Source organism: Lepus europaeus, chromosome 11 (genome assembly GCF_033115175.1).
Source record: "Lepus europaeus isolate LE1 chromosome 11, mLepTim1.pri, whole genome shotgun sequence".
In the NCBI taxonomy this organism is placed as follows: domain Eukaryota; kingdom Metazoa; phylum Chordata; class Mammalia; order Lagomorpha; family Leporidae; genus Lepus; species Lepus europaeus.
The window spans coordinates 53,311,320-53,381,074 of NC_084837.1; the positions used below are offsets into that span (position 1 = coordinate 53,311,320).

A 69,755-nucleotide genomic window follows, 5' to 3' on the forward strand; every position below is an offset into this window, starting at 1 on the left:
ACTCTCAGGAGACCATCTGTGCAGAGAAAATGGACATAAAGATTATGTCAAGAGGTCGGTGCTGTGGTGCAGTGGGTTAAAGCTGCTGCCCGCAGTGCTGGCATCCCATATGGGCACTGGTTCTAGTCCTGGCTGCTCCACTTCTGATCTAGCTCTCTGCTATGGCCTGGGAAAGCAGTAGAAGATGGCCTAAGTGCTTGGGCCCCTGCCCACATGGGAGACCTGGAAGAAGCTCCTGGCTCCTGGCTTCAGATCGGCGCAGCTCCGGCCGTTGCAGCCATTTGGGGAGTGAACCAGCGGATGAAAGACCGGTCTCTCTCTCTGTCTCTACCTCTCTCTGTAACTCTGTCTTTCAAATAAATAAAAATAAATCTTTAAAAAAATTATGTCACGATAGTGGTGAGGGCTGCCACCGACTAAGGGAATGTAGACGATGAGTGAGCACCTGGGAGGGACTTCCTCGGCAGGAGGCTCATGTTCTCTGAAGTCCCAGCCCAGGCTGGTCAGGAACACCATCAACAAAGAACCCCAGCACAGAGGCTCCGCTCTGGGCGAGCAAGCCTCAAAGGAACCACTCTGGTCATGGCAGAGGGAGTTGAGTTGCCTGAAAAGGTCTCCCCTTTAAGCCAGCCCTCTGTCCTCATTTACCATGAGAAGTGCACCTGGCCCTACCCAAACCTCATTTAAGCTCTGAGCAAGAGCGTTCTTACATGGGCCCAGTGCTTGTAAGAGCTCCGTCACAGATCTGCGAGCATCCAGTGAGAAAACATGTATGCGAGAGCACTCTGAGGGTGTAGAGTTCTTACATAAGACTCAGAACCAGGACAGATACTTTCCCGTGTGTAAAACCCTTCCCCTGGGGGCCGGCACTGTGGTGCAGCGGGTTAAAGTCCTGGCCTGAAGCGCCGGCATCCCATATGGGCGCCGGTTCTAATCCTGGCTGCTCCTCTTCCGATCCAGCTCTCTGCTGTGGCCTGGGAAGGCAGTAGAGGATGGCCCAAGTCCTTGGGCCCCTGCACCCATGTGGGAGACCCAGAGGAGGCTCCTGGCTCCTGCCTTCGAATTGGCGCAGCCTTGAAGTTGTGGCCATCTGGGGAGTGAACCAGCAGATGGAAGACCTCTCTCTCTGTCTTTACCTCTCTCTGTAACTGTCTTTCAAATAAATAAAATAAATCTTTAAAAATAAATAAATAAATAAAAACCCTTCCCCTGGTCACAAAGTCCTAACCTGATGAGAATGCCAGGATTCGAGCTGCTTTAATGCATTATGCTGTGGAAGACCGGTGGGCGGGAGAAAGGCTGGAGCAGTGGCATTAATGTTGAGTTGAAATTTTGGCTTCTGTGTCCTAGGATTTGCATGACTTCTCTTTCTTAATCCTGCTATCTAAAAATTCAAGCAAGCTCTTGGTAGTTTTTCTAGGCTTTTCCCCCAAGCATCCGCAGCGTCAGTCCTTCTAACTCACCTGGTTCCGATTCAGCGTTCAGGTCACTGGTTGCAGTGGTATGTGGATCCAGGTGACGAGTCTGCCTCTGTCCCCTTTTCTTAGTGCACAAGGGATTTGCCGCAGTGGAGCAAGGGATGGCATTGGGAGAGCCGGTTAGCAGTGTGGGAGGGAGAGTGGGGACAGTGTTATTGTTCAAACTTGTATCTTCTCATCTGGCACACTTGGGTTCACTCTGAGAATAGCCTCAAGCAAAGGTTTCAAACATCAAAGGCTGACTTCTAGACACAAAGGAATTGCAAGACACTCACAAATATGGCCACAGAGAGGAGTTTATAGGGGGCAGCCAAGGATCTGGCTCCTAAAACAATCGCCTGATAAACTCCTGGGGAAGGATCCCAGAATGGCGAGGCCACGCTCTGTGGGTACTTCAGGAAGGAAAACCACTCACGGAAGTGTGAACCATGAGACCCTCATGGAGACAGGAAAGTGTATGTAGTCAACCTCTTTATGGATAAAGTGAGACACATGAACGCATTTGCTATCAATGCTTTCAAGGTCTGTAACTTGCTTGAGATTCTCATTGGGCCATCTTGTTATTCCAACGTCGGGGGCTCCATTTATATCCGGACGTTATCTTCAAACTCCAGCTCACATCAAGTGTTGCTTGAATAATAGAGAATCACACATCGATATGCTGGATAGGGTTGTCTCAGAGCAAGTCTTGCACATCCTCCTGCTCTGTTGTTCTTTGGGTTATGAGGAAAGCATTAAAGAAAGAATTCTGGGCATGTGAGTTCGCATGGCTTGAGGGATGATCCTGCGGAAATGTGAGATGGTTATCATGTGCCCATATACCCAGAGCACTCTCCAACGAGTTCGTGAGTTCATGTTATCAACTGAGAATCAAATTAAAGGACTGAGGTGGTAGGGAGAACACAGGAAGGAGCAGGTAAAGAGATTCATAACTTTTCATGGCATCCTATTCTATGGTATATTACAGAGCATCAGCGAGTAATTTTGAGAATTTTATGAAGCCATGCATATGAAAGTAATACCTAAACAATAAGCCCCAGTATTGTAAAACAGCTGGTTAAACTGCTGCCTGAGAAACTTGGATCCCATATCAGAGTGCTGGTTCCAGTCCCAGTTGCTCCACTTCTGATCCAGCTCCCTGCTAGCGTGCCAGGGAAAGCAGAAGACGGTCAACTTACTTGGACCTCCGTCACTTGGGAGACCCAAATGGAGTTCCAGGCTTCTGGCTTTGGTTTGGTCCAGCCCCAGCTGTTGTGGTCATTTCAAGAATGAACTAGTGGATGCAAGTTTCTCTTTCTCTCTCCTCCTCTCCCCTGTTGCTCTGCATTACAAATAAATAAATAAATTTTTAAAACAGCAACAGCAGAAACAAAAGCAGTACAGTGTTATGGTTATCTATTATTGATAATATTTATATTTGGGGTTATTCTACCCCAGGTGTTTCCAAAGTCAATGAGTGAATCTATTTTTCTCAAGTAAGTACTATTCCACTTTTTTTTTTTTTTAAAGATTTATTTATTTATTTGAAATTCAGAGTTACACGGAGAGGAGAGGCAGGGAAAGAGAGAGAGAGAGGTTTTCCATCTGTTGGTTCACTACCCAATTGACCACAACGCCCAGTGCTGCGCTGATCCGAAGCCAGGAGTCAGGAGTTTCTTCCAGGTCTCCCACATGGGTGCAAAGGCCCCAGGACTTGGGCCATCTTCTACTGCTTTCCCAGGCCACAGCAGAGAGATCAGAAGTGGAGCAGCCGGATCTTCAACCGGCACCCATATGGGATGCTGGTGCTTCAGGCCAGGGCATTAAACCGCTGCGCCACAGTGTGGGCCCCAGCTATTCCACTTTTAATGTGTAAAAATTTTTATTGTGAACCCCAAACATATGTCCATGAATCGCACTAAGACAAAAGTCCTAATGCCTCTCAGATGGAAAGCAACCTATATTAAACTGCAGGGAACAGAATTCCTTCATATTTGCAGATATTAGCAACTACAAATGCAGCCAGCAGGGTGAATCTAACATTTTTTTCTAAAACCGCTTAATGAGTATGCTTCCTAGATCCCTAACACATTTAATAGCTTAGATTGTGGCTTCTGGCTTCTGATTCAAGTTCTTAATGACCTATTACCCTTCGAGTATAAATTTTAATTCACTTGTCAATCATGTTCTTTATTTAAATTTTTTCTTGGTGTTTCAGTCCTTTCTGTAACTGATTGTTACTTCCCTTTGTTAACCACTATTTAACTCTTAAACAGTTCTACAATTATTTCTCATAACCAATAGTAACACCAGGTCTCCTCTTGCAGATGACATAATGTCTCTGGGTGCATTAACCAGGGATCCATGGAGTTCCAAGGACTCCATGGAAGGAATTCTTAGAGTTCATGAACTAGCGTTGTGAAAAAACTCACATCTTTGTCTTCACTAAGCCACAATTGAAATTCAGCAATTCCTTCATTTACAAAGGCTAAAAAAAAAAGGAATCATGGATATTTTCTGATCAGTTTATAGTTGTTGCAAATATCTAAAATATCACTTTACATTGACCACTACTTCAAAGTTGTGGTAGCAATTACATTCACATTTAGATTTTAGTATTTGATGTATTATTACTCTACTACAAATAAATCATTTGATACTTGATTTCTTCTGTAATTGAATGTATTTTTTATTGTCTGAAAGCCATTTTTATTGTGCTTTTGTTCTCAGTTACACATTCTGGTATTGCCAGAATGTCAAGGGGGGGGGTGGTAGCATTGCAATGCAGCTGGTTAAGCTACCACCTATGACACGGGCATCCCATATGAGCGCAGGTTCAGCAGTTAATGTTCCTGAGAAGGCAGCAGAAAACGGCCCAAGCACTTGGGGCCCTGCCATCCATGTGGGAGACCCAGATGGAACGCCCGGCTCCTGACTTCGGCCTGACCCAATCCTGGCCATTGCAACCATTTGCAACCATACTCCCCTCCACCCCCTCTGTAACTTGGCCTTTCAAATAACTCTTTAAAAAAGTCAAAGGGATATATGACACAGAAAACTTGACTCCCCTCCGTTAGGGGATGACAGAGTAACATACTGGAGAAAATCGGGATCTCTGACAACTTGTGTGCCATTTTTGTAGAAATTATCAAGGGAGAGGGACATAAAATTCTTTGTTCTTAATTAAACTACTGCATTATTCTCACAGCTTAGTGATACCTTAAGTAAACCTGTTTTGATTGCCTTGACAGTTATTACATTAATACCACAAATGGGATGTAAATATTACAAAGAAAAAAACAGCAATACACCAGTTGCTTTTATTAAGCTTTGGTTGAAATAATGAAGCCCCAGAAATACACTTGTATTTTCATAATTCTCCAACCTTTAAATCAAGTTCTAATCATTTCTCTTCTCTCATTCTTTCTCTCCCCCACTGATAAAGATCTTTCCCAGAAGGCATCATTGACCAACCATTCAGTCAAGCTTGATTGTCCCTTTTTTATGGAAATATATTTCCTGGTTTTCATTCCAAGCTCTTGCCTCTTTTGAAATAAGAAACAAAATGGAGACATAAGTAATGTGCATAAATTTAAAGTGAGAGAGTAAATATACTTTCATGCATAAGTGTGACCTCCCCACCAGGAGAAAAGCTCCCTATGAGAGGGCCCACAAGGAGAGAGTATGTGGAAGAAGGCAAGAGAAGGACCCAGAGCAGCAAAATGAGCAAGAGACCAAAAGATGAAGGGCCATTTCCACATGCAAAGCCCCCTTGCTGGGGAAGGGTGTGGGCCCCTTATTGAATACACAAACAGGGTGGAGCTTGGGTGGGGTTTAGTGTGCATGAGATTTTCTAGGAGTTTTATGGCACCTCCACCTGGAGTTTAACTTCTGGTTTAGTTTTAGTTCATTAGAGCATCTCCTTCCTGGTTCCAGATGAGACACAGCTGTGTCATGGGAAAGTGAACGAATTGGATTGGCACGTAGGGAATGGAATTAAAATGGAGACAGAGATTGTGAGAACATTTCCCAGCTCATGTATTTGTAAATAACTTCCCGCCTAGTCCCCCCGTATTACCTTGGCACAGGAAAGCGATGGGTCTGATCCCAAGTTAGAGGGAAAATGTTTACTATTAAGCATCCAATGACAAGAAATACTTTCAGCAATATCTGAGCAACTTAGGGAACTCAAAGGAGAAATTATCAAGCTAAGCATACAAGGAGTTCATTGTTAAATTAAATTTTTTCCCTTCCTTAGGCTTTGTCATGGCAAAGCACTGGGCCAGCATTCCCATTAGGAGTTGTATTTAGAAATTTGTTAGTAATAAGTACAAAGTTTCAAAAGGACAAACAGGGTAAAAATATTAGCAACATTATAACTCCAGCTAACAAAATGGGTTTGAGCCATGAACCTAGGCCTGAGGATAATCAAATAATCATGGAGAACTTGATGGTTCTTTCTGGAACTTTGTTGCCTGTTATCTTCTTGTGTGTGATTGGAATTTGGAATTCCAGTGAAATTTGTTACTCGATAAACTAAGGGGTCACTAGTACCATGGACAGATTAGTGTTTTTGACGGCACACCCCAATAGCCAGTAATGTTTCCATTGTTGGCAAGAGGCTGGGAAATGTAGATAATGGCACTGTCACTCCAGGGAAAAGAGGAAGAGAGTAAGGCGAACACACCGGCCTGACTAGTCATCTCGGAAGAGCTGTCTACATCAATGACCTCTGCTTTGCTTCCTAGAAACTTTTAGTTCTAATTTGTCGGCAGAAGTGCAGGTCTAATCAGGAGTTGGTGCCTTCTATAAATGACATACATTTTCTCAGGGTCAACTCCTTAAAGCTTGGCAGAGCAACGTTAGTTGGCAGGACCGGATACTGTCCTTTCTAACAACGCTGGAGAGAGTTCTTCTGTAAAGGTCTCTTCCAATAGACAAAATCTTCAGGTAGCAGGTAGTGGTGTTTAACCTATTCACCTCTCAGGAGCACACTGTGGAAAGATTAATCTACCACAGTGTAATTCTAACCTATAGTTATAATTATAGCTTTGCAATAATGATGTATCTTATCTTTGTTAATTGAAGGTCAAAGGAACAGGGAGCAAAATGTATGGGACATCCAGTGATGATTGCAAATGATCCAAGTCCTTGTAATCAAAAAGGGGTAGATCTTAAATTAAAAAGTATTGAAGATAAGGTATTTGACTACCATTGCAATGGTTCTGAAAAATTTGCTACTTGAGCCTTAAGAGTGCAGTTTGTGCATTCTCCTCATCTAGATGTCTAGGGATGACGAGCATGATGAAAACATTGTGAGAACAGCCAAATAGCACCCATGATTGGTGTGGTGACATGGGTTCCTCTGGCACTGTTGCACTCAAAGGTAGCTTCCCAGGTGGGAATGGCTCTTTCAAACAGAATCTTTGCCACTGCTGAAGCTGTGGCTACTCTACAAGGAAATGCTTCAAACCAATGAAAGAATATACAGAAAATGACTAAAGGCTATTTATACCCATGTCAGGGAGGTAATTGGACATAGTCCATCATTCAAACCTTGAATCTATCAGGTTTGTCAAAATTGTCAGGATCTGTTGGCTTTGGCATTCCAGGATTGCATTTAGGGTAGCTGGGGCAGGCTAGGTAAGCACTTTCAGGCCACCTTTAACATTTTCCTACCAATAAATACTGTTTCATAAAGGTAATCATGTTTTCTGTAGCCCATGACTTAAGTCATGTTTGGCAGTTAATAATAGAAATTTTGTAGAGTCTAGTGGGATGGGCTATCATTTTGTTCAAATAATAGCTTTCAAAAATCACAAAATCATTAGTTCTACCTTCCTGTGTTTTGGCTTCTACTGCCTAGTTTTGAGTCTTTAGTAATTGCTTTAAGTTCATCAACTGGAAATTTTCCAGCTGAGACATGACAGAGATTGTATCAGCGGGGTTTGAAAGGCAGCAATTTTTGCACTATAATCAGCAATGTGATTTCTTCTAGTTCCCAAAGAGCCTAATTTTTAACGGCCTGGAATCCAGAGTAGCAGGTTGCTCTGTTTCATAAAATGAATTTTTTACATATGACCCATTATTTATTTTGTTTCATTGGAAGTAAGGAAATTTCTCTGCTTCCATAATATTCCAAAAGCACGAGCGGCTCCAAATTCATATTGACTCTGTAAATGTTAGCAACTTCCCACTGGCAAGAAAGCAACCTTAAGCAAAGGCAAGCAGCTCCCTCTGCTGGGCAGAAGTAGCTGAAGGCCGTGGGGCTGCCTCCACCATTTCAGAGGGAGTGGTAATAACTTATCACAGCCGTCTGTGAACCAGGACACCTCAACATTGTCCAAGGCTTTTGAATAGCCAAAAGGTGATCCTTTAAAGTCAGTTGGGAAGGTGGTGCTTCGTTCAAGGGAAGAGGAAGGAGGGTGGCAGGATTAAGATTGTTACAAAAGAGAGTAACATGAAGCAGCGTTTAGTGGGATTTTGTTTGCCATGAGGTGGCTGGAAGAAAAAAGATGTTGAGTATAGGGCACAAAAATGGTCGAGGAGATCCCATCTCATGACTTTTTTTTTTTGACAGGCAGAGTTAGACAGTGAGAGAGAGGTCTTCCTTTTCCGTTGGTTCACTCCCCCAAATGGCCATTACAGCTGGCGCGCTGCGCTGATCCGAAGCCAGAAGCCAGGTGCTTCCTCCTGGTCTCCCATGCAGGTGCAGGGCCCAAGCACTTGGGCCATCCTCCACTGCCTTCCAGGGCCACAGCAGAGAGCTGGACTGGAAGAGATGGGACAGAACCAGCGCCCCAACCGGGACTAGAACCCATGGTGCTGGCACCGCAGGCAGAGGATTAGCCAAGTGAGTCGTAGCGCCGGCTCTCATGACTATTTTTAAAAGATTTATTTTTTTCTTTGAAAGGCAGAGTTAGTGAGAGAGAGAGAGAGAGAGAGAGAGAGAGATCCTCCATCCCCTGGTTCACTGGCCAAAGCCAGGAGTTGGGAGCCAGGAGCTTCATCTGGGTCCCCCACATGGTTGCAGGGCCCGAGCACTTGGGCCATCTTTTGCTGCTTTCCAGATGCATTATCAGCAGGGTGTAGCTCAGAAGTGAAGCAGCCGGACCTGAACCAGGGCCCATATGGAATACTGGTATCTCAGGTGGCTGCTTAACTCTACGTCACAATGTCGGCACCCATGACTATTTCTTTGGTGGATTTGACCAATAGGGTTATAGCAGGCACAACCTTCAAACAAGGCAGTTAACCACAGTCCAGTGGATCTAGTTGCTGACTATAATACCCGATGGGGCAGTACTGATTGCTATGTATTTGTGTTAAGATTACCAACATATTTCTGTCTTTTTTCATACACAAAAAGAGCTGAAAACCATGGTATCCACAAGCCTGGGAATTTAATAGTCCCCTTTTTAATCTATCAAAAGCCACCATCTTCAGTGTCTTCCAAAAAATAGAATGTTTTGTGGCTAAAGCAAAGCATGGAGAAGTTGGGTCAGAGGGAAAAGTTAGGGAACCACTTGTCACCATAACTAGCAGGTCCAAGAGACCCATGGAATTGGTGGAAACTCTAAGATTCCTTGTGTCCTTTCTGGGCCTAAATGTAGTCCATTTTCTAAAATTATGTGGCCTACATATTTCATTTGGGTTTTTGCCAACTGTACTTATTCCTTGGGAACCTTATAATATTTAGTAGCTAGGAGTTTTTACAAGTTTATAATTTCTCTTTCACATGTTACCTATGTTCAAGGGAGAGCAGCAGAGGAGGACATCCACATATTGCAGTAAACTGGAGCTATAAGGGAAAATTATGTCTTCCAGTTCAGTCTTTAGGACTTAAAAAAAAGAGGACTTTCAATATAGCCCTGAGGCACTACTATCCAGGTAAATTTTGTTGGCCTTCCCAAAAGGAGCCAAAAAGTTATTGGCTTGGTCAACTGGGATACTAAAGAACATTCTAAGCCGGCGCCGTGGCTTAACAGGCTAATCCTCCGCCTTGCGGCGCCAGCACATCAGGTTCTAGTCCCGGTTGGGGTGCCGGATTCTATCCCGGTTGCCCCTCTTCCAGGCCAGCTCTCTGCTATGGCCCAGGAAGGCAGTGGAGGATGGCCCAAGTCCTTGGGCCCTGCACCCCATGGGAGACCAGGAGAAGCACCTGGCTTCTGGCTTCGGATCAGCGAGATGCGCGGGCCGCAGAGGCCATTGGAGGGTGAACCAACGGCGAAAAGGAAGACCTTTCTCTCTCTCTCTCTCACTATCCACTCTGCCTGTCAAAAAAAAAAAAAAAAGAACATTCTATGTGAATCAACAATAGTGAAGAATTTGCTGCCAGTTGAGTTAAGGTAAGAAAAGTGTATTTATTGGTTTGGGACACCTGGGTGCCAACTATAATAATATTATTATATTATCTATCTTATTATCTATATTATCTATTATTATATTATCCATCGATCTTGGGCAAATCACTGCCCCCAGCCATTAGGGATTTGTTATTGTTGTGGTTGTTCAGTTGGTTTGGTTTGTCTTGTTTTTTGTTTTGCAGTATTGGGGTGTTAAAGGGACTGACACATGGGATGATAAAATTAGACCTGGTGTTTTGCAGTCTTTAACAATGAGTTTAATGTCCAATAGTGCTTCTTTGTTTAAAGGTACTGGTTAATTCTGAGTAATGGTTTTGATTGTTTGATCTGAATCTTAATAGTGTGTACACAATGAAACCTACCTATATCTTTTGACAGTTTTTCCTATAAAGACAAGTTTATTTTATCAAACAAAGGGGAGTTAAATTTTGTTTAACACTGCAGCAGAAAATGACTTAGCAATTGAGAGAATTAGCAGAACCAGAGGACTCTATAGTTGGTCTAATTTTATCTGTTTTTTTTTTTTTTTTCAAATTCTAAAATTATTTTCCCTTTTTTGGACGAAAGAGGTTCCTGCACCATATTTTTCCAAACATTGCACCTTCTTCATTGCCAAGAAGGTGAAGTGGAACAAAATTACTAAGTAGAAAGAAATGTCCTGCAAAGGCATGAGATGTAAAAGTATCAGGTAAAGACATGAAAACATTTTTGAGGTTTCTTAAGAGATCCCCACTATTGCTCCAAAGCAGGTGACATTTAAAATCACTAGGGCTAAGGCTGACAGCATTGCTCCAGTATCTACAAGAACTGTTAGAACCTTACTCTCACAATCCAAAAATAAATTTCCCTTCATTGGATAAATGGAAGAACTCATAAAAGGCCCTGTTAATTCTCAGAGCCCCATCAGAAGGGCTGTTTGTATACCAGTATCATGCTGTTCAACTTACTATAGCTGTAAAGTAGGTTTTTTATTTATTTAGTTGAAAGTCAGAGTTACACAGAGAGAGAAGGAGAGGAAGAGAGAGAGAGGTCTTCCATCTGCTGGTTCACACTCTCCAATTAGCCACAACAGCCGGAGCTGTGCCGGGTCGGCATCTCATGTGGGCGACGGTTAGAGTCCCGGCTGCTCTACTTCTGATCCAGCTCTCTGCTACGGCCTGGGAAAGCAGTAGAAGATGGCCCAAGTCCTTAGGCCTCTGCACCCATGTGGGAGACCTGGAAGAAGCTCCTGGCTTTGGATCAACACAGCTCCGGTTGTTGCAGCCAATTGAGGAGTAAACCAGTGCATGGAAGACCTCTCTCTCTCTGTGTAACTCTGAATTTCAAGTAAATAAATAAATCTTAAAAAAAAAAAAAAAAAAGAAAGAAAGAAAATTAAGCTGGGGGGTTTGAATGTTCCTCATGTTATTTGCCTACAGGTTTAAAAATGTCTTGAAGAGGAACCATGATGTTTAGGTGTGTGGCTGGCTGGAGCCCTTGAAGGCAGACTCTCTTTTCATTCTTTACAATGTGGGGGTCCTATTCCATTTCTTAAATCAAGTGCACAGATGAAGCATATATAAAACAGGAGTACTCATCAGGAGGATGCTATCCTTTAAAAACGAATTATCAAGGAAAATCAGAGAAATCAAACAAAAAAGAGAGGAAGATTCATCGAAGTGGAAGGGCAACTCATGGGAGAGGGGAGGCAATAGGCTCCTAAGAGGATCTGTACTGCCTGAAATTGCAGGAGCCACCTCCTCCCAGGAGGTTTCGCTTTGAATTCTACTTTTTAGACACCACGTTATCTCCACCTAAAAAAAAAAAAAGAAAGAAAGAAACTTAACGAAACAAGACTTCTGGGGGGAAAATATTTCACTTGGGTGCAGCAAAGGGTTATAACTAAGAATGCGCAAGTTATAAAAATCATAGGCACACGTTGGGGAAATCAGGACAAAGGAGAGTTTTTAAAGACAGAGAAAGAAAGAAACCCAAGTAAACAGCTTAGAGATAAAGCTCATTGGTCTCAGGAACTCACTGAAGAAGTCAGAATTACTATTTTATTGGTGGAAACAGCCATTTGTTGCTATCCTGGCTTGTCTGAAATACTGTGGGCAGAGAAAATTCCTGAGATAAGCTTATTGCAACTAGACATGCAGGCATTTTAGAAATGCACATGTGAGAGGTGAGAGCTTCTTTATGGTTCTTCTCAACTCTAATTTAGTAAGGGTTTTGACGTAAGGGACTCTACTTTGTGTTGTTACCTTCTGCTGGCTAGATGGACATCAGGCACAAGGCAAGGTAGTGAGCGCAAGATGTGTAGCTCCCCTGTCCCTTTGCTCAGCACTTCCACTTATTCAGCAACTTGGAAGCTCATCAAATCTTGTCCAGGAGATTCATAGACCTTAATTTCCAGTTTCCTCTTCCTTTTACAGAGGTCAATGGGTAGGGCTCAAAAGTCCAACTCTGGGGCAGGTGTTGTAGCATAGTAGATAGAAGCCACAATCTGTGACACCAGCATCCATATGGGCACCAGTTTGAGTCCACTGCTGGTCCATTTTCAATCCAACTCCCTGCTAATGAGCCTAGGAAAGCATGGAAGATGGCCCAAGTGCTTGGCTCCCTGCACCTACTTGGGAGACCCGGAAGAAGCTCCTGGCTCCTGGCTTAAGTCTGGCTCAGCCCTGACCATTGTGACCATTTGGGGAGTGAACCAGTGGATGGAAGAGCTCTCTCTCTCCCTCTCTCCCTCTCTCCCTCTCTCCCTCTCCCTCTCCCTCCCTCTCCCTCCACCTCTCCAACTCTGTCTTTCAAATAAATAAATCTAAAAGAGAAAGAAAGAAAACATCCAGCCCTCTGATCACTTGGTCTTTCCGATGACCAACCTCATTTTTGTTCTCAGCCTCATCTTGAGGCTGTTTGAGACCATACCCTAAATATCCTCAATGGCATAAACTCAAAGTGATTAACAGGGGATTGTGATGAAAGAAATCCTATTATTTAGTAAATTCCAAGGTTTTCCAATTCTTCCCTTAAGTCTGATTATTTAAAATTACTTTTGATAATAAAGCAGAATGTGGCTCCAACTTAAGTTAGATGAAATTCCAAAATTGTGCTACCCCCAAATGGAAGTTTCTTTAAAGAATGCTGCTGCAATATTAGAAATATCAATGTCAAAATGCCAAACTGTTCCTCATTAAGCTGTCAATCCAAGAAAATCTTTACTTTCAGAAAAATTTCACATTCTTTTAGTTTGGATTTAGTCCAGGGACAGGGACCAAATACCTTTCATATTATACTTCAGTTACCAACTCCGTGGTTTTCTGGATGGCGCAAGGAGAAAATTCTCTTGTCATTCTTCTTTCCCACTGGAAATATACACATACAGACACCCTACTGGAAGAAAATCTTTCCCTGAGTCAACTTTGGCTCTGTCACGGGGGGCCTGTGAATGAATAGATAGATAAACAGGAGAAAAGAAAGAAATTTTGATATATAATTTGTGGAAGTATTCAGATGAAGAAGTTAAGCATCTGTAGACAGTTTATGTAACAATTTAGTAGGGGCAAGGGAGAAGGGAGAAAGGGCTTCTACCAGAAAAAAGAACTTCCGGGGAAGATAAATGGAAAATTTGGATAAAGTTTATTTACACAATTTACATGCAATATCTCCTGTCTGGAGATAACTTTGCAGGCAGGTTCAATGTAGCTGTATCGACAGGCTGTTCTGCTTTAGTTAGAAGAGGGAATGGGAACTTCTTGTGAGATTTCTTTCTGTATCTGCTGTTCAAAAATTTAGACACTTTCTCTCTCTCTCTCTCTCTCTCTCTCACACACACACACACACACTTCCTCCTTTAGCATCATCATAGGTCATATGAAGGTATCATATGTCTCTGTTCTTTAATTTGTTTTTAAGTGTTCAAAGGGAAAAGATAGAGACATGAGAATTGTCTTTGAGGGAATCATCCCCTCTGGCATAAATGAAACAAAGGTTCTGTGGTGTGGTCATGGATCTGATGGGCGCTAGTCTTTGTCCAGAGTTTATGAGGACATTGCAATGCATGTGTTTATAGACTACAGGGGAATTCAAAGAGAGAAAAGGAACAATTTCAACAGCACAATCTTCTCAAATGCCTGTAGCTTCAGTCCTTTATTTCAATGGAAACATGAAAGATTTTTCATTCAGGAAGAGTGAGTGAGTCTTAATCATCTAGTACATTAGTAATATCCTGAATTACTACAGAAATTCAAAAGTTAGGGAAAAGAAAGAGAAAATTCCTAATACCATTTCTGGCTCTTGTCAGATCCACACAGAGCTCTCATTTGACCAGTATGTATTTCTAAATTTTTAATGTCTCTCCCAATATCTGACTTTTGGGAACACAAAAAGCAGACCCATTCAAAACATTCCTCTTGATGATGGAGAGAAAGCCCTGAGTGGGTAAGCAGTTCAGCTGGATTTTTGTCTCAGCTCTTCCGCTAACTTCATGGGCCTTAGCAAATCCCTTAACCTTGAACTTCTATATGTAACTGCATCAGCAAAATCACAGAGGTGCAGGGGTACTAAAATGAGATAACGTAGATGAAAGCACTTTGAAATGCTTGAGATGCTATATAAAGACATACAATGACTAAATTTCAGAGGATAGGGTCTTAGCTAAGCTGACCCGTGTTAGAAAAGAAGTTTATTATAGAAAAGCCTTGCCTTATTATAGATTTATGTCTCCATTTCTCTTTGATACAATGTATCTAATAGAATGGGTTACACAGAGAAAAGGAATAAGAAATGTACAGAGGAAATAGAGCCTGGGGAGAGCTCATGGCTATTCATGGAGTAAGTTAAGAGCCAACCAGTGGCTGTAACCCCTGCAGGATGCTATCTATCTGTCAAAATGCACAGGCACTTCTGGGTTGCCCTCACAGGCAATGACAACACGCCTAGTGCTTGCTGCGGCACGGTATCTGCAGTTGGGGGCCTTGGAACTTCCTGTCTCCTTGCAGTCTGTGACCTTCACTACCCCCTCGTGACAGTTCATGTTGCCATTCTTGCACTGGATCCTGGCGGTGCTGCAGATACTACGGATGTTCCAGATGTCCTCATGGATGAAGGTGTTGAAGCGCTTGCAGTGATGTGAAGTCATCTTCCGTCTCTGCATCATCAGGTTGCAGTAGCTATCATTGCCACCTGTTTCCTGAGGGTGCACGTGTTGCCGCAGGAATCGTTGGTACATGCGATCTTGGCCAAAGGAAGGCTGTGCCAGCCCCAGCAGGGTCAAAAGCAGTAGAAGCAACAGTGTATGGGTTTTCTGTAGAGTCATCATGACCTTAGGAGTGCCTAGAGAGACAGCAAGGGGCAAGAGGAAGGATGGTTAAGACCTGGGAACTGGAAAAAAGTGTGGGGAGTGGCAAGCTGACATTGTCTTGATCCCCACGACTTCTCCTTGCTCCTTACACGTACCATCTTCCCACTCTTCTCTGCTCACAATTTTTGCCACCCTTGTTTTCCAGAGTGAACGAACAGTCTGCAAACATGGACTTTTCTGACAACAAGAACATTTTCTTTGGCAGAGAAAACTTGTAGCCAGCACATGACTCAGGGCAGGAACTGACTGATTGCCTTGCTTTCCGGGCCTGTGCAGTGAGTGTAAAATGAGAGAAAAGATAGGTCTATGCAAAACTGGTTTGTCTGTCTATTGAGGTAATTCACTAGTTGTGTGATCTTCAGGGAGCGTACAGATCCCTAAATGTTCCGATTCCCCACAGTTTGGATAGACTCAGGATATGCCAAAGAAAGTGCAGAAACTAATGTAACACCTTGTAACTAGGCATCCAGGGAAGCAAAGTCCAGGGGAGAGAGGGAGAGAGGGAGAGAGGGACATTTAGAGCTGGCTTTTTCTCTCATGTGGCTATTCTACTGAGGTAAAATGAAGTCCTTTTAAAAATCTTGTTAACCATATATATATAGATAACCATAACTATAACTATAACTATATATATATGACTCAGCATATCCAGACATGGTATATAGATGATAGTATACAATAAATATTGTTTGAAATAAAATAAGTGAGCTGATGAACAAATGAAATTAGATGAGTACAGAGAGTGAAGGTATTTTAATCACCTCAAAAGAGGACTTGGATTGTTTCTTTTTTATTCTTGCTGTTTCGACTTTCATTCTAAAACACTAGGGTCTGGCTATCTTTGACGTTCTTGTCTTGTCAATAGGTTGTGGTATTAGTTATGTCACATCTAGCTGCAGGATCATCTTGATAGTGGATATTAAACCTATAGCTTATGGTATAAAAAAGTAAGATTTCCGGAGCAACAGTGAAGGAAGCATTCATTGCCACTAGTTTCAGAATACTCATGGTTTTTGTTGGTCAGCCTACTGCCTCTCTCATATCATTCTCCAAATACTCGAGATGTTATGGATATTTATGCTCATAAACGCTTCTCCGGAACAATAGAGTTTCATCTGGGATGAAAGGGGTTGCTTGACAGCACTGAGTGGCCAGATACTGCCACAGGCTGTCACTGATGGGATTGACATGAACTGTGGATCCAGTTGACTCTTAGGGCAAGGCAGGGTTGATTCATTGGTACAAAGAAAATGCCATCCTTTATTCAAAAGAAAGAAAGCAACCCAAAGTATCAGGGACAGTTTTTTGAGAGTTAGACAAACCCATTTCTACCAAAGACTGGCTCTAGCTGAAGTTCTGGTTTGATGTCTACAGATACATCCTTTGAATTAAAAAATACTGCTTTATGACAGTGTAGAATACTGTGTGAGAGACTGAAATGACCTATACAGGGCCTGTATTTCATTCCACCATAATGGCCAGTATCAAACATAACCGCCCAGTCTTTTAAATGTCACCCCCTATATTCATAGTCACCTTTTGACTGTTGCATAGGGAAATATGAGACTGTATGTCCTACTCCTGTGCCTGCAGTGGTAGACACAAGACACAATGTTGGGGAAAAAGGAAGCAAAGTGCTTGTGGAAAGAAAGGTGACAGGAAGAGGTGATACTTGATTTACTGCCCACTCCAAGGCCAATGGACATAACTTTTAAAGGTATAGTCAGTCCTTGGGTAATCAGCAAAGCAATGTCCTTTGGGTTGTTTCCTTAGTGTCACCTCTAATCTTACACAGATTTCATATTGCTACTTTGTGATCAAGAATATCATTTAGTTAGCAAACTAATGGGCCATAGATAAGACCTAAATTGTTCATGTGAAGGTAAACCTACTGTCTCCGCTACACTAACCAAGTTAGCATGACATGAATATACTATGCAGACATGTAACAAAACATCACATAGTACCCCATAAATATATACAACTTTTGTCAAAATTTTAAGGAAGATTTATTTATTCACTTATTTGAAAAGCAAAGTTATAAGAGAGAAAGAGAGACAGAGAGGAGAGAGAGATCTTCTATCAGCTGGTTCATTCCCCAAGTGGCTGCAATGGCTGGGGCTGGACCAGGCAAAAGCCAAGAGCCAGAGCCAGGAGCTTCATCCGGGTCTATCCAAGCATTTGGGCCATGATCTGCTGCCAGCCAAGGTGGATTGGCAGGGAGCTGGATGGAAGTAGAGCAGCCAAGACTCAAACCAGTGCCCATCTGGGATGCCAGCATTGCAGCAGGTGGCTTAACCTGCTGTGCCACAGCAGGTTTTTTAACACATGGAAAAAATTTAAGGACAGCAATCAATTGAAGATATCAAATGGTTCACATCAAGGCTCTAGCCACAAAAGAAAATGAAAAGATCTCCAAATCATCCTAACACATATTTTTTATTGGCCTTTTCCACGAAGTCTTCTGTATGATCCTTTCAATAAAAACTTCGACATTTTGTTCCCAAAGGACATAATAACTGTGTAGACCTTGGAGAAATAACTAAGCTGTCTGTATATTTCATCATAAGTAAAATGAGCATAATGTGTACTGTTAGGGATGTTATGAAGAATAAAGGAGAAAATCAATGCAAGGCGCTATCACAATGCCTAGTGCTTGATAAATGCTTACTAAACTTTGACAATTATTGTTTTTAATACTTGATTTTTTTTCTTGGTTTCCTCTACTTCATATTATTGGTCCTGTTTTATTTTATAGAGCTAATTTTATCCTCAAGAAATTAGAATTGTTTCAGGTTTTAAATTATTTATTTATTTGCTTGAGAATCAGAGAGAGAGAGGGAGAGAAGGAGAATTCTCATCCACTTGTTCACTCCCCAATGCCTGCAACAGCCAAGACTGGGCCAAGCCCAAAGCTGAAAGCCAGTTCAATCCAGGTCTCTTATGTGAGTGAAAAGAACCAAGTTGGGGCCAGCACTGTGGCACAGTGTATTAAAGCCCTGGCCTGCAATACCAGCATCCCATATGAGCGCCAGTTCGAGTCCCAGCTGTTCCACTTCCAACCCAGCTCTCTGCTATGGCCTGGGAAAGCAGTGGAAGATGGCCCAAGTCCTTGTGCCCCTGCACCCTCGTGGGAGACCCAGAAGAAGTTCCTGGCTGCTGGCTTCAGATCAGCTCAGCTCTGGCTGTTGCAGCCATATGAAGAGTGAACCAGTGGATGGAAGGCCTCTCTCTCTGGCTCTACCTCTCTCTGTAACTCTTTCAAATAAATTAAATAAATCTTAAAAAAAAAAAAAAAAGAACCAAATTACTTGAGCCATCGCTGCTGCCTCCCAGGGTGCAGAAAGCTGAACCAGAAGCCAGAGCCAGGAAACAGACCCAGGAACTCCAATGTTGGGCATGCATATGTCAGAATGGCTAGGCTAAATGCCTGCCCCAAGAATTATACTTTTAAACTATGAAATATCTCAACCACTGGAATTTATGCTGTATCCCAAGAGGAATGTTTCCTTCTCTCAAAATTATATGGAAGTTTGTTCTTGGCATGCCATCCTTCTTCAAAGCACTTGACATTTTGAAGTTTTTTCTCTCCTGTCATTGCAAAGCCAACAGTCACAGCTGACCAGGATTTCAATTCTTCAAATGATTCACTTGAACTAAAATGACTTCACTCATGACCTGACAGCTTTTTTTTTTTTTTTTTTTTTTTTTTTACAGGCAGAGTGGACAGTGAGAGAGAGAAAGGTCTTCCTTTTGCTGTTGGTTCACCCTCCAATGGCCACCGTGGCCGGCGCACCACGCTGATCAGAAGCCATGAGCCAGGTGCTTTTCCTGGTCTCCCATGAGGGTGCAGGGCCCAAAGACTTGGGCCATCCCCCACTGCACTCCAGGGCCACAGCAGAGAGCTGGACTGGAAGAGGAGCATCCAGGACAGAATCTGGCGCCCCGATCGTGACTAGAATCTAGGGTGCTGGCGGCGCAGGTGGAGGATTCTGGCCCTGACAGCTTATTCTAAACAGCATTTGATTATGATGGGATGAAAGACCCAGAGAAAAAAGTGTTAGGATTCTAGCATTGGTTACCTAGTTCCCACCTCTGTTGACAGGTCAGGAAGCACCTCCATCCCATTGCCATTTGATTTCCCATGAAAGAACCATTTTTCCAACCTCAAAGCAGAATATGCAATTATAGTGCTCCAAGCAGATGCTTGGAAACATGAGTTTTCACAGCTATGATGTGATCAACATGATAATGGTCCATGCCTTTGACTTTCCCCGAAGGCCTCAGATGGGACAATGATCTTGAATGACTCTGCTCTCCTCAGAGGGAGAGAACTGGTCAGAGAACTTGAGAAAATATAGTTCAAATAGTGCACCAAATACTGGGACTTTCTCATTCCTTGAGGGATTTTTGAGATTTTTATTATAAGGTAAATTTCTAATAAGAGGTTTAGAGCATTCTAATTCTAATTGACTGATGGTAAACTATTATTGAAACTGCTTTATTCTACCTTGTATAGGTCTGGGCCTCATAACTGGCAAGGCCTTAAAGCCCACCTGATTATTATCAAGCCCCTTCTATCATTCTATTTGCCTCTCAATGGAAAACTTGCTTGTGGTTTAGATAGCACCTTTCTTTGGTCCTCTAATAATGACTCTGTCCTTTGTTTTAGACCCCATCTATCCCACTTGGGGCCTCATTCCTTTGTAATCATACCCTCTACTCTTATATTAATGGCTTTACTCTCCTCCCCACCCCCATCCCGTGTGATTATTCAGAATTTTTTTCTACAGACAAACCCCTCTACTTGCAAGAGATGAGCTGCCTTTCTCCCGGTTTTGGCTGGGATCAGCTTTGCAGCCTTCTCTCCTCAGCTGTGATCTCAGAAACAGCTTTGGGCCACAATGTTATCTCAACCAACCGACACCAAAATGTTGAAACCTTTACCTAATATATACTAAATTGATCTTCTGTATACAAAGAGAATTGAAAATGAATCTTTACATGAATGGAAGGGGAAAGGGAGTGGGAGGGGGGAGGGTTGCGGGCGGGAGGGAAGTTATGGGAGGGGGGAAGCCATTGTAGCCCACAAGCTATACTTTGGAAATTTATATTCATTAAATAAAAGTTTAAAAAAAAAAAAAAAAAACAACTCCAACAGTTAAAAGAGGCAGTCACTAGGTCCACCGAGACCTCAGCTGATGCCACTCCAAGGCCAAATCACCTCGCTAGCAGGCGTAGTACTGAACAGAGGGGCTTTAGATCTTATAACAGCTAAAAAAATGGGGAACTTGTATCTTTCTGGGAGAACAATGTTGCTATTATGTTAATCAATCAGGCCAGGTAAAACCAAATGTTGAATTACCTGGTTAAGGCCACTCCTAGGAGCATCGGCTGCTATTCTCACCCTGGCTTTTATACTACCTAATTTGTTTAAGTGTTTACAAGAGCTGATAATGGAATGAACCAAAGCCTTCACCTGGTACAAGAGCTGATAATGGAATGAACCAAAGCCTTCACCAACCAGGTGGTCAACCAAATGCTACTATAGGGATATACTCGGCTCCTCACCCAGGAGATCATGACTTGAGATGTCAACCCACCAGCGAAAAGTGACTCATCACCCCACATTGGCAGGAAGTAGCTTTAGAAGATAGATCATCGTCTCTCCACCCCCTCCTGGGCTTTTGGGGCCAATGAAATCCCATACAACACTTGCTTTATTTTTTTTTATTTTTTGACAGGCGGAGTGGCAGAGTGGATAGTGAGAGAGAGAGAGACAGAGAGAAAGGTCTTCCTTTTCGCCGTTGGTTCACCCTCCAATGGCCACTGCGGCCGGCGCATCACACTGATCCGAAGCCAGGAGCCAGGTGCTTCTCCTGGTCTCCCATGCGGGTGCAGGGCCCAAGGACTTGGGCCATCCTCCACTGCCTTCCTGGGCCATAGCAGAGCTGGCCTGGAAGAGGGGCAACTGGGATAGAATCCGGCGCCCCAACCAGGACTAGAACCCGGTGTGCCAGAGCCGCAAGGCAGAGGATTAGCCTGTTAAGCCATGGCGCCGGCCCAACACTTGCTTTATAAAAAACAAAAGGGCAGAATGTTAGTGAAGTGGTGCCATCTTATCTGAGGCACCATCTTAAGCCCTGGGCACCATCTTAGGCTCTGGTCCAGTTGCCATCTTGTACAGTAAGCTTCGGTCCTAAGCCCAGCCTGGCTTACTAGACGTAAGGTGACCAAACGGCCCAACCACAAGCATCAACTCCACCCCCTCCTTAATGAGATGTGCTGCTCCCAGCTCCCTACCCCTGCAAGTCTATAACAAGACCTGCTTTCCCACACAGACCCTCTCTTTTCACTCTCTCGCCTTCTCTCTCCAGCCCGTCAGACACCCGACAATAAACTTTTCCTTTAACTCTGGTGTTTGGTGTGTTTTGTGGTGGCCTTTCAAAGTCAAGGTGTCACCTTTTTCTTCAGAGAAAGGTAATGTCTTCTTCCCTATCTTCTGATAAAGAAATGACTGGTAATGTAAAAGGCATTTCTATTTCATCCAATCCTCGAAGGGAGCAGCTGAGTGGAGAAGAATCAACAGGTCAAAACTCAGTGATTTTTAATGATTGCAGAGACATTTTTATTTATTAAACATATGCTGTAAAACAGAAAATAAAAGATGCAGGTATCTCATTTTCTGGGTCCCTGGTAATGAATGTCGCTAACACTTTTGGCAGCACACGCTCAGCACAAACTGGCGTGTGCCGGGAAAACCAAAGGAAAGGAAACCACAGTCAGCTCTGGTCAGTGGGCTGCTGGTTTTTAATGAAAAACGGACTCATCAAGATGCACAGGAGAGCCGTTTTCACAGGCAATAATAATCTTTCTGGACCCTGATGTGGCTCGGTACCGGCAAGGAGGCCTGGAGGACCCTCCCACGTGTTTGCAAGTGGTGACCTGGAAAGCAGACTTGCTTATTCTGAAGTTTGCCCCATAAGGCTCTCCATTCTTATCCTCACAGATGGCCTTGATGCTGCTCTTGGTGCCGTGAACAAATGTGTTGGTGTCTTTGCAGGGTGAGGTCAGGCCTCGTCTCCTCATCATGGTTTCACAGTATCTGTCATTCCGGCCAGTCGGATTGGCATCATAGTGTTGGGTCAGGAAGCGAATGTACCTGTAGTCATCCTGAGCAAGGGTCGGAGGGGTCACACCCAGACCCAGCACGAAGATCAACACCAAGGGACCCAGGCCCATGACCATCTCTTCCAACAGAGGCTCCTGCCAAGGGCAAAGGGATGCACTGGGTTCACAGAGCAGCACTACAAAGTCAGTGACCCTGACAGAGACCTAGGAGTACCCTCAGTCCCTAATCATATCTTTTCTTTGGTGTTTCTCATTAACCTCACACCTCTTGTGAGGTAGAAATCTATGTAATATTTTCCTGAACATAACTTCTAGCCCCACTCATTCTTCCCTGTCCTTTAGGAGTATATCTCTCTACTATCAACGTAGCATTGTAAAATTAATTCACCCTCTTTAATTGATTTCATAACAGATACTACATAAGCCCCGACTGGATCCAGGCCCAGTGCTGGATCTCAGAGCACAAACACCATTGAGCAACACCAAATGCCTTCCTAAAGGGGGAATGTGGAATCCATGCAGAAGGGATGGGATGAGATAGAAATACTGGAGGTGAGAAGTACAAGGACTCTTAGGGAACAGTTAGTCAAAGGGTTGTTGAAGATAGGAATCCAAGTACTTAATTAATCAGTCAGCTAGCTATGAGGAGAGAAGTAGAGATCTGTGTCACTGTGAGTGCAGGAAGGCAAACTCGCTTCGCCAAGAAGTAGGTGGCCAAGGGAGAACTACTATGAGCTATTTAGAAAAAACAGGATGAAGCACTGGAGAAGGCATCTAATCCCTGGAAGTGGGTCTGGGCTAACTCTTACAGAGAAGAAAAGAGGAACTGAAAATTATTCTTAGGAGCTTCTCACATTGGGAGCACTGTGGATTATTCTAGAGAACAGTTTCTAGTTTCTTCTGCATATGTGCCTAAACTGTTGCAAAAGAGACAAGTGAGTTACCATGTGATAAGAATCCTCAGACTTTTCACAATGCCAAAGGCCTTATTATAAGTATCTCCCAATAGCTTTACCAAAGAAGAAGAAAGAGTGAAAGGAGGGTTCCTGTCATCTTCTTTCAAGAGCTGCCAGTCTCAAACTGTAGAAATCTTACATCCCAGAGGGTTGTGTCACAGAAACTCAAACACACCTACAGAGTAAACTTGATGCCTCTTCATTCTGACTCGGTGATAGAGCACTAGAAATAGAACTTAACAGATACAGGTTATAACAAAATAAAGAAAATGTGTTTATGAAATTTGAAGATTGGAGACCTGAAAAGGGTTTGGTGTTTGCAGCAGGCAGTAGCCTATTCCCTCGATCTTTGGGGAAAATTTGATGATTCAGAGCCTTTAGAAGTTACCACAGGAGTGGGGTTTGGGCTAGAAGCCAGAATACCCAGTTGTTGCTCATGTACCGTATTAGAGTGCCTGGGTTCGAGTCTCCCCTGAGAATTGCACCCAGGGAGGTAGACGGTAGCTGAAGTCGTTGGATTCCTGCCACTAACTGGAAGTCTAGCTTGAGTTCCCAGCTTCTGGCTTTGACCTGGCTCAGCTTCAGCTGTTCCAAGCACTTGTGGAGTGAACCAACAGATGGGAGATCTGCCTCATACACACATCCGTAGAATAAGAGCTGGTAGTACCCAAAAGAGTCATTAGGTGGCAGTGGTGGACAGGAATATAGAGGGACAATTGGCCTTTTCCAGAGTACGGGTTATAGGGATATCACTTCACAGTTTGAGCTTGCCTTAAATGCTGAGACCAAGGACACCACACAAGATGTAAATGTCAAGGCAAAACCCCACCAAGCACAGGCTATAAGCACAAGGATATCACAAAATAAAGCTTTGCCTGTTGTCAGGTTTCATGGGTACCATTACCCATGCGACCCTGGGCAAACAACTGACCGGTTTATTTGTCAGTGTTTCCTAGTGGTGTGCACTCTACAGGGGGGCAGGGCCCACATTATTCACTTTAAATCACAATGTTTACCTCATAATAAATGCTCAATAATACTACTTTAGGATTAACAATCACTTTCCTCTTCAGGACTAAATTCATTCATCTCTAAAGTAAGAGAGTTGCAAGCTGTAAAAGTCTAAAATTCCATAGTTCTTCTTAAGCACAAAAGAACTTTTGTTAACTAGAAATCACAGAGACAAATTTGTAGAAGTTTAGTTTGTGGCACAAGACATCAGCTGGAAGAAACAGATGGCAGGGTGACCTGTGGCCAGATCTCCCCAAAATGCATCATCCTTAAGGCCTGATGTGTCAGCAGAGCCCACTTACCTATACTCAGTGCAGTAGACCTACACTACTTAGGGGTTTTGCTGCCAAAAAAAAGCCACCCTTAGATCTCAGTCTGGAAAACTAAAGGAGTAGTGTTTTTGTTTTGTTTTGTTTTGTTTTTCTGATTGGCTGAATTTGCATTCATTCTGTAACAACTCAGCTAAGGTTTGCTTAGGCTTATTGTAGTCTCAACTACCTAAAACATTTGGAAACCAAATTCCAGCACACACATACCACAACCACCACCCTCTAACATCTGCTCCCTCACTTACAACTTCCTCCCTCATATTTTATAAAGCTTCTACAGAGCCACGTAAAACGGAGTTGAGAGAAAACAACAAGTAGATCGCTTGTGATGCTGAAGTTCATCTGTCAGGCGTGAGGATGCAGAGCCTCACTCGTAGAGAGTGTCCTGCTGCACCCCGACGCCCACCTGTCAGTCTACTTTTTCTCTCTGGAATTTTTCCCAGCTGTTCTGCAGATCAACTTTATAATCCTTTACTCTTTACAAGAATTGACGTTCCCTTCCTGTCCCCAAAGGCAATGTGTTGTATTCAAGAGGTCCATCAAACATACCCACCAGGGAGTTAACTAGACAGTTTACCATCATTTCCATAAATAGAGTATGATCGTTTTACATATTCTAGGTCCATAATGCCCAAAGCAGAAGTGCAACCCAGTGTGCCTCCCTCCCTTTGACTCCTTTCCTTCTTCAGTCCTTGGATATGCCAGTGCACCCTTTTTGGTCCTGGGACTTCTCTTTCAAAGAGCAACTTAAACCTTTTTCAGAAAGAAAATTGGCAGAGAAGCCTAGAAGGGAACAGTGCTGAAAGCTACTCTGTTTCTTGCCTTGGAACACTACATATGACGCTTAGCACAGGGGCAGGCAGAGGGAAAAGCCTGCCCATCAGCAGATGGCTTCTCCAGACACTTGGGAATTTCATCACACTTCAGGAATCTCTCCTTAAACCTCCACTTGTTCCCAGTCTCACTAATTTCCTTTTATCTACATCTAGGCTATTCCAAAAGAAATGTTTTCATTTTATACTGTAGAATCTGATTCATTTTCTTTTTAATTCGGGAGCTTGATCCCAGGAGCTTTAAAGGGGGATAAATGATTTAACTAAAGTAGATAGATAGGTAGAAACATATACACAAATAGAACTACAGATTACCCAGGAGAAAGAATCTTACAAAAATCTGGCAGATTCCCTCGAACTGGAGATGGAATCCAGCTGTTTGTTCCCGGAGATGGTTCAGTTGTGTGAACCTGGAAGCCTCTCCTGGTTCTGACTATATAGTATTCATCTGAAGGGGTGGAGCCAACAGGTCTACAGGTTCCCCACTCCTGGCAGAGACATACAAACCAAGGGCACCGCCCTTGGATAACAAGAAGAGTCATTCACCTTTTCCCTGGCATAACTGGCTCAAATATTAACCCACCTAACAGGATCAGAAATTTGTTCCAGGAAGCAGTTTTATGAACATGGCTTTTTTTCCAAAAAACAAAAAAAAAACACACAAAAATAACCTGCTTTTTTCCAATGTCTGTGGTTCTTATTCTTGCCCATGAAAAGACTGAGTTTTCATTGTTACATGCAGTACTTTGGATTCATAGGACATCATCTGATCTTACGGGCCGATTCCAAGGGCTGCCTTGGAGGAAGGCTGCAGAGTGAGAGATGATCTTCCAGTAGGATACTTTTCTGCCGTACTTTCTATTTACTCACAGAACTTGGTTTTATGAAAGGATGCTAAGCAATTATTCCACAGATTTCACAGGAACAGGAACACACTTCTAGAGAAGGTTATGTGACAACTACCATACCCTGCTTTCCACCACGGTATTTCCGGCAGTCCCCCAGAAATATCTGTGCCACATTTCCTGGGTTTCTCCTTTCTTTCACCCCTACCTGTCCACAAGAGACTAAGCCTGAATGCTCAATCTGCTGTTCCTGATAGATAGTCACCAAACTGATTATCTCTACCATCAAGGCAACATTAAAGTTACAGTCACTCACCAGGTAGATTCATTGCTTACATGCAAACAGTGGGCCAAAGTCAGCAGGATCACTTTACAGATCCCATAGTCTCCAATGTCAGGCAGTGGCAGGTGTCAAGTGTCCCCAGACCACTAGCACCCATCTGCACTAATGTTGGATCAAGAATAGTGTTATCTTTTTAAAAAATCCTCACCCCTGTTGTCATCCATCCTCCTCTGACAATTCAAATGCATTTGAGAAGGTGAGAACTAGGGGCAGGCTACCTGCTAGTAAAACAATTATGCATGAAATCATCACGATACTTATAATAATCAAGGCTACTTTTCACCTACATCATTATATTCAGCCACCACCAGGACTGTGTGAAGTAAGTATTACGTAAGTCTGTTTTGCTAAAAAGGAAACCCCAAGATCAAACAGTAGATGAATAGTTGAGTCAACTTTAAAGCCTTCATTTATGAGAAAAAAAATTCCAGATTCAGCTCAAGTAACACCTCCCTTGAGTCCTGACCAAATCCTGAGGAATTGTCCGTTTCCTTCCTTGTAGATTCACTGTACTAGTCCATACCATCAATTAGGTAAGCACGCAGCAGGAGTCCCAAGTCCATGGCTTTAGTTACATTGGTTTAAACTGACTTCAGATACGTCAAGGTGTATCTGGAAAGCTCCTTGAGTCATCTGAGGGAGGCTTATTTGCAAAAGAGCCTGTGATATTCCTGGGAAAGGAATCCCTCTAATAAAAACAGGTGATGTGGGGCAGGAGAAAGATACAAAGGCCGTGGAGCAGCATGGCGAGGCAGGAGCACAACATGAGCCATTCACCCAGGCCCTAAGCCTAAGGAAGAGAACACTGCAATAAAAATAAAGGTCATCTTGTGAAAGCCGAGACCCAGAAAGCATGTAGCAAGTCAGTTTAAAGAAGTTCACAATTGTGTGTTTATCTTGTATCTAGGGAAATGTGTAAGAAGACTTCAGAAGTTCATGGGGAAAATGGAATTAAAAGCAAGTTTATTTTGCTGCAAATATTTTTGAAATCCACCAAATTTTTTTGTGCCAAAACAAACTAATCTTTTAATTCCACTTTCCACAAACTTTCTGAAGTATTCTCCATATTACAGTATCCCATTCATTTCAGTTGTCAGTTGATAGATTTTGTTCCATCTTTCTCTGCAGGCAATCATGTAGAAGTAAAGTTGTGCTTCCTTCTTTCCAAAAATACTGAAGTTCACTATGAGGTTGATGGGGGTAGTATGGGAGGTGGGGACAGGACAAAGTGTCCTCCTCCACATAAGGATCCTGTGGGCACAAATGTGAGGCAAGTCTGGACATCAGAGCTGGAGCCTCATGTCAGACCATTCACTGTACCCGAGAGGAAGAGAACACTGCGTGTTGGCAGCTTCGGATGTCCTGCTGCCTTCTCAGGCAGGGATAGACTTCACACCAGGCATAGACTTCACACCAGGCATAGACTTCACACCAGGGATAGACTTCACACCAGGGATAGACTTCACACCAGGCATAGACTTCACACCAGGCATAGACTTCACACCAGGCAGCTGAAGTGAGAAAGCACTAGAAAGGCAGCCTCCCTTGAAGGCAAAAGCCTCATTGCACAGGCACATTCACAGCCCCTGGAATCCTCAGGGATGCTCGGAAGAGAAAGTGCGTTGACCAGGAGCTCTTCTAACATGGGTGGGATGGCTCTGGTTTACTTCAGGTTGGGGTAACCAAGGAAAGAGGCCATTAACCACCAGTCCTTTGACAGCTCTTGATCTTGGTGTCTATTAGATGGGAACCTTTGAGAGAAGAATGATCTTGTACTCACCTCTAAATTCTCAGTATCTAAAACAGGGACTGACACTTAGGTCCCAAATTCTTCTTGTTATCCCTCATTACTATCTGATCTCAGCACCGAGATCCCAACCTTGAAAACTCTCTTGGCTTCTCTTAAAGGATTACAGATATGACTGGGTTTGGCAGCTGGTACCAAAGAAGGCAGGCCTGGTTCCCAGGCCGAGCAGGAAGGCTTCTGAGGTTTCCAGGAATGCTCTGCATGTAGCTTATTGATAACTCCTGAAATCCACTGGTGTGCCTTCACTTTTGAGGTACTGATCTCAGTTCCATTTCAAACAAACAAAAATCCCTAGGAGGGGAAACTCTTTGGGCAGCTGCCAGTCATTCACACATTCTTTGGCTTGTGCTTTAGAGTCTGCTATCTTAAGAACAGTTTTGGGTAACTGAAAGGCCTAAGGATTTAGGAGGAAGAAAAGTAGCCAGCCTGGGGAACCTGAAAAAGGACAAATTTCAGCTGCTTTTCAGCTCTGTTGGGGGCACATCCCTGTCTGAGCGTCACTATTTTTCCTTGTCCTCTTCACTTCTCCCTGCACCCTCAACCAAATCCTGAGCTAAGAGGAACAGAGGTCTGCAGTAGTAAAGACAAGACTAAGCCAACTTCCATAAACTGCTTTGCTCAGTACCTCGTGCCTCAGGGGTACTGAAGTCTGCAAAGGAAGGGGCAGGCATGCCTCTGAGCACCACTGCCAAACAGCAACTTTCAAAGTGTTTCAGGAACAAAGAAAAGCAATGAGACCCATAGGATAGGGTCACTACTGACAGCTAACAGTGTCCAAATGCTCAGGCTCTCTTTGCGGGCAAACATGCCATTTTTGAGCGCTACCTATTTAAATCAGTCACACATCACTTTCCAAACACACACGAGAGAACCAAGTTCCAAAATGTTTACTGCTCATTTGCTAGGGAGAAGAGTTGCCAGGCTCATTGCAACACTCCTACTGCCTCCCTAGTCCCCAGTGAAAGCAACAGCCAATTCCCTCAGCCCATGATGACTTGAGCAACACTGTCTTTCCCTGATAGATAGCCCAGGCTGAGATAAGATACTGCACCCTAACACATGTACACACACGCACACACACACAGAGAGAGAGAAAGAGAGAGAGAGAGAGAGAGAGAGTCCTCTGATGGCCAGAAGCATCAATTCAGGCACTAGAGCAAACCTCTGACAGTGAAGTTACCCATGAGTGCTGGGAAGCAGCCTTCAGCCTCTGAACAGGGAGTCCCTTCTCTCTCTTTGGGCCTTCAGCTGACAACTTCTGGGGGATCAAACCCTGTCCACAGAGTAAACAATGCAAAAGCCAGTTTCTTGTTCTTCTTTTCAAACTTGGCACAAGGAAGTTATGTTGAAATAGAAAATAGGGCTTTGGGGAAAAAAAAAAAAGATTTCCTATTTCATTAAAATGCATCTACATACTTACGGTGCTTCAAAACACAAGGACCTATAATGTGTGACTAGTGAACATTATATCTTTGTCCACAATTTTAGTACATGTAAAACAACTGCCAAGTTAAAAAAAACAAAACAAAACAAAACAAAACTCCTGTTTTTCAACTGCTCTGACAACCTGAACTTGAAAGTCGTTTCCCTTTTCCTATGTCTCTCCCTCAAGCCAGGAGTGTTCCTGCACATGGACATAGAAGGCAGGGGACTCTCCTTCCAAGGGGTCTAGGGAAAATATGGTCCCCCTTCAGACAGAGTATACATGCAACATTTCTGTCTGAGGACTAATTATAAAATTCGATGAAGGAAGGTGCGGACCAGATCACCTTTAAATTCCTTTATAATGTGAATATTTTTAGGTCTATAAGCATGAAACTTATCCAGTGACAAAAGTAATGGTTAAAGGAGGAAAAGCTCCCATGAAAAGAAGGGTCACACCTCCAGGAAGCGAGGACACTATTGACTGAGTGAGAATGTGAACAAAGTCCTCCTGACACAACTCTATTTCCAAAGACAAAAATTAAACATTCACCTTTCAGCAAACTCTGTGTCTTGTGTACATTCCCTTCCCCAAGTGTTTTAAGGCATTCTGTTTACAGAGACTGCAATTTGCTGAAATACAGATTAAGTGAAAACTCCTAAAGAACAGTTTCAAAGGTCTGCAATGGTCCACTTTTTGGTCCATCTACGTTAACTTCAGTCCCATTGGCAAATGCTTCCACCAACAATTCAGCAAGCCTACTTGCTTTTATCTTCTTTTACGTAAGAGTTGCATAACAAATCTCTGAGACCATCCCATTCCTGGGACTACAAGGTTTCCAATGCACCACACAACTTTTTATTCTTTTTTTGGTAATTTCTAGAAAAGCAAAACTTTTTTCAGGTGCCTCTGAAAGTCAGTGGTGAAAGGAAACCCACACTGAATATTTCTGTAAGTTCCAAAAGCTCCCCTTTCTATCCTTAAGAGAGTTGCTTGAATTAAAGTATCTGTGACCAAATTACACTTCTGCACTGACGAGTTAGTGGCTGGGCAGGTAAGTGGTCTTTGGATACCAGAGGTTGCCTACCAGCTAGTTCTCATCTGAATAGCTGAGGCTGCTTCTGTAAGGCGGGCCGCGCAGATAATCACCTCGCTTGGGTTTCTAGTGAATACCGCTATGGCTTGACCACAGGTTTCGTGCTGTCACGGAGGGGGGATATGGCTCACCGAGATCTCGCCAGCCCCCAGAATGGTGCTGACATTGGTTTTACAGTCCCTCCTAAATAAAGATGCCTTGTTTTATCCAAGCGCTGTTGCGTTTCATGGTCTGTTTCAGACAAATAAACAGGGGATTCCAATTAGGCTCGGAGAGGAGAAAGTTGGCCAGTGTCTCCAGGAATTTCGCAACACTGGCTGAGAGGATGGGTTAAGGGCGGGGAGCCACGAGAAAACGAAAACACCAGTCCCCAGATGTCAGCGACGCTTGCCAACTACAAAAACAAAAACCTGGACAAAAGGCCTGCTTCGCAATTCTGGCGATCGACCTGGTACCCAAGGTTTCCTTAGCTTTGAGCAAGTGCAGGCCACCCTTGGCTTGGCCAGTTCCGTGGGCTCCCTCTGGGTATCTACACCGGCATCTCCGCCTGGCCGCACAACGGGAACCCCGAGGCGGGAACGCAGAATCGCGAACGCGAGCAAGGACGGGACTTCTCCTCCCTCCCCGCCCCTGGGCTCCTCCACACGGGCCCCTCAGCCGCCTCCCCTAGGGCCACACACCGCCCCTGCGAGGAAGGGGCTCCCCCGGCGCCCCCCGGCCAGGCCACCACGAAGGAGCAGCAGCAGCGGGAACCCAGGCCTCGGGACAGGGCGACAGAATCGCGCCGGACGGGGCAAAGGAAAGTGTGTTTCTCACCTGCTGCTTGCTCCCTTGCACGCCGGTGGGGCGCCGCGGTCCTGCTGTGTGTGTGCGTGGCGTCGGGGCGCTGGTGGACACCGACCGGGCTGGGGTGCGGGGAGGGCGGAGGATGGGCGGGCGAGCCTCGGTCTTCGGGACCGCGCCCAGCTTCCCCCGGGAGGCCCCTCCCGCCTGGATCCGCGTCGCGAGCCCCCGCCCCGCAGCAGCGGGCGGATCCCCGCCCAGGCCTGGGACGAGCCGGGGGCTGCGCGCTCCTGCCCCAGCCTCCGGGGGACACAGGGGCGGGAAAGTGGTCCCTGCTTCCCTTAGCGCTGGCGGGCGGCACCCGAAACCCAGCCGGTTCCGTCCCAGCGCTGGTCGCTGCTACTTTCTGCGGGACAATCGGAACATGAGAACTGTAGCGAACTTAACTTTTTCCAAGCAATGGCCAAAGAGAGGGAAAAATTTTTTAAAGTTAGAAAAAAAACCTCAAGGGCTCGTCCGGGATTTGAACCCGGGACCTCTCGCACCCAAAGCGAGAATCATACCCCTAGACCAACGAGCCACGGCGAGGGCGCCCGGTCCTTCTCGACTGACTTGCAATTTTTGGCACGGTTATTGGCCGCCAGGCTACTCCAGATTTAACTTTTCTTTTTCCATTCTTCGCGTTTTACCAAGTGCCCCGGCTGCTTCTCCCCGACCCTCGCGCCACACCCCTCCAGAGGCAGGGTGCGCTGAGGCGGGGCAGCCTCTCCGCTCTCAGGCCGGCGGCTGAGCTCCGCGGACCCCGCTGCGGCGCGTGGAGACACGTGTGGAGCTCCGCGGAGCGGCCGTGGGGTCCCCACCCCAGGAGGGACGCGCGGGACGTGTCCGTGCCCGCCTGCTACGACTGGCGAGGCTGCCGGGAGCCGGAGCCCGCTCGGGGGGCGCGAACAGCATGGAGGTGAGCAGGTTGGGGCCTGTCCGGATACCGTGGGCCCCTCGCAGGTGCCCCGAACAGGATTCCGGCTTTCTCTCCGCATCGTTGCATAAACTGTGTCTTCCCTCCAGAACCCAGGCCCTCGCAGTTTCATCCCAATTCGCGGCAAACCTCGCTCTCTATGTGTAGTTGCCTACAAAAGCTAAAAGCGCCGCTTCCTGGATGGATGTGTGTGGGCGTGCGGGGCCGGGCAGTCACTGGGGCCCAGGGACACGGGGTGGGCGAGGGGGTGTTCTGCACATCAGGGTCCCGCAGGCCACAGGCCGCACCCACTCACGGCTCAGTTCCAGCTGAGAGACTTTGCTCTCTGACTTCTAAGCTTGAGGCAGCAGCCTTGGATCAACTAGAGGCCAAAAAGGAACCCACGGGTTCCATAAAGAAGCTCGGATCCTCCCGACTTGGCCGGAAGAACCCACTGCACACTCTGCCCAGGAGTGTACACGAAGCGGAGGTACTCCGGGCTGTATGCAATATTCATCTAAGGCGGGTGAGTGGTTTCAGATCGGAATGTGAGCAGAGAACCGTCGCGGGAGCACGGAGCTGCGAACCCCAAAACAGCAGCTCCTCCTTCGAGCCGGAATCGAACCAGCGACCTAAGGATGACTCCGCAGGGAAGCGCTACAGTCCTCCGCTCTACCAGCTGAGCTATCGAAGGGAGCGCAAAGATGCGGGTCCGGAAGCCCCTGTTCAGGATCTCGATCATCGGACGCGGACGCCAGCGTCCCCCAGCTTCCGGACAGCGGCCCGCGCTGTGAGCCCCGTGTGCGCGGCTGCCTCCCCGCGGCGCCTCCTGGCTGGACCAGCGCGCGGGCCCCACACCGGCAGCCCCGTGGCCGGTGCTCGCGGCACATCCTGGGGCCCTCCAGGGGCTGGCGGCCCTGCACCGTCCCGTCCGCGTGTCCGGCCCCGGGCGCGGCGGGCTCGGCTGCGGCCGCGCGCTCCTCTCGCTTCCTCGCCGGGGGCGCGCGGCTGCCTCACGGCGCCCCTGGATCCCCGAGGCCGCCTCAGACCGGCGCGGCGGAGAGGACGTGGAGGACGCTGCCCGCGTGGTACACTCGGCGTTTCTGTGAGCAGTCACATGGGGGGAAACAGTGTTAGGTGGTTCACGGAGGAAGCCCCAGTTTCTTCGAGTCAGTAATCAAATGTGGTGACGCAAGCCTCGCCCCCCACGTGCGGGCCCCGCGCTTTCTCCGCTGACACGGAAGACACCGGTTCTGGCAGCCATCGGGCTCCGGCCGCGGGCGCGCACGGCCAGGGAGCAGCTTCCCTCAGCCTGTCATGGACCCCGCCACGTTGCAGGGGACAGGGCGGCGCTTGCGCACTCGCCCCGGAACCTAAAAAGAAGCAGGTTTCTGCTCACCAGTCGTTTTTTCGCGAGGACGAGATGGCAGCGAGAAGCTCTGATTAGCCTCCTTCAGGAGCTTAATTAAGGGTGTGGAGAACTGGAAATTTTCTAAAATGACTTCCCAAGTTGGCAGGCCCCAGCGAGATTTGAACTCGCGACCCCTGGTTTACAAGACCAGTGCTCTAACCCCTGAGCTATAGGGCCTCGTGGAGGGTCTGTTTCTTTCTTTCTTAGAAAAAGGATCAGACTGGGCCTTCACTACGTGTCAGACGGTGAAAAGTGAACAGAACTCGAATTTCATTCCATTCCCCTGGACTACAATTCCGGTTGCAGGCTATTTCTGACCTTCCTGGGAATGGTGCAACACGGAGCCCAAGGCTCTGGGAAGATAGGAGAAATGTGAGTCCCCGTTCCCTCTCCCACTTCAGCTAGAAAACTGAGAACGGAAACCCGCGTGGAGGGACGAGCCTCCGCGGAAACTGCAGCCTCCGCTCCTGCTTTCTACCTGGCTCAGGACTGCCACGGTCCTGCAGCAGCCTGCCTCTTCCGGATTTTTAGAATCGGAGACTTCTCTCAGCTCCCCAGTCTCAACCCAGGAGCAGGTATCCGTTAATTCACTACAGTATTCAATTCATTCCTTGATTCAGCCGACATCGAATTCCAGTCCTGCCTTGGGCTCTGCACTTGGAGCTAAGGATCCAGATACGCGCTTTCTCCTGAAGTCACTGCCATAATCTTGTGGAACAAAAGAACTTAAGTGTTCATGAAAGAACTAAAACAATGAAAAATATCTGTGCCAGGTGTGAAGGGGCAATGGCCATGCCTACACCCCCAAATTTACATAGTGAATCAACTAGAGAGGTGTCTAGGAGGAGATGGGGCCCTATGAAGGGAGGTTAAGACTTAGACTAATTTTGGTGTGAGAAACACTCGTGGAAGAAAAAATCTGAGCAAAGTCCAAGGGAAAGACTGAGGCGTTGCAGGGTCTGCTGGCTGGAGCAGATGTCCACCCTTCTGGAAGTGAGAAGGTGAGAAGGCAGGTTAGCAGGAGACAGGAATGAAGTCAGGCCCTTTTCAAAAGAGAAGATGGAAACTCGCCAAGCATGGATTGTGGAATAAATGGAAAGGAGGAGCAACTAGAATTGGGCACACCAGAGACGCTCAGCTCGAAGCGGCAGAAGAGGAAGTCGAGGACGGGAAAGGAAAGAATGAGAGAGAGAAACGGAGAATGGAAATTTTGCTGAACTAAGATATAAGGGGCAATAATGAGGAAAGAGGATTCTCAAATGTATCTTGAAGAAGAAAAATCATATTTGCAGAAGAAAAAAGGAAATTTACCTCTTTGGAGTATGTGGAGAAGGCAGAGGGATGAAGAAGTGCTGAATTTGAGGTGAGGATGGAGCGAGCAGTTCATGGGATTATACAATAGCCAAAATGAATACTCTTGTATCTAGGGTTCCAAGGATTGACAGATCATGGTTAGACCAAATTATATAAGTCATCCATTTAGTAAGAGGCTCCAAGAGTTAGGAGCTCTTTGAAGGAAGAAGAGTACAAGGAGAAAACTGCAGAGGGCTGCACATAAGCTTCCTGAATAACTCATTTGTAAGCATTTGTCACATTCATGATCATCTAGCATCTTTTAAACATTCTCCTTACATTCAGTAATTTCACATGCTGTAAGTCTGTCCTGGAAAACTTGCATTACCAGATTGCAGCTGGGAGTGAGCGTGTAACATACTTTCCACCAATCAGATGCACCCGAGGAAGATTTCAATTTAGGAGTGTGATAACTCCACAGACAAAATCCTTGTTTTTCCAAATATGGAATAGGTGTTAGGTTTTGGGATATAGATTTTCTTAAATCCATACACTATTGTTTTTGTTTCATTCTGGAAAATAATGTTCATGGCCAAACATTTCTCAGACTCCAAGATATGTAAATCCAAGCTGCAAATCAAAGAGAATGCTGACTTAGGTTCCCGGCTCTCAGAAAGCGTCCTTATCTTTTCTAGTTTCCCTTACGAAACTCATCAAATTTCTGCTGAGCTCCACAACAGTTACGAGAAGTAGGAGACAGACGTAGGCTTCCTTCTTGTTCTCCCTTTCCTTATGAGAAAGCTTTAGGTGTCTCAATATTGGGAGGTACCTTACTAGATTTTCCGTCTTTAGTGGTTGCTAGGTTTTGACATCTGGACCTCATTTTCTTTCTCCTCAAATGGGCCACCAAAACTACAGCCCAACTTTGCGAGAACTGACAAATGTCTTTAGAACTACAAAGGTCAATGCCTAGATACTTCTCTTAACTCTCTGGATTCCACTTTTCCCTTGGATTTTTGCCTTTTTAATTGCTTGCTACCAAATCAGCATTTTCATGCTTCTAAGGACATTTCATAAAATCTTAATAATATTGTTTTTCCTCACCATTATTAGAAGGGAATTGGAGTTGTAGGGTCTGTAACATTAATTATATCCGTCCATAAGAAGTGAGAAGCAGGCAAAAGCATTAATCTAGAGCATGAGGGAGACAGTGAGACTGGAGAGGAGCCAAGCTCATTCTTTATAGCTATGTATTCTCATAGAAACTAACTCACCCCTGTGAGACTCAGCCCACTCCAGGTTGCCAGTCTTAATCCATTCATGCAGGTAGAGCCCCATGAACTAATTATCTTCCATTAGACCCCACCTCTTAAAGGTGCTGCCACTTCAACACCACTGCACTGGAGATCAAGCTTCCAATATCTGAAGCTTTGGGAACCAAGCCATGTCCCAGCCATGGCAGTTATAGACTGCTCTATTTCTAGAATCATACACATTAGGGCAGTATCCTCACCTTGTAATCTCAGCTCCTTGAGAGATAGGTTGTAGGACTTTCTGGGGCTCCTAATCATCTAGTAAAGTGACCAGTACATATCAGGGCGTTAATAAACATTTGCAATGGATAGCAAACAAACACAAAGGAATTCACAGAGGAAAAAAAGGAAATTAATACTAACAGAAATCTCAAACTGTGAAAATGTTTAGTTTACTCTCTGAATTCTTGGTAAAACAAGCACTAACAATTTAAAGGCCCTTCCAGCTCTCATATAGCTTAAGAACAAATTCCAGGAAACTAATCTGAGTTCAGATGCAAACTATCATATATTTATATGATGGCTAAGTGTTGTACCTGACACCAACATAGAGATGAATGCACCCACCCAACATACGTACACAGAATATCCTTATGGAAATGGAAGTTAGTTACCTATAAATAAACATGCAATTAGTTATTGAGAATGTGAGAATGGGAACCTGTAATATTCTCAACAAAACACTAGGTAGAATCCATTTAACATGGATATCCATTCAACCATACTAGACCAAGTTCAATATTTAATATTTCTTATCATTTTTCCTCACAGAGGGCTGGTCAAAATTAATGAGTTCACCATTACTAGAAGGAAATTGGAGTTGTAGGACCTGTAATGTCAATCATATTCCTCCTCAAGACTAAGAAGCTTACAAAGCATTACTCTAGAGAAGGCATAAGAGAGAGTGTTCCAAGGACAATGCCCACACATTGCCTGGCTGTGTGTGACTGTGTATACATTGGGTAAATAGCAGAGATAACTCTGTTCTAGTTTCAATTATACCACTTAGTGACTACATACATACACAACATGAGAACTGGCACCTGAATTCAGATTTGTTTCCTGGAATTCATACTCACATGATTATCAGAGCTACAGGGAAGTTGAAGATCACCCATGCATTCCAGGAAGAGGGAACTAAAGGATTTCTTAGTGTTCCGTATCTCCATGAGAAGTAATTTCCTATCTGCTCTCTTTGTTCATACAATTATTGCTCCTCCTGTCAAGAATTTAATGACACCCTTAAGCTGTGCTGGGTGTTTTAGACACAGAGGTGTAAACCACATAACTGCCTGGGAAGAGTCGAGGGCCTAGCTGAGGATGCCAGATGTGTGTATGCAAATCTGAGAATTAAATACTTTCTCTTCTTTTCCTTCTCACTCAGCATTTTCTTTACATCTTTGCAAATTTTTAAAGAAAACAGACATTGAAGCACATGGGGAGCCACGACTCAGAAGCCGGCCTCGGATGTTTTAAAAGAATCACACACTTGTTTTCTGACCTATTTCACACAGGTTAAAGATAAATAGGGTGCTAAATAGGACAACCTGGTGAATTACTGGAAAAAAATATCCGTAGAAGTGCTGATGTTGAATGAGGTTTAGTCTGAGACGTGAACAACTTTTCCCTGTGTCCTGTTAGCATTTTGAGAGCAGGTGAAGAGTGAAGAGGAGAGACTGCTCCATGGTAAACACAGTGCCATGGCAGTTCAAAATACCGAGCGTATACCTTCCACTAGAGGAAACAACAGGGGTTTTCTAAAGTAGAAGGAAACCAGATGCGACTTCCAAGATGAATAGGTAGGAACAGATGGAAAAGCATTCTCAATGCAGATATTAGAATAAGCAGATTAAGAATTCAACATTCTGAGTATCTCAGAAATTACTGGGAACAGGTGTTTGGCCTAATGCTTAAAATGACCGTGTCCCACATCAGTGCCTGGGTTTGATACCTGGCTTCCGGCTCCTGTTTCCAGCTTCCTGCTAATTCAGACCTTGGTAGGGAGCAGTGATGGCTCAACTAGTTGGATTCCTGTCACCCTTGTAGGAAGCCTGGGTTAGTTCTGGCTCTTGATTTCCCTCTTCAGCCATTGCAAACAGTTGGAGAAAGAACCAGTGACGGTGAGATAATTTCTCAAGGAATTGAGTCCCTGCCATCTACATGGGAGAATTCTCATCTGCTCGTTTCAGACAGCCATTGAGGGCATCAATCTGGGAGTAAACCAGAGAATAGAAGGTCTCTCATAAATATTTTAAAATAACCAACTTCATGTCTCAAATAATAGAAAAACACTGATGGGCTATCCTACAGTCCTGGCAACTATGAGGGTCTCTGTAGAGCTGCTGTACCTCTTGAGAGTTCATCTCAGACACCTCCACTAACCTGGAAGTACCAGTAACTTGGTGGGAGGGAGCAATATATCCTTTGGGTTCAGAACTAGTAAATACTGGCCCTCACTCGAGTTTTAAGTGTAGTTTTGTCTCACTGAACTGGTATTTAAGGCTTAGTTCTGAGCAAGGGAAAACACACTGACTTACTTCCCCCAGTTAACTTGTTACATCCACTCGTCAGTTAAAATAGAATATTACAAAAACTAGTGACAGTCACATGTGAATTTTATTGAAAATGAGAGGCAAATGAGAGGCAAGGCAGCCGATCGGGACCGACACTCCTTACCAGAGTGCGGCCCCCAACAGCAAGTTACACAGTTTTTTAGAGTATTCCCCATCTATTAGGGCTCAAAATTTCAAACTGGACCCCTGGTATGCAGTGAACAATAAAAAAAAAATAATATGGTTATAAGATAACAGTTAACAATAACAAACCCAATAACAGGTCCAAGATAATGGTTGTAAGATAACAGTGAAGGACACATTTCTGCCAACCTAGTTCCTGGGAATTTGGGCCCACATAGTTTCGCAAGATACACCCTTAACCCTTAGCAAGCAAAGCTAATATGCATAGAACCAAGAGATCTGCAATTAGCTTTTAGCCATACTCACTCCATTTTGATTCTGATTCTACAAGCTCCCTGCCTCAGTGTTTTTACACTAAGGGATAGCCTTGTACTAAATTTTGGAATTCTCTTTCCTCTTACCTATCAACAAAGGATCACTTACTCCAAACCTGGAGTGTAGACCACTAGCTAAACAAACACAGGATCTTTAACGTGAGTTGAAGAGGGAGGGAGCTCTAGTAGTCAGGAGCCAGGATGCTGACTGGGGCTCTGGAAGAGACAGTAGGCTGACAATGGGCCCTGGAGTCCGCATGGTGCTCTGTCAGTCTTGTGTGGTCTGCTATGTGTCCTGCTGTGGTCACCAAGATTGTTAACTGAAAAATCAGTTTGCTTGTGAAATGAAAGTCGAAGTTTACACAGCAAGACAAACTGAGGATTTAAACTCAGAAACAGTCAGTTGCTTGAGTTGGCTGTTCTACAAGCCTGAATTACAGGTTTTATACTTTTCTTACTGGGTGAGTATATGTGTTTAGTCAGGCTTACACAATACATATTTATACATGGTGGTTATCAATCACATTGAGAATCAAACACCTGGTAATAGCTAACAGACTTGATTATTGAAGAGGTACATTATCTACATGCAGGGAGAGGCGTTATTAATCACTCTTCCTACAATGGCCTGTGTTGGAAAGCTCACTCCTTCTAAAGGTACAATAGATATTTCCTTGCTCGTGGCTGACGCTTCCTTGGTCATGGTGGTTGCAATTTGTTGTAAGGTTCTGTCACCCGGGAACCAGCTGCAGAACATCTCCACAGCATGGACAGCATCCTCCTGACTCTGTAGTATTTAAGTTTACAAAGGAAAAGGTTATTTTTTTGCTCAGGGCTTTGGAGGCTCACGGTCCAAGATGAGGTGAACCCACTGGTCTGACATCTGATGAAGACAGTGAATTGTGGAATGCATATGGAGGATCACACGGTGAGCCAGGAGCCAAGGGACAGGGAGCATGCTCCTTCATGTGGTCTCTCCTTATAAAGCCACCATGATCCAATCACAGCACTCCACCCTGGCAGTCTAATCCAATCCAGTCTCTTTCCAAATGCCCCATGCTCAGACCTCACATCTGCACCAAGCCTCCACCCTGTCAACACCATCAATCATGACTTCAGGATGCAAAAGTCTACGTAAGTTGGCGAGCCAAATCCTGTTCACACTATGGCATAGTCACTATTTTCTTGAGTGTCTCTCGCTTACCTGACTTAGGAGGAAAGTAAATGCATGAAGCTCTGAGAAGAGGCTTTGTTGATTGGTCAAGAATTCCAGAGGCCAGTGCCCTTTGTGGGCCATCATGGTCTTGAGTCAGCTGTCATGCTTACTGCCTGGAATAATCAAGTTTTTCAAAAGACTCAGCCAAGTCAAATTTTAGAAAACATTCCACAATCACACACCTGACAAAGATCTGTGAAAAAAAGAATAAAAAATATCAATGTATTGATTTGTAATAAAAATCATCAATGTGGACAATATACTTAGGTGTCCTAATTAACACATTCTGTTCACATGAACAAATATGCAAAAGGAAGATGTGACAGATGCTATTCTTTGTTTCCGTATTCAGACTCTGAGCCCATTTTCCATATTGGAAAAATTCCTTACCTTATCGGTCATGGTGAAAAACAAAACTCTTTCAACATAATAGAAGCAAACATTTTCAGATATTCACTTACCTCCATCCTGTTCAATTGCACCTGGCCAGTTTCTGAATTAGAAACTAGTGTTTAAAGTAAGGAGAAACCTTAAATATAACCTTCTAGTGGGAGAAACAGTTGTGGAAAGAGCCAGTTCCACGAACAACTAATTACAATCATCAAGTTGCTACGAGTAATAAAGGATCAGAGCAAGGAGAGTTGGTGGCATGATATTACCGGATAATGTCAATTACTATAGACTACCTGCCTTCATTTATACTGAAAGATTTTGATACTTGCAACCAAAGAATCTTAATGCAGACGTCAAATTTTAAACTTTTAAAATAGGGCTATGGCCTGGGAAAGCAGTAGAAGATGGCCCAAGTCCTTGGGCCTCTGCATCCGCGTGGGAGACCCTGAAGAAGCTCCTGGCTCCTTGCTTCGGATTGGTGAAGCTCTGGTCGCTGTGGCCAACTGGGGAGTGAACCATCGGATGGAAGACCTCTCTCTCTCTCTCTCTCTCTCTCTCTTTAACTCTATCAAGTAAAATAAATAAATCTTTTTTAAAAAAATAGGGCTTCAAAAAGCACTAACACATTTGATCCTCACAATAACTTCAAAGAAGATACAGATGGTCCTCTACTAATAATGCAGTTACAGCCAGATAAGCCCATTGCTAAACTGCCAGTGCACTTAATGCATCTTAGCAATGGAGTGCACTATATAGTATCAGTTATTTCCCCTCATGATCACGTGGCTGCTGTGAGGCTGAAGCTCATTGCTGCTGCTCAGCACTGCAAGAGAGTAATGACGTGTATCCTTATTCTGGAAAAGATCAAAATCCAAAAGTTCATCTGTGATTTCTATTGAATGCATGCTGTTCTCATACCACTGTGAAGTTGAAAAATCATAAATTGGGGAATGTCTAGCTCTCTGTTACACAAGTGATAAAATTAAGAATCAGAAAATTAAAGCTGCCATAGGAGTCTTGTATTCTATATAACAGGGTGAGAATGGCAATTTCAGGTGACAATGGAAAAATAACATATTCTGTAATTTTTAAGGTTAATAACTAAAACTGATATAGAAAGCTAAAGCAAAATAGTAAAAGAGACATGTAACGATGAAAGTGCTTGTTTAACGCAAATAAAGTCAGAAAAGCAGGAAAAAAGAAGAGATAAAGAAGGATCTATGTTACCAAAATTTTTAAAATCTTGATTATGGTAATGGTGGTATAATTGGTCAATTTACTAAAAAAATCATTTAGTTATACACTTACAAGGATGAATTTTAGTTATTTAAAATATATCTCAGTAAAGTTTCTTAAAATAGAATTAATGGGATAAATAGGGTGTATCAAGATGGTAAACTTAATCCATTCCTACCAGAAATTGCGTTTAATGTAAATATGCCAAATGTTCTAAAGCAAAGATTGCCAGACTGAATGAAAATGAGACCCAAACATATGCTGTTTATGGAAAACATATCTTTATTTTTAAAATTAACTTGTAAACATTGTCCATATTTATGGTGTACCATATGTTCAGAAAACAAGCTTTAAATGCAAAAACACAGACAGGCTGAAAGTAAAAAATAGAAAAAGACATACCATGAAAACATATTTTTAAAAAAGCTGACATAGTTTTAACAGTATCTGAGAATATACTCTTTGCTTTTTACTTTGAGAGGCAGGCAGGCAGGGAGGGCTAGCTTCTGCTGATCCACTCCCTACACGTCCAGACTAAAGCCAGGAAGTCAGCCCAGGTCTCCCACATGCGTGGCAGGGCCCAAGGTACTTGAGAAATCAATCACCCGCTGCCTCTAAGGGTTTGCATTAGCAGGAAGCTGGAATCGGAAGCCAAGCTGGGAACTGAACCTAGGCACTCTGATACCAGTCACTTAGTCTCACCCCTGACAATAGATTGTTTAAGGTGAGAAGTACGATACGAGATATTGAGGAATATTTATTTGTTGGTGATAAAAGAGCCAATTCAACATGAAAATACGCTGGATTAGAACTCAGTTCTAAGAAGAAATGAGCTATCAGCTGTGCATGGGTGCAGGCACAGCTGCACCAGGCAGCGAGCATCTGCCCGTCTGGGGCATTGCCTTGGCCTCCTCCCTTGCCACACCAGGTGTGGGCAACCTGGACAGGCTGGGAGCTGTGGATGGCCATACAGCGCCGTCGGGCAGCCCGCCCACTGTCCTCATGCCTATGAAGACCAGGAGACAGGGCCCGAGGAAAGTGAGGAGAGAGGCGAAGGCCCTTGGCCTGCATCCACGTTCCCAAGGAGACTCCAAGGCAATGAGTGAGGTACAGTCTGGGAGGCTGCTACGACGCTTCACTTGTGGACGCCCACAGTGCTCTTGCTTATCTGTCTTCCAGGTGAGGGTGTCTCCATGCAGCAGAGACTTGGGGACAAGTGCCAGGGCCTGCTCAGCCAGCCATCTGTCTCAGCTCTCTGCTCAATCCAGAAAGGCAGAGGCTTTGCACGTTGCAGCCCCTGGTGGAGCCCAGAGCCGGCCTGGGGCTGGCACCTGGCAGATGATGCCTCCTCCCCGGGGCCAGCAAAAATGTCCGCTGGGCTTGTCCAAGCATCTGCTTTCCAGATGCCTACTTTAGAGGTGCAATGAGATGTGCCTCTCACAAGGTCCTTCTGGCAAGCCCTGAGTCCGGCTTGGAAACCACCTCCTCCAGCAGGGCCTCCCTGCTGACCCTTTCCACCCTCTCCCCTGCATCTCCTGCCTTGGAATGGTGCTGCACTTGGGAGTGAGCTCCCTGGCTCCCCAGACCTCCCCACAGGCAGCCTGGGGGACTGTGGGCCCAGGCCCTCTAGGGAGAAAGCTCGAGCTTGCAGCCTGGGTCATGGACCCTGGGATACCTTCCTCTCAGAGCTTCAGTCTCCTCATCAGCTTGATGAAGGTGACCAGGAAGCAGGACACATGATAGATCTGTGGCTGCTTGGGGCTTGACCGACCTGGCATGGATACAGAAGCTGCTGGACTTGCAGACAGAGACCGGGGCTTCTCCAGCGACATGCTGCCCACACTGCAGGCCTTCTTCTACTCGTTGCAGGGCAAGGAACCATCAGTGTGTCCGCTGGTCCTGCTGTACCTTGGAATACCATCACTGTCAGTGGCCGTTGTGCAGGTGCTGGTGCTACTGCAAGGTGTCCACGAGTCCAAGGATGTGACTGAGGACTACTTGCTCCTGGAGACACTGATCTAGAAGACACTGTCACCCCCGCAGGCATGTAAGGGCTCTACTCCAGAAAAGGGCCCCATACCCTGCCTGTACCCTGGAGAAGTTTCTGCTGCACTGTTACAGGATGCAGCGGACATCCTGGTCAAGAACCTGGTGGTGTGATCCAAGAGCTACACCATGCTGCAGCTGAACCCCCAGGCTGAGCACTAGGAGGAGGGCACTGTGGCTGGTGGCCCCAGCACCCGCAGGTACTCCATGTCTGAGATGACTGGCTCCGAGCACCAGGACTTCACCAATGTTTCAGGGCCTTCTCAGCCCCCTACTCAGGGCCCTGGCCCAGCTGACTCAATAGGGTCTGGGTCTGCCCCAGGGCTCCCCTTCCCACTCCCATCCCAGAGACCCTGGTGGACCTGATCTTTGAGTCTGTAGACTCAGATTCCAAAGGGATTTTCATTGACTTTGGTCAATGGTCAATGGTCAATGACTCTGGCTTGTCCAGTTTGAGGGGGCCAGGCATGGCAGGTGTCCTGCGAGCCCTCAAGTTTTTACTGACCCCTGTGTGTCCATGTGCACGTCCATGTGGTACGTGTGGGCAAGACTGTTTTACCCTGTCCCTTCCTCGTCAGCCCCTTTGGACCTTTGGGTCACTTTATGTTCCTGAGTCCTCGCTGGAAAGTCTGCCACTCCTGGGAATGGGGAAGGGGGCACAGAGGAACTGTTAGCAGACTTCATGTTTGTGTCCCGCTAGGATTTATAATGTTGGTGCTCCAACCTCAAGTGTGGTGATATTTAGTTGGAGACGGGCCCTTTGGGAGATAATGAGGGTGACAGGGCATGGGGGTATGGGTGGGGTCCCCATGATGGGACTGGTGTACTTAGAGAAAGAGACACCAGGGAGCTTGGGCACTCTCTCTGCTATGTGAGGATACAGTTAGTAGACAGCCATCTGCAGGCCAGGAAGGACTCCTCATCAGAATCAGACCATGTTAGCACCTTGACCTTGCATTTCCAACCTTCAGAACTGTGAGAAAACAATTTTTTTTATGTTTGAACCATTCAGTCCATGGTATTTTGTTATGGCAGCCTGAGCTAAGACAGGAAACTTAAACACACAATCACTAGGTGAGGGAAGCCAGTCTGAAGAGGTTATGCATATGGCATGACTTCAACTGTGTGACATTCTGGAAAAGGCAAAACTATAGTGACAGTAAAAAGATCAGTGGTTACTAGAGTTTAGGGTCAAGCATGAGGGAGAGTTGAACAGGCAGAGCACAGAGGATTTTCAGGGCAGAGAAACTATCCTTTATGAGACTATAATGGTAGATACATGTTTACACATTTGTCAAAACCCATAGAACATACCTCACTAAGAGAATGAACCATAATATAAACCACAACTTGAAGTGTTGATGTGTCAGTGTGGGTTCATCAGATGTAAGGAATGTGCGACTTTACTGTGGGATGGCAGTGGGCATGGAGGCTGTGCATGAGCGAGGACCAGGGCAATACGGGAACTCTCTCTTCTTTCTGCTCAATCTGTGTGAACCTAAAAATGCTCTAAGAATAAAGTCTACTTTTTAAAACCCTCAGTGTATCTAATAATGTAGCTTCAAAGTATCAGAAATAAAAGTTGAAAGAACCAAGAGAAGAAACAAAAGAATGTACAACCATCACTGTGTATTTTAACAATACCTTCTAGTAATTATTAAAAACAATTAGGTGGCCGGCGCCGCGGCTCACTAGGCTAATCCTCCACCTTGCGTTGCCGGCACCCCGGGTTCTAGTCCCAGTCAGGGCGCCGGATTCTGTCCCAGTTGCCCCTCTTCCAGGCCAGCTCTCTGCTGTGGCCAGGGAGTGCAGAGGAGGATGGCCAAGTGCTTGGGCCCTGCACCCCATGGGAGACCAGGGTAAGCACCTGGCTCTTGCCATCGGATCAGGTGCGCCGGCCGGCATGGCAGCCATTGGAGGGTGAACCAACGGCAAAGGAAGACCTTTCTCTCTCTCTCTCACTGTCCACTCTGCCTGTCAAAAAAAAAAAAAAAAAAAACAAAAAAAACACACAATTAGGTGACAAATCAGTAAAGATACTGAGAGTTCATCAATACAATAAGCAATAGTTGCTATTTTGAAAAAATTGGGCATATTCCTACACTCGATCTTAGCCAAAAGGCCGAGAAGCGATGGTTATATTCCTAAAAAGAGAAACTTTGCTTGAAGTTTACCATGCAACCTCCAATGGTCAGCATGCATTCTGCATATCAAGAATGTGGACTCCACCATGTCTAAACCTGTAAAGTGGATACAATTAAAAAAATACACCTAGACTTAGAAGATCAAGTGAGACAGTCTATTCTGGAGCTCAAACAAGTAAGCTACACAGTGGTAGGTAAAATTCCCTATTCTTGGACAGAGAGCTTCCAGGTGGACATTGGACATTTTAGCCTCTGAGTCTTCAAACATTATCTACAGATGACAATGCCACCTGGCAGCAGGGTTCGCAGTGGATTTTGGACACGTGGCTCAGCAGAGAGCAAGGCTGTAAGCACTTCCGGTTTTTTCCTGCACAATCACTCATCATTGTGCCAAACCTCTCAGGACAAATAAATGTGGCCACCTCAGAAGATTCCACTATACAATTACACTGTGGAGTCATGCTAATCTGGGCTTTCATTTTCACATGCATAGCTGGTGGAATGAGAAGGCCATGCCAAGATGGCCGCTGGCAAGCAAGTTACTCAGGAATGGCTTTGGAAACCCCCTGGGAAACCCCCTGGCAATGGAGCCTGCCTGGCAACAGGCTGTGATTGGTTAGGGCATAAACCGCCCCTTGACTGGGTTGGCTACCTTTGCTATTTAAGCTGCTGTACCAACTGAAATAAACAAGTCTGCAGCCTGCTTGCTTCTGGCCCACTTTCACCCGAATCCCGGGGTCTGTGTGGTGACTCCACGCCTCTTGCCCCCACCACGCTCCTCCTCTCAGAACGAATCCATAGCAACACATAGCCTTTTCCCTGTCTGGTCCAAATTTACTATTTGATAAGGACCTCAGTCATATTAGATCACGATTTATAATAATGACTTCATTTTATCGTGATTACCTCCTGGAAGGCCCTATTTTTACATAAGGTTGGAGAGGTACAAGTCAACTCATAACAAAGACCATGACTTTTATGGAAGACTCTTGGGAAAATCCCCTATACATACATGTCTTGAATCTCCTCTCCCCCTTCCAACCCCACCCCAAGAATGGGAGTAATTTTTTCTTGTCTTGGGAACCCTGAGTGATTAAGAGGCATTCCTTACCTACTCTTAAGGAAGAAACTATGAATATGCCAGGTCTGGGTGCATCCTCTCCATCCCAGACTGTGCTTTTGCAAGAGAGAGGGAAACAAGGAACAGAAACACTAACCACTTTTCTGTTTCCAACCTTTTTTTGGTGGAAATTTGTCCCCATATATTCCTCATTTTATCAAAGGAATGATGTGATCGGATGTCCCTTGGAATGTAGACCTTTGGCCAAAACATCCCCAATCCCACCCCTCAGCCCTTTGCTGGGACAGTGACCTGTTTTTCTCTGCAAGTCTAGGCAGCAGTTGTGAGTTAAATTCTCTATTACCGCCACGTGCCTGTAAGAGCTCTTCCTCTGCGTTGTGAATAACCAAAAGGCCCATGGGCTCCTTCTCACAGCGGGGACATGGAATCCCGTTTTGAGGAGCCCTGACAGAAGCTCTAGTGCTGGGAGCAGTGCGGGTCGGCCCTCAGCCAGTGTCCAGGAGAGTGGCCAGGAGAGTTTACTTTTCTCATCGGTTCTGGCCCTGCCCCTCTCCCTCCCCGGCACCTGCAGGTGTGCGGCCTCCGGGGAGGTGAGCAGCGGGAGCCCCTGGGAGCTCAGGCATCCCGGTGGCCTCGAGCACCAGCCTGGGCTGCATCGGGAGGGAAGGCTGCCTCCGCGCTTCTCCTTCCCCAGCCCCCGGTGCTCAAGAGGCGGGCTGCGCGCCTGCAGCTGCCCAGCGGAGGGGCGCGACTCCCTGGGACACGTACAGGTCTCCCAAGAAAGGGACCAGAGGATTTTCAGGCCGCAGACGCCCTCTCAACTGCAGCGCCTTCTCTCGGAACCGAAGAAAGCTGGGGACCGAGACCCGGGGGGCGAAGCGGGGTGCGCATCGTGTGGCGCAGGCGCACCCGAGAGCCAGAAGCCAGCGTGGCTTTCTAGGTTCTTTGGCACACGACCCTCTCTTCCTGGAGGCACGAAGGTTTTGAACCGGCTTCAGAACTGGGAAGTGCGACCTCGCAGTCCAGCCCAGAACTGAAGTCGCGGCGCCGGGGATGGCGGGGAGGAGAGCCTGGCTCTGCCTTACTCGTCCGGGGCCGCCGTCCCTCCACCCGCAAGCCTTCCCGGGCCTGCGTCCGCGGGCGCTTCCGTCCCAGCCGTAAATCCGCCTTTCGGGGCACTAGGCCCCGCTGATGCTGCGGGCTCTGCCTCCCGGAAGCGCTGCCGCTCTTGGCCTGAGAGCTTGGCGTTCGGAGCACCGTCTGTTTCCAGAAAGATCTCTGCCTGCGGGTTCGGCAGGTGCAGGTTGCAGTGGAACGGAGGAAAGAGGGAAGAAAAGAACGGGCTGTTCTAGGGAGCTTCTCTCTCAGTGTCCTCTCGTGACGCTTGGCATCGAGGTTTCGGATTTGGGGTCCGGACAACACTGCGAAAAAGGACAGAATAATTTAACTAGGAAGGACAGGCACAATGTATCCGCAGAGCTGGTAGTGTGGCCGAGCGGTCTAAGGCGCTGGATTTAGGCTCCAGTCTCTTCGGAGGCGTGGGTTCGAATCCCACCGCTGCCAGGCTTTTATTTCCCCATCGCTGGAAAACTGTGTGTCCGCATTCCAAGTTTGACCTAACGTAGAAACCTTAACAGACAAGTTGTCAGATTTTTCTGAACACCCAGCACTGGACAGGGATGGGACAAGTGGCAGGGAGCTCACAGTTGGGTTTGTTGCCCAAACCGCTGAAATACCTGTCCTTGTCCTTGCCTTCTGTTTGGAAGGGACCCACAACGGCTTGCCAAAGGGATGCTATTTGTGCAGAACCTTGAAACAACCTCGGAAGTGCAGGAAGTGTTCTGTGAAAAGTCAGGGCAGGGCCCCAAGGACAGCAGGGAATGAGATGAACCTGTGTCTCATGTGCCCATAAATGGTAACTCCAAGACATGTAGGCGGTTACACAGCAGAAGATGTCACTATGGTCCGAATGGCCTTGGATCCCCAGTATGCTGTCCCCCTTTCTCTTTCTGTGTCTCTCCGTTCAGCTTCACCACTAGGAAAGTAAAGCAGGTAGATGGGTTTAGCAGGACACAAATCACCAATAGGGGTTCACCGGTTCAAGGTGGTAATGCTAACCAAGGAAGCCCACCCAGGCCTCCCACCCAGCAGACAAGAGTCCTAGGATGAGTTTGAAGGCAGAATTTGAACTCTTTAGGGGGACATCCTCACTTTCTGACCTTTGAGGGCAGTGCCTCTCTAGCCGCAACGTGGACGAACCTTTGGGATCCAGGAATTGCATTGGGTGGGCCTTGGTATCCATCACTCTAGGTTTGAGTCTAGTCACAGGCTCTTCCTCAAGGTTTTGGAAAAGAGTCCCCAATTTATTTCAGAACGTGGTAATGGAACCAGAATGGCCCATGTGCTAAAGAGGGTAAATGATACATTTGTCCATGTGGCTTGGTACTCCAGTCACGCTTAGCCATAACAATGTTTTGAAGTGGACAATTCTTTGCTGTGGTGAGCTCTCCCATGTATGATTGTAGGCTGTTTAGCTGCGTGCCGGTACCACTGCCCTCCCTCTCTAGTTGTGACAACCAAACATTCCTCCAGACATTGTCAAATGTCCCCAAAAAGGCAAAGTCAACTCTGAAGATGATTGTCTTCTAGTGTGTGGCATGTAGCTTAACAGTGTCATGTTCTTCATTTTGATGGCATCCAATTAATCGTGTTTTTCTTTTGTATGTCGTGCGTTTGGTGCTGTATCTAAGAAATCTTTCTCCCACACAAGCTGACAAGGACTTTATTCTAAAAACGTTATAGCTTTGGTTTTATTCTTAGATTTAGGACCTGCTTTGAGTTAATTTTTGTATATGATATAATGTAAAGATAAAAATCATTTTTATTGCAGTTTTTCTTTTCAAAAAATTTACTTACTTTCAGTTTCTTTGAAAGGTAGAGGAACAGAGAGAGCCAAAGAGATGAGAGAGACTGATCTTCTCTCTACAGGCTTATCCTGTAAATGCCTAATGTAGCCGGGGCTGGGCAAGAACTCAGTCTGAGTCTCTTAGGTGGGTGGCAGGGACACAAGTACTTGGGCCATCATCTCATCAGCAGAAACTGGATTGGAAGTGGAGACAGGCACTCTCATGTGGGATGCAGGAGTCCCAAGTGGTGTCTTGTCTTAACCACAGTGCCAAAAGCATACCCCTGTTGCAAATTTTCCATTACCATTTGTTGAAAGGACTACCTTTCTCATTGAATTACCTTTGAAGTTTTACCAGTAATCAATTGACAGTATACACATGACTCTCTCTGTATTCCTGTTTATTGATCTATTTTCATATTTCAGTGCCAACACAAAACTGTCTTAAATGTAGAAGCTTTAGAATAAAAAACAAATGTAATATAAAGTAAGTCAGGTAGAGTGAGTCAGCCCTCCAACTCTGAACCCTGTGCTCTCCCAGCTCCAAGTTCTGGAGTAACAAGAGCCGGCTTAGAGAGATGATGGGTTTGCAAGGTGAAGTCCACAGTGTCAACCTGAAAAGACCCACTGGTCCTAAAACATCGCATTCACAAGGTGTATGTATCTACTCTGTCTCTGTGATGGCAGAATGAAGATGTTTCCAAATATCTCAGCAACAAAGTATAAAATCTTATGATTTCACCTCTAGAAAAATAATTCTGCACAACCACATAAGTGTACCCTTTGGCATATCAGCTGGTAAAAGGTAAGACTGTAAAGTTCCTGTGGCATCTTCAGGTTGTTGGTTAGAGTCTAGCTCTAGGATGGTTCTCGAGCATTTATTTGCAAATGCCCTAAGACCCTCTTAAGTCATGTTTCCTTGAAGATGGGGTTTTGTGGTTTTAACTAGCTTCGAACCTTGTTTATCTTCCTAAGAAATGGGTGACAAGACAGAGGAAACCAGCGAACCTATGCCAACAAATGTTCACAGGCTGGTGTGTACAGATTTCATCCACTCTACTCCATTACTCAGTATTCATTCATTCAGTCAGTCATTCATTCATTCCCCTTCTACCTTCCAGGGCAAAGATGAATCTTCTAGAGCCCCCAGGGAAAATAACCTTTTGCTCAGTCTGCCTGTTCTTGGAACCCTTCCTCTGCATGCTCATAGGTGATCTCTGAAACTGGACACTGAACACACGGTCTAGATGATCTGAGAAGTGAAGGGAAGTAGTTATGATCAGGAAGAGTGGGCACAAGGCTGGCTAGCATCAGGTAGTGTGGCCGAGCGGTCTAAGGCGCTGGATTAAGGTTCCAGTCTCTCAGGAGGCGTGGGTTCGAATCCCACCACTGCCAGTTGAGTGCTTTTGCAGAACGGCCCTCTGCCAGAGCACTGGATTGGAAAGAGAGGGAGTTGACTGAAATCCCGGTGTGCCTGGCTATCCAGACCCTAGAAATCCAACACCTGCCATTTTCCAGTGGGGTGATTCCAGAGAAAGTTTGGTAACTTTTTGCTGAGCCTTCACAGGTGAAATTCTCGGGAGGGTAGGGGGTGAGGAGAAATATTTCACACGTGATTATCAAAGAAGCAAGCAGCAGTCCGTGTGGCAGAGCACTGATGTACGGACAGGGGACGGTGTCTCTTTGACATCTTTTCTTCATAAATGAAACCACAGAGGTGATGCAGGCAGTCTGTGAGGTAACTTTTGGCAAGAGCACAGGGCACAGACCCTGGGGTCTGTACTGTTCCTGGGGCACAGCCTTGTCTTTAGAAGGGCCCCCTGTTCCTCAGCTCCCCAGTGTCCTGTTTGCTCTGGGGTGTTTCTGCCTCACCACACCCAAGCCCCATCCCTGGGAAATGGAAGCGAGGGCGAGCCATCCAGCAGGGATGGAACCTTCAGCCTTGAACGGCTATGCCCCTGGTGGCTTTGGATCAGCTGGAACCTGCCTTCGGTGCTTTGTGGGACGATTAGCAGTGGGCTGGTGGGTGGGCTTTGGTGCCCAGCAAAAGCTCCCTGGGAACTCTTCCTGCGTGGGGCGTGACAGCGTCACAGTGGGCTTGAATAGTGGACCCCATCTTCATCCTCATACAGGAGACAGGGATTCCTAGGTGTGCCTACCGGTCAGGGGGTGACCACAGACTCAGTGGCCAGTAACTGGGTCACTGGTGTGTGGCTCAGCCTGCCTCCCCATTGGTCTTTCATTGGATGGGTGGGTGAGTGAACTCAGGGCAGTGGGCACCCAGCAGACGGGATCTGAAAACTTTGCAAAAGACTTGGGACAGGGGCAGGGAGCAGCCAGAGGGTACGTGAGTGACTTCTATCTGGTTCCTCTGCTTTTCCAGGAATCCCGCAGAACCTTGCCTGCTGCAGGAGGCCGCTGCTTCTAGCAGAGAATTCTGCATGGGATTGCAAAGAAGAGGAGTCAAGCGGCCAGCCCAGCCCTGGCAGCGGCCGCGGGTATCCTCCCTACCTCCCCAGCCTCCAGGGTGGTCTCCTCCCCTAGCATCATATGCTTTCTCTGTGACTTGTCAGTCAGCCTCCCTGTGCGATCCTGAAAGTGAGCCTAGGACTCTGAGGCTGGGTGAGGGGTAGAAGGGCAAGGCTGCGTCAGGATCTGGGGGCTGGGAGCTGTAGAGGCCAGGTGCTTAGAAACGGTGCCTCTTTGGGGGGCCGCCACCAAACTCTGCGGGCGGGACAGGGGCGTGTGGCAGCCAACTTCCCAGTGCTCATTACGATTCTATTCCTTTCCTCCTCAAGGAACCCCTTCCTACGGATCTACCCCTCCATTCTGCCAACCTGCCTCCCCGCTCTTACCCACTCACGGCCAACACCCTCATCTGGGGAGAGGGGCAGAAGAGCAACAAGGCAGCAGGTGCAAGTCCCGCAGCGGGGACTTTGGCTACAGCTGCCCCTCAGGCTTAGCAGGCACCCAGCACGCGCCGGCTGCCACCAGACTCCCAGGCTTTGCTCCGCCCCAGGGCGGCACTGTATACACCCCCCGAGCCGATCTGCGGGACCTCCGTCCTTCCTGGGACTCTGCCTCCTTCAGGAGAGAAAACGGGGAGACCCGGCCCCTGTGGTGTGCACCCTTCGATAGCTCAGCTGGTAGAGCGGAGGACTGTAGCGTGAATATCAATCTGTGGGCATCCTTAGGTCGCTGGTTCGATTCCGGCTCGAAGGAGGTGCCTCATGCTTTTTGTCTACACAGGCTCCCAACCGGCCAGGTGGGGGCAGCATCTGCATGGGTCACTCCCAACAGCCACCAAAACCTTTCTGCATTGCCAACCAGGCTGGGCTGTGCTTTCCTGCCTTGGTGTGGAGCACACCTGCTCTTCACACTGGTATCCTTCAGCGCAAACCAAAAGTACTCCCCCCAGGCAGCGGCTACTGCCTCTTTTTCTTCTTCATCATTTTTAATTGAAATTTTTATATAAGGGAGGATCAGATCCGACACAAGAATGAGGGATGGAATTGAAAACTTCAGATCTCCCCCATCCTCATCACAAGTCGGAGCTTGGTGAGTTCCTGGAGCTGCAGCACAAAAGGCTTAATGTCTCCTTGTATGAGAAGTTTTCCATACATTCCTGTCAGCCGCTATGTTCTCTGGGAAACAGAACCAAGATCAGAGACTGGGTATTTTTTTGCGAAACCATGCAGACTCTGAGTCCTTGTAGATTAGAGGATGGAGCAGTAAGCCAAGACTGGGATAGGCAAAGGCGCAAGGATCGGTGCAAAATTGGTCAAGAACTGGAGGTCAAATATTTTGGAAGGGCAGGGAAAGAAGAGTCCTCTAATAACAATAAGACATCTTTCCTTGGAACTGAGCGCTGATTCTCACCTCTTCATTCATTCATCCATTCATACCCTCTTCTAGGTAGAGGAGAGCTAAGTAGTGATTGGTGTGGTTTTTGCTTTTCATGAGAAGTTAAGTCAAATGTCCCAGTGATTTAAAAAAATCCATATCATTCCCATCTACTGGGCCTCTAAATACCAGACATGACATGGTACATCATACTACTTTTCTTAATAGGAGTAAAGCAAAGTATAGCACTCTGTGTGCTGCAGTGCCAGCTCTACAGAAGAAACATTGGGTATTCTGGTGAGTAACTAGTCAATGAGTGGAAGGAATTTGAGGGTGTGTGTGTGGGTGGGATTGTGTGTGCTGCACAAGCTGACTGCTCCATCACATGAAGGGATGGTCTATGTGTTGCTGAAGTCATGCAACTAAAGTAAATGCAACGGGCAAGATTTATATATATTCTCTTGCTTGTGGAATGATACAGAAATAACATTTCAAATATCAAAATTTTCATGTGCAAAAACATCTCAAAGCTTGAGTTAGTGATATTATTTATCTTCCAGACATACTTATCATTGCCCTTCAGGATGGCAATCTCCTCAGCTGTGCAGTAAGGAAGTCCACTTCTGGGTACCTCTGTTGTGATTGCTATGTCCTATTCTATTTGCACAATTAGTGTATTTCATATTGAAAATGCTTCTTTCCCTGCCATTGAAATTTTATTAAAAAGGAGTTGCTCTTCATATACATTTGGGCCGTCACCCTCACCTGTGGAAATGGTGCTAAGGCAGGGACAGAGGATCAACAAGGCAGCAGGTGCAGCACCACAGCAGGAGTCTTGACAACCACTGCCTCTGGGCACACCAGGAAGACACCAAACACCGGCCCCACTGCGCTCAGAGGATTTGCTCTGTCCCCTTAGGGGCGCTGTGGCCACCTACTGAGCTCATTTAGTTAATAAAAGTCCCATTCTGAGACCTGTGCCCTTCCATTCCAGAAAACACAGGAACCCAGGCCCAGCAGTATGCACCCTTCGGTAGCTCAGTTGGTAGAGCGGAGGACTGTAGAGTGGACAGGCGTCTGTAGGCATCCTTAGGTCGCTGGTTCGATTCCGGCTCGAAGGAGGTGCTTTGTGCTTTTACACACACCACCCGGCGGGGGCAGCATCCACAAGGCTCACACACAGCAGCCCCAGAATCACTTCCCTGGCGGGGCATGTACCTTCCCGCCTCAGCCGCAGAACTCGCCAGTTCTTTCCTCTCTTTCTCTCTCTTTATTTTATTTTTTTAAAGATATATTTATTTCTTCAAAAGGCAGAGTTACAGAGAGCCAGAGGCAGAGAGAGGGAGGGAGAAAGAGAGAGAAAGAAGTCTTCCATCTGCTGGTTCACTCCCCAAACGGCCACAAAGGCTGGAGCTGGGCCGATCCAAAGCCAAGAACCAGAGGCTTCCTCCAGGTCTCCCACGTGGGTGCAGGGGCCCAGGGACTTGGGCCATCTTCCACTGCTTTCCCAGGCCATAGCAGAGAGCTGGATCGGAACTGGAGCAGCCAGGTCTTTCCTCTTGACACCCCTCCCCTGCAGTGAAAGTCAAAAACGCCCTGAGGGACCAGCTAGGACCTCACTGACAGCCGCGTTCTTTTGCTTTTCTTCACACACCGCTCACCCACAGGAGCCTGAGTGCCACTGGCTCTGGCCCTGAGTCTGTAGACACTGCTGCACTCATCCGGGATGGAGCCCTCCTCCCCAGGTGGACAAATGTCAATATCAGGTCCTGGAGGCTGGCGCACAGTAAGGACAGCTGGTAGTCCCTGGGAAACATAGCCTGCTAGCTCTGCCGGGCCCCCATCCCCAGCTACCTCAGTGCCTAACAATTTGTGGTCTCTCTCTCTTCTCTGGCTTTGCCTAAACTCTCTCAGTATCTCTTCAACTCTCTCTCTCCCTCTCTCTCTGTCTCTCTGTTTTTGTATATTTCTGTCTCTGCCTCAGTTTTTCTCCCTCTCTCGGCATCCCTCCCCACCTCTCACTGGCCTCGCCTTGCTTAGCAGAACTCAGCACGTGCTCTTCCCTGCTCTGTTTTATGTCTCTGGGGAGTGAGCAGCCACCCTGAGGATTTCCTCATTGCACGTGCAGTTTGCCCTCAGGCTGAGGACTGGGCTGTGCCCCTCTCCCCACATCCCACCAGCCTCACCTCTCCTGACCCTCACGTCTTTTCCTGTTGCTACAGGAGGGCTTGCACTCCGCTGGGAGAGTAAGGATGCCTACCCCTCGGTCCAGAGCCCACAGACCACCTGCCCAGGTTGCCCTGCTGCTGGCGAGGGAGAGAGTGCGCCCAAGCAGAGCCTTGGAGGGGGCTCTGGTGAGAGCTGGGTGCCCTGGGGGCAAGAGCAGAGAGCAGCAGGGAGTCTTGGTCCATAGCTGTCATGATGTAGGGGCATGCACATTCACCCCTCACACAGGCCACTGGCCTGCTGGGTCTGAGCCGCTTGCTGAGTGTTTGCCCAGTCACTGAGGACCCAGAAGGGAGGCAGACAGCAAATGGGCTGGGCTTGCTTCCACTGGGAGGGCTTGGCCTCTGGGCACAGAGAAGAATGCCAGGAAGTGTCCCTTAGTCTTCTCCTTGGTTATGGTGAGAAACCTCCAGACAGTTGACGGACAGATTGAACGAGTCCCAGAGAACATTCCTAGGGCAGCTGCCTTGGGATTGTGGGTCTCCAAAGCCCTGGCATGGAATCCGCCCATCCCCACCCCCACTAGGCTCACAAGTGCACTTTTTTTTTTTTTCTTTTCAGCCTGCTCTTTGTCTCAGAGTGGAGAATGCACGTCTTCCTCTCTTGGCAAACAAAATGTTGCCTTTAACTCCCCTCCCATTAGTACCACCCTCTCAACTCCTCTGCCTCAGCCTTGCCCACCCCTCCACCCACAACGGCTAACAAAAGCAGCAGAACCCATGCTGTAGAATCTCCAGTGTCCCACAAGGGTGTGTAGGTCTGCAATCACACCGTGATCCCCTCCTTGGAGGGCAACATCTGCAGAGCAGGGAACGGGGACCAGAGGTCTAACCGTCCACCCTGACTGGCTGTGTTACCCATGAGAGGTGGGGGCCTTGTGTCCAGAGACTCCTTCTCTCCAGAAAAGGAAAGGACCAGAGCTCAGTGATGTGCACCCTTCGATAGCTCAGCTGGTAGAGCGGAGGACTGTAGAGCAGATAGTGTCTGTAGGCATCCTTAGGTCGCTGGTTCGATTCCGGCTCGAAGGATGTGCCTTGTGCTTTTGCCCACATACAGGCCCCCAGACTGCCGGGCGGGGGCAGCATCCACACAGCTCACATCCAGCCGCCGGCTAAGCATTTCTGCACTGCCTCCTTAGCTGGGCGTGTTCCTTCCTGCCTGTCCCTTCAGCGCAAGCCAGAAACGCAACCCCAGGCTTCTGATCTCAAGGTTCATCCAGTTCCCCACACCCACGCTCCTTTTCTTTTATTCCTATGCACCTCTTTCCTTGAGCCTGAGTGCTGAGCTCTCATGAGCCGAGCTCTGCTGACTCTGAACCCGGCTCTGGATGTATCACTGGGCCCTTCCTAGACACAGCCCTCAAACCCTGGTGGACAAAGAGGCAATCGCCTTTCAGATGTCAGGCCCTGGAGGCTATGGACAATTGGGGGTCCCTGAGGAAACAAGCTCTCTGCCTAGGTCTCATCCTTATCTAGTACTTTCTCTCTCTCTCTCTCTCTCTCTCTCTCTCTCTCTCTCTCTATTCCTTCTCCCCCTCTCTCCTTTCCTCTCATTGTCCTCGCCTTGGTTACCAATGTACAGATGTAAGAACTCAGCATGTGCTCTTCCCTGCTCTGTTTTATGTCTCTGGGGAGTGAGCGGCCACCCTGGGGATTTCCTCATTGCACATGCAGTTTGCCCTCAGGCTGAGGACTGGGCTGTGCCCCTCTCCCCACATCCCACCAGCCTCACCTCTCCTGACCCTCACGTCTTTTCCTGTTGCTACAGGAGGGCTTGCACTCCGCTGGGAGAGTAAGGATGCCTACCCCTCGGTCCAGAGCCCACAGACCACCTGCCCAGGTTGCCCTGCTGCTGGCGAGGGAGAGAGTGCACCCAAGCAGAGCCTTGGAGGGGGCTCTGGTGAGAGCTGGGTGCCCTGGGGGCAAGAGCAGAGAGCAGCAGGGAGTCTTGGTCCATAGCTGTCATGATGTAGGGGCATGCACATTCACCCCTCACACAGGCCACTGGCCTGCTGGGTCTGAGCCGCTTGCTGAGTGTTTGCCCAGTCACTGAGGACCCAGAAGGGAGGCAGACAGCAAATGGGCTGGGCTTGCTTCCACTGGGAGGGCTTGGCCTCTGGGGTGTTAGAGCGGTTTTCGGGTATGGGCACAGACAGGAACTTCAGAGTGTGTCCCTTGGTCTCCTCCTGGGTGCTGGAAAGAAATCTCCAGACAGTTGACGGACAGATTGAACGCATCCCAGAGAACACTCCATGATGGTTGGGAAGGTGACTCAGAAGTCCTTAGGTGTCCAGAAGCTGCCGTCCACAAGCCCACTGTAAGCCCAAGAGCACTTTTCTGTCTGCTCTGCCTATCTAAGTGGGGAGTGCACAAGGCTTCCTTTCCCAGCAAATACAATCCGTTGCCCCACCCTCCCCATCTGGTCAGTACCCACCCTGGGTCTCCTCTGCTTCAGCCTCCCTGCTTCCACGGCCAACCCAGTGGGATGAATTCACACCGTGGAGTCTCCACAGACCCAGGAGGATCGTGTAGCTCTGCAGCCATGCACGACACCATCTGCAGAGCACAAACAGGGACCAAAGGTGGAACCTTCAGCCTTGAACGGCTATGCCCCTGGTGGCATTGGATCAGCTGGAACCTGCCTTCAGTGCTTTGTGGGACGATTAGCAGTGGGCTGGTGAGTGGGTTTTGGTGCCCAGCAAAAGCTCACTGTGAACTCTTCCTGCGTGGGGCGTGACAGCATCGCAGTGGGATTGGATAGTGGACCCCATCTTCATCCTCATACAGAAGACAGGGATTCCTAGGTGTGCCTACCGGTCAGGGGGTGACCACAGACTCAGTGGCTAGTAACTGGGTCACTGGTGTGTGGCTCGGCTGCCTCCCCATTGGTCTTTCACTGATTGGGTGGGTGAACTCGGGGCAGTGGGCACCAGGAGATGCCTTTGCAAAAGACTGGGGATTGAGGAAGGTGTCCAGGGTGCACACTATCAGTTCGCTTTACTTTTCCACAAAGCCCACAGAACCTTGCCTGCTGCAGGAGCCTGCTGCCTCTGGCAGGGGATTCCATGTGGGACTGCATCGAGGGGAGCCAACGGCTGCCTCGCCCTGGCATCGGCGACAGGTATTTTTCATGCTTTCCCAAGCCCCAGGCATGGCCTCCTCCCGCTGTGCCCCATGCTTTCTCTGTGGCTTGTCATGGAGCCTTCCTGTGTGGTCCTGAAAGTGAGCCTAGGGCTTCGAGGATGGGAGGGTGGAAGGGTAGACTGTGTCGGGGTCAGGGGACTTGAAAGGCCAGGTTGTTAGCCATGGCGCCCCTTTTGAGGCCTCTGCAGATTCTGCTGAAGGTGCCCATTCCGGTTTTCTGTCTTTCCTCCCTCAGAAACCCCTCCCCCATGGGACCTACTCCTGCATTTTGCCAACCTCCCTCTCCACCCCGTCACCTGCTCCTTGTGCATTCACGGCCTGTGGAGAGGAGGAAAAGGCGAGGGCAGAGGGGCAACAAAGCAGCAGGTACAAGTCCTGCAATCCCCTTGGCAACCGCCGCCCGGAAGGCGCGCTGTGGCCAGCTGCCAAAGCGGGCTGGGTGTCCCTGGCCTAGTCCTGTGACAACTCTAGCCTTCCAGGGACTCGGCCTCCTTCACTCCAGAAAACGGAAGGACCCAGATCTGGTGGCGTGCACCCTTCGATAGCTCAGCTGGTAGAGCGGAGGACTGTAGAGTGGATTTCCATCTGCGGGCATCCTTAGGTCGCTGGTTCGACTCCGGCTCGAAGGACGTGCCTTACGTTTTGCCCTGACAGGAGCCCCCGCATCGCCGGGCGGGGGCAGCCTACACACAGGTCACACTCTATAGCTGGCAAAGCCTTTGTGCACCACCTCCCTAGCTGGGTGTTTTCCTTACTGCCCCGGAGGGCGAACACGCCTGCTCCTCCCTCTCCTACCCTCCAGAAGCACTCCTGGGGGCGTTTTCCTTAGGGACCACCCAGATTCCCCCGCCACCACCCAATGCAGGCAAGCTCGTCCGTTGTTATTCACAGACCGCGCCTCCGCAGGAACTGGAGAGCCCCGGGGCTCTGGGCGCCTGCCTGCGCTCTCCGTGGCCTCAGTCCACTCACCAGGCGGGCAGGAAGGCGAGCCCCTGGAGGCGCGACAAGTTCACGTCCGGTACACCTCCAGGAGTACGGACCTCAGACCACTCAGACATCTCCCGGCGGCAGAACACGTGCTTTCCCTCTAGTCTCGCTCTTGTCTCACCATCCGGGATTCTGTCTCCCCCGCCCCATTTGTGTTGAATGTTTCCTTCTCTTTCTTGGTGTGCAGACAGAACTTTCCATCGGATCAGTTTCAAGTGCACAGTGGTTTGAATGCGCGGCAGCATGACTGACGGTGCATCTCGGCTAGCGACATGCGCTCTCGCAGTGGCTTTTTCACCTGTTCTGTGGGTCCGTGCCCTGGGTGAGTGACTGGAGAACTCAGATTTTGGCCTCGTGTGTGTTGGTAACTCTTCGTGTTTCCCCAAGTGATTTGGCTTCTGTCGGAGAGCAGTGATTTCTCACAGCCTGCTCTTGCCACTGGGTATGCACAGCCGAGCTTCAGCACAATGTGACTGCTGTCTTGCAGGTCACTAGCTATAGACATCTTCAGCTTGTGATCCAAGATTGCACTTTGGGACTTTGTTGTATGCTTTCGAATGTTATTCGTTAATTGTACTGAGGTGATGCTTTGGCATTTTATCTTCTCTATTAAACATATATCCACCTAAGAAATTCTCATGGATTATTTAATCAATAAAGTAAGTCCTGCACCCTCTCCTAGCTCATGAACCTGGGTGTGTTGCTCTGTAAGATGAGCTGTAATACTGATGCTCCTTGGGATTAGTATTCAGGTAAGTTTGGTTCATAAACAGCTTAATAAACCCCTAGCCTGTCTCAGTTGTTGGAATCAGAGAATAAAATATACATATGTCTTAAAATATGTTAATGTTATAAGAGACTTGGGTCTGGAAACAACTGTTAGAATCCAGCATGCTCAAAAGTGCCTTTAAGGAAGGATGCATGCAAACTAAGTTTGCAAAGTGTTAGTTGCATTAGGTTGGACTGTATAGTAGTACCTAGGGGTGTGATGCCCATCACCATTTAGCCTATTGAGTTTTAGGATAGAAGTAGGAGTAAATCTATGATCAAAGGAATGGGATGGACACAGAAAAGTCAGAGCAAATAAGCAGAAGATGGAACAGAGTTGTTTTTCTAAGTGTAAATGGTATCACAGGAGCATGCACCCAGATTCCAGACTATCAAGAAGCAAGGAGCTAGGAAGTAATGTATGGAATTTTATTCCATCCTTTGTATTCTAACTGCTGCTCACACCAGAAACAGGGGGAAGATTTCCTAACATCTCTTTTGAATCTTTACAGGGCACCAAGACTAAAGTGAGGGTCCAATGGATCAGTAGGCAGTTAGGTTGGTCCCAGTGGAAAATGAGGAAAGGGAAGTCCCTCTACTAGGTTTCAAAATGCTTGCCTTCCCCAAAAATTATCTTTAGCAAGGTCAAAGTGCCTATCTCACTCCTTGGGAGCTTCCAGTCTTATCGAGAAAGTAGCAAGGGAGTGGTGATTCTACCCTTCTGATGGTTTTTGTCTTATCATGAGCAAGCTAGACAGGACAGACAAGATTGCAAAACTGACTCTTGATGGGCTTTGTCCTGGCCTTCTGATTGTTAGCTGTGGCTCTGTTTTGTTTTATTTTCTTTCCCCCAAAAGTGTTTAAAAGACTCAGACCCTCATAGTTCAGTGGGTTTTGCCTCTCTTGGAGCCCCCCTCCAGGCCACTCCTGCGGGAGGTCTCTGACTTAAATAAATCTTGCTTTTCTGTCATACAAGACAAAGAATTGAAGTTGTCTTTTGTCACCATTTCATCTGTAACATTATGACACTCGACATATATATACATATATGATACATATATTATGTATATTATATATATATATATATATTATTGCCCAGGATGACAAGCAGGAGAAAATGTATGTTATGTCTATGTCCTTCCACATTCGCCCCCACTCCTTACATTTACGGTCCCATTGTCAGAGTCCCTGCACACACATTTAGCAGGTGCCTCTCTTGGGTCACTTGACAGATGAGGGCAGGAACATTGCTGACACTAAAAGACAAAATCCTATGTTGAGCGAAAGCTTTGCCTTCTTTCCAGATGTGGCAGAAGGAGGGGAATTGGAAAATCTTCATCCAAGAGGTCTAAAAATTATCTTCTCTCTTTGTCAAGCCTCATTGTCTCATCACCATCTGGGTTTTTAGAACCTGCTTTGTACCCGCCCTCATTTTGTGTCTTTGATTCTTCTCAATTGTTCATATCTTCCCACCTAGCACTTATCCTGATATTTTGATGTTAACATCTTCACTGGGAGTGAGTTCCTTTAACTCTGGGACTACATCATAAGGATTTTGGTTTCATCAGCACTTGTACAGAATTTATCCTCTGAATATATTTAATTATTTACTGGCCATAAAGCATCTCAAGAACCAACCACTCAAGAAGGATGAGAGTTTGCCTCTTACTGGGACCTGAAACTTAGATCAATATCGAACCTCTATGTAGAACATCTTCAGCGGTCTCAAAGAGCCTGTAAATGACATTTTCTTCTTTTAAATACTAGGATTAATTAGAAACCAAGGCTTTTGCCATTCTCCTTCTCTTCACTCAGGTTAATACTAGCAATCAGGAAGGAAGTGGTCCAAGACTGGTAAAATGACTGTTGGAATGTAAAATCCATACATGAGAAATGTGAAAACCCAGCCTCAAATTGCAATATTTTCCAGTCACGGGCCAAATAATGAACAATAGGTGTCAGAATCTTTTCAGGACAGAGCCTGAGACATGTAATCCTTTGAAATCCATATTTCTCTTTGGATCACATATCATGTGCAGACTGAAATACTTTGGACATTTTGAGGCAAAGTGCCCTTGTTTAAATACTGAGACTGCTCCAGTCAGAGCATTGAGCAGTTTGCAGGTCAACACCCTCCCAAGGGGAAGGGGTGGGGTCCCCGCGGCTGGGAACCGCCAGAAATCACATGGTGACTCCTCCTCATCAGGATCAGAAAGCTATTCCTCTTTTACAAGGCGTCTGAGAGCCACGCCTGGGATGACAGCATAAAAAACACACCTTTGCTTACAATGCACAGCTCCTTGTTTTTCCATGCTTTCCCCATTGTTGTCGCTCCCTATCAGAGCGGGAATCTGAGTCAAAAAAGGGCAAATAGTTGAACTATCCTCAGAGAAAAGTTAACACTGTCCCAAAAGACAGATCTTTTTTATAGGCGGAATTTTTCTTCTTCTAACCTTAATATCTTACTGAAAATAGTGGAGACCCAGAAAGCAGCTCCTGAAGTAACCAACTTAATTCCATTCTCCTCACTCCACTCTGACCCACACTCCGACTCAGCCAAAATGTACCATGTTTCCTGGGCTTGCACATGCAAGGTGATAACAGGGTTCCTGCTCTGCTTGAATGGCTCTGCCTCCTCTCCTGTCAAACACCTTTTATTCTCTGCTACTCACTGCAGGATCATCTTTCACCAGAATCTGTTCCTAGTTCCCCAAGTCCTAATTTGCTGCTCCCCTACTTTGTTTCTTTGATCCTCCTCTGTTACATCTTCCCACATACCATTGACTCTGCTAATAAGCTTTGACATCTTCTTTGGGAGTGAGCCCCTTGAAATCTGGGACAATGTCACCATGATTTTGGTTTCATCAGCACCTTGCATAGAATTTGCACTCTGAGCCGCGGCGACAGCACACCGGGTTCTAGTCCCGGTCGGGGCACCGATCCTGTCCCGGTTGCCCCTCTTCCAGTCCAGCTCTCTACTGTGGCCAGGGAGTGCAGTGGAGGATGGCCCAAGTGCTTGGGCCCTGCACCCCATGGGAGACCAGGATAAGCCCCTGGCTCCTGCCATTGGATCAGCGCGGTGCGCCGGCCGCAGCACACCAGCCATTGGAGGGTGAACCAACGGCAAAGGAAGACCTTTCTCTCTGTCTCTCTCTCACTGTCCACTCTGCCTGTCAAAAATTAAAAAAAAAAAAAAAAAAGAATTTGCACTCTGCATATATTTAATTGCTTACTGGCCATGAAGCCTCTCCAAATCTGCTCAAGATCTATGAGGATGAGGGTTCTAAATACATTGTTACAGCTTGGAGTAACGATCTACTGGAAGACAAAAAAAGGCTCCCAATTTCTTCTACGAACCAGAGGTGCTATATTCTAAGCCAGAGCCTCTTGTTTTCTGGAATAAAATGCAAATGAAGAAGCTTCTGGGACTTCCATGTAGTGGGATGTTAAAATCAACCATACCACTAAGGAAACTTGAAATTATATATCAAGGAAATTTGAAAAGTATATATACATGATAACCTACTTGCTGACATTGGAAAAATGACAAAGATAAAAAAAAAAAATACAGTCAGCCAAAATCTAGGAGAGGTACTAATCCAGAGTGATAGGAACTAGAAAATCCCCACATGTGTGGAAGTAACTCATTTTATGAAGCTGTTATGAATTCTGCAGTAGAAGTAGACAAGGACATTAAAGAAAGAATTATTATAGGCTAGCTTCATTCATTCACATGGATATTAAAATTCTAAATTAAAAAAAGCCATTAAATAGGCAATGACTTTCTGGATAACACCCCAAAGCACAGATAATAATAGGAATTACATTAAAAAGTGCTCTTCTACCTGATAATCTGTTAATTACTGATAGAGATGTGTTGAAGTCTCCAATATAATGGTGAATTTGTTGGTTTCTCCTTGAAGTTCTATCAGTTTTTGCTTCAAGTATGTTGAGGCTGTGCTGTGCTGTGCCCACAGAGTAATGATTGCTATCTCTTCCTGCAGAATTGACTCCTTTGTCGTTACATAAAGTCCCTCTATTGCTGATAATTTTCTTTACTCTAAAATCTGCTTTGTCTGTAATTAACATAGCAACCCCCTCTTTCTTTTGACTGGTATTAGCCTGGAATATCTTTCTGCATCAGTTTATTTATCTTTTTCTATGTTTGTATTTAAAGTGGGCTTTTTTGGACAACATAGAATTTGGTCTTTAAAATATATATAATATATATATATATTCTGATAATCTTTGTGTATTTGACCATTCACAATGAGAATGATTTACATAGTTTGATTAATATCTACTACATTTTAGCTACTTTATATCTATTGTCCTTGTTCTTTCTTTTTTGTCTTCTACTCTTTCTCTGTTTTTTTTTTTGTGTGTTTTTAATTGATCTTTTTTATGTGATTACATTTTTCTTCTCCCTTAAAGTATATCAGTATATTTTCTATTTAAAAATTTTTAGTGGTTGCCTTAAGGTGTGTGCTTTGCATTTATAACTAATCTAAGTCTACATTGTTTGTGAATAATCAGATATTGTTTAACAGTGGTTAAACAGTTACTTTAAAACATAATATTCTCAATTTCTTCCTCTTGTCCCTTACAATATTGTTGCATTCATTTCTCTAATCTATTGCTACAATGACCCAATATATTTTGCTATTAGTATTTTCTTTTCTTTTTTTTTTTTTTTTTGACAGGCAGAGTGGACAGTGAGAGAGAGAGAGAGACAGAGAGAAAGGTCTTCCTTTGCCGTTGGTTCACCCTCCAATGGCCGCCGCGGTAGCGCGCTGCGGCCGGCGCACCGCGCTGTTCCGATGGCAGGAGCCAGGTGCTTATCCTGGTCTCCCATGGGGTGCAGGGCCCAAGGACTTGGGCCATCCTCCACTGCACTCCCTGGCCATAGCAGAGAGCTGGCTTGGAAGAGGGGCAACCGGGACAGGATCGGTGCCCCGACCGGGACTAGAACCCGGTGTGCCGGCGCCGCAAGGCGGAGGATTAGCCTGTTGAGCCACGGCGCCGGCCTGCTATTAGTATTTTCAATAAACTCTTATCTGATAGATCAATAAGAACAATCGATTTTATCTTTATCTCTCTATTACTCTTCCTTTTTTATGCAGATCTGAGATTCTGAACCAGGGAAAAGAACTCTGAAGAATTTCTTCTAACATTTCTTTCAAGGTGTGTATGCTAATCTCAATTTTTGTCTGCGAATATCTTTGTCTTTTAACCTTTGAAGGATAATTTTACTGAATACAGAATTTTATGATGGTGTGTTTTTTGACTGCTTGTTTCAACACTGAACATTTCACTTATATTTTTGAAAATATTCTGACAAACTTTTGCTTTTTTGAACAATTTTTAAAGTTTAGCTTTATGTGCTTGAAAGACAGAGCAGCATATATATTTTTAATAATATTTTCCATGGACTTTTAAATACCCCCTTATTTGTATGACTTCAGACTTTTCTGCACCATAATAAACTTTTTGTTTCTTGTGTGTGTGTGAGTGTGTGTGTTTTGTAAAGATTTTATTTATTTATTTGAGGGGTAGAGTTACAGAGACACACAGAGAGAGAGAGATGGGAAGGTCTTCCACCTGCTGGTTTACTTCCCAAATGGCTACAATGGCCACAGCTGAGCTCATTTGAAGCCAGGAGCTAGGAGCTTCCTCCTGGTCTCCCACGCGGTTGCAGGGGCCCAAGGGGCCATCTTCCATGCTTTCCTAGGCTATAAGCAGAGCTTATGGAAGAGGACCAGCCAAGACTAGAACCAACGTCCATATGAGATGCCAATAAAGTTAACTTTTTTTTTTTTTTTTTGACAGGCAGAGTGGACAGTGAGAGAGAGACAGAGAGAAAGGTCTTCCTTTTTGCCGTTGGATCACCCTCCAATGGCCGCCGCGGTTGGCGCGCTGCAGCCGGCGCACCGCGCTGATCTGATGGCAGGAGCCAGGTGCGTCTCCTGGTCTCCCATGGGGTGCAGGGCCCAAGCACTTGGGCCATCCTCCACTGCACTCCCTGGCCACAGCAGAGAGCTGGCCTGGAAGAGGGGCAACCGGGACAGGATTGGTGCCCCGACCGGGACTAGAACCCGGTGTGCCGGCGCCGCAAGGCAGAGGATTAGCCTAGTGAGCCGCGGCGCCGGCCTAATAAAGTTAACTTTAAACTTTATTTTCCATGAACCTTCTGAGGTACCCTCATACTTATGCTGAAAATATATTCTTGTTTATCTGAAATTCAACTGGGCATCCTGTATTTTAGCTACAACCTTGAGGCAGAGCTGGTTGTATTTTGACCTGAAAAGGGTTGAGATTTTCCAGAGAGGAAAAGATAAGGCCTCGGGGGTCACCAATATGTCAAGAGTGGGTGGAGATGCAGAAGTCAGTGAAAGTGTGGGAGAAGAGATTGTTAGGAAAATGGCACAGTTTTATCTATGTTGCGATCTACATCCTGACACCTAGGCTATAGCCCCCACCACCATTGCTGGAAGCCAGGTGGCCAACTGCTGCTGTCAAGCTCCACCCCCATCCTAATGGGATTCGCTATTCCTACTTCCCTGCCCACTCCCTGGAAAAGGAATATTAGACCTGCTTCCCAGACACCTGCTCTCTCTTTTTACATGTGGTTCTCTCACTCTCTGCGCTATCTGCTCTCCTCTCCTCTCCCTCTCTCGTTTCTCTTCTCTCGTCTCTTTTCTCCTCGCTAGCTCCTCTCCTCTCCGTCTCTCTTACACTCTCCTTTCTCTCTCTTTTTCCTTCTTTGCCTGTTCCCTCTGGTCTGCTGGGTTTTCCCCAATAAACCCTTTCCCTTACTCCGGTGTTTGGTGTGTCTTGTGACGGCCTAACAGAGATGCCACAGTAGTCACATATGCCAGGTACCAAAAGGAGTCCCAGCAATGGGAGCATCAGGGCTCCTGGAGATGTGACCAGGACACGTTCCTCCCAAGTCTCACTTCAAGCCAGAGTGTGGTGGGCTGAAGGGGGCGGGGGGTTGACCCAATTCCTAGAAGTCTGGCTTTGAAGGAGAGAGCAGGGTCAGGGTGTCAGTACAGAAGCTTCATAATCTTGGGAACTCCATTTCTCAAGAGTTCTGGGGGTAAAGGCAGGTTTCATTTCCAGGTGCATGGCTCTGAGTTCTGACATCTCCAGTTGTTCAGATCTGACTTATGGTGGCACCATTGCTTCTTCTAAATAACGTAGGCCAAAGGCTTAGTGAGAGTCCCAGAAAGAGCCTTGGGGCTGAGGCCCTGCTGCCTGTGAGCAAGCAAGATGCTGTTGGCACGCGTGGAAGAGAGATGAGCACCGTGTTGGAGGAGAAGAGAAAGCTAATTCTGAGAATCTGTAAATGTGTATTTTCCCTCCAAAATGACCAGGTTCAGGATTGTCAGTGAGGACGCGGAAAGTCTCTAGTTTAAATTCTAGACTCTTCTGGTTGTCTACAGGGACATATCTCACCTCTCAAAGAGAACAAAATAGGCCGCCTCCCCTCTGCCCATGCATCTTCTAAGTAGCGCTTTTAATGTTGCTTAACAGTGAAAACTGGAATCCACAGACGTGTGTTCACTCAAGGAAGAAATCCCTTGGCACTGTCACGTAAACTGGTTTTTCCTGAACCCTGAGCTTTAAAGTAGTTCAGTTGGCTTGGACCGCGACACATGGCGAGGGAAGCCTAAGCTAAGCCATGATCCATGATAATAAATGAAACATAACTCGATAAGATGCACTATGAGGCCAAAATTGTGAAGAGAGTAAGAAACACCACTCCCATAAACAAGGAAAACATCACGACTTTCCTTGAGAGCTGAAGAGAACCAAGTAGATTCCACTCAAGAGGAGTATTTCTCCGGGCAGATAACACAGAGACTGCTGCTCAGGGGGAAGAGGTGGCTGCCATCAAAGGCGGGAGGAGGAAACCCGCGGAAGTGTAAGGAGGTGAGCGCGTCGGTTTGGAATAGTCAGGGGCCCGCTAGGCGTCTGTGCCTTCGCTGATGCTCAGTGTTCTGAACGCTGGGGACGAGGGCACAGCAGGACGCAGGTGTGCGGGCAGTGCCGCTAGGA

At 46.4% G+C, this 69,755-nt stretch overlaps 2 protein-coding genes and 9 non-coding genes across 13 annotated transcripts; 6 read left to right on the forward strand and 5 right to left on the reverse strand.

The window, feature by feature from the left end:
* Window positions 1–13,927: 13,927 nt before the first annotated feature.
* RNASE4 (ribonuclease A family member 4) lies at window positions 13,928–31,841 on the reverse strand. 2 transcript variants are annotated; one of them, XM_062205528.1, is made up of 2 exons: window positions 31,758–31,841; window positions 13,928–15,139 (listed from the first exon to the last, which is right to left on the reverse strand). In XM_062205528.1, exon 2 carries the CDS (start codon window positions 15,123–15,125, stop codon window positions 14,685–14,687), a length of 441 nt encoding a protein of 146 aa, XP_062061512.1. In that variant the 5' UTR covers window positions 15,126–15,139; window positions 31,758–31,841; the 3' UTR covers window positions 13,928–14,684. The 2 variants fall into 2 exon arrangements, with proteins under 2 accessions (XP_062061512.1, XP_062061511.1); XM_062205527.1 differs by lacking the exon at window positions 31,758–31,841 and adding an exon at window positions 25,762–25,842.
* Window positions 21,769–31,841, reverse strand: ANG (angiogenin). Of its 2 annotated transcripts, none has more exons than XM_062205530.1 (2): window positions 31,758–31,841; window positions 21,769–22,433 (listed from the first exon to the last, which is right to left on the reverse strand). In XM_062205530.1, exon 2 carries the CDS (start codon window positions 22,413–22,415, stop codon window positions 21,978–21,980), a length of 438 nt encoding a protein of 145 aa, XP_062061514.1. In that variant the 5' UTR covers window positions 22,416–22,433; window positions 31,758–31,841; the 3' UTR covers window positions 21,769–21,977. The 2 variants fall into 2 exon arrangements, with proteins under 2 accessions (XP_062061514.1, XP_062061513.1); XM_062205529.1 differs by lacking the exon at window positions 31,758–31,841 and adding an exon at window positions 25,762–25,844.
* A 391-nt stretch (window positions 31,842–32,232) lies between these two features.
* TRNAP-UGG (transfer RNA proline (anticodon UGG)) lies at window positions 32,233–32,304 on the reverse strand. The gene has a single exon. It is a non-coding gene; the product is annotated as a tRNA-Pro (tRNA).
* Window positions 32,305–33,283: 979 nt separating this feature from the next.
* On the reverse strand, window positions 33,284–33,373 carry TRNAY-GUA (transfer RNA tyrosine (anticodon GUA)). The gene is given in 2 exon segments: window positions 33,284–33,319; window positions 33,337–33,373. It is a non-coding gene; the product is annotated as a tRNA-Tyr (tRNA).
* An 821-nt stretch (window positions 33,374–34,194) lies between these two features.
* TRNAT-UGU (transfer RNA threonine (anticodon UGU)) lies at window positions 34,195–34,267 on the reverse strand. Its single transcript has one exon. It is a non-coding gene; the product is annotated as a tRNA-Thr (tRNA).
* Window positions 34,268–49,303: 15,036 nt separating this feature from the next.
* On the forward strand, window positions 49,304–49,385 carry TRNAL-UAG (transfer RNA leucine (anticodon UAG)). Its single transcript has one exon. It is a non-coding gene; the product is annotated as a tRNA-Leu (tRNA).
* A 2,655-nt stretch (window positions 49,386–52,040) lies between these two features.
* TRNAL-AAG (transfer RNA leucine (anticodon AAG)) lies at window positions 52,041–52,122 on the forward strand. Its single transcript has one exon. It is a non-coding gene; the product is annotated as a tRNA-Leu (tRNA).
* Window positions 52,123–53,855: 1,733 nt separating this feature from the next.
* TRNAY-GUA (transfer RNA tyrosine (anticodon GUA)) lies at window positions 53,856–53,949 on the forward strand. The gene is made up of 2 exons: window positions 53,856–53,892; window positions 53,914–53,949. It is a non-coding gene; the product is annotated as a tRNA-Tyr (tRNA).
* A 1,648-nt stretch (window positions 53,950–55,597) lies between these two features.
* TRNAY-GUA (transfer RNA tyrosine (anticodon GUA)) lies at window positions 55,598–55,691 on the forward strand. The gene is made up of 2 exons: window positions 55,598–55,634; window positions 55,656–55,691. It is a non-coding gene; the product is annotated as a tRNA-Tyr (tRNA).
* A 2,040-nt stretch (window positions 55,692–57,731) lies between these two features.
* On the forward strand, window positions 57,732–57,824 carry TRNAY-GUA (transfer RNA tyrosine (anticodon GUA)). Its single transcript has 2 exons — window positions 57,732–57,768; window positions 57,789–57,824. It is a non-coding gene; the product is annotated as a tRNA-Tyr (tRNA).
* A 2,650-nt stretch (window positions 57,825–60,474) lies between these two features.
* On the forward strand, window positions 60,475–60,568 carry TRNAY-GUA (transfer RNA tyrosine (anticodon GUA)). Its single transcript has 2 exons — window positions 60,475–60,511; window positions 60,533–60,568. It is a non-coding gene; the product is annotated as a tRNA-Tyr (tRNA).
* The last annotated feature ends 9,187 nt before the right edge of the window (window positions 60,569–69,755 follow it).

Coding starts and splice junctions, on each gene's coding strand:
- RNASE4 (XM_062205528.1), bottom strand. CDS start 15,125: ATGATGACTCTACAGAAAACCCATACACTGTTGCTTCTACTGCTTTTG.
- ANG (XM_062205530.1), bottom strand. CDS start 22,415: ATGGTCATGGGCCTGGGTCCCTTGGTGTTGATCTTCGTGCTGGGTCTG.